Genomic DNA, 64,189 nt, shown 5'->3' on the forward strand with positions numbered 1-64,189 from the left:
TTATAGAGATATAAAATATAAAAAGAACCGCCATCTTATTCATTTAAGCTTTTATGTAAAAAATTTGAAAAGCAAAATAACATGATTTCTTAAACAATTCAAAATTAATTTTTAAGATGGTTTGAATATATAAATACCAAAGGAAGATTCATTAGACAAAATTATTTCTTTCACAGTTGAAAAAAAAGTTTTTTAATTTCATATTTTATTCATAGACTTCATTGTTGAATTGATAAACAATTTAATTGCATTAAACTGTCACATATCTGTAATTTGATAAAAGTTTAGCACAAATTCAGTATGTATTTTAAAGTACTGCACATTTTCTGTTTCTTTCAGATTAAAAAAAAATGTGTTAAAAATGTGTAAGTTTATATTTAATACAGTAGATAATAAACTGAAACCATAAAAACAAAACATTCAAAAAGGTGACATTTTTTTTTCTTTAAATAACAACAAATTAAAATTGTTAAATAATATAAGGCTATTTCACAAAATACTTTATATGCAAATGTACTGTACATTAGTGCATTAGTGACATTCACTACATTCAAAACATCAGATGGCCTCCAATATTTTAAATCGAGTCCTTTATAACGGTACCAACATCATTATACTTAGAAAATAGAGCTCGTTAATTTTAACACCATTAAATGCTACAATGTATTATATGTCATAAATATAGATTACTGATTTCAAGAAAAGTTAAAATTTACTGTATTACCATGATTGTTATTAGTGATACTTTGATCCAGTATTTATGGTGTCACATACACTGAATGTGTACTCATAATTAAACAAGTTAATAATCATTACTGAATATCCAGTAATATAATTTCATCACTGTATATAACAGGTAACAACTGCTAATGCCTAATTGAAACTTTCTAAATATATTTTGAAATTGATCTCCATTAGCTAAAATATTTTTCAAAATATACTTCACTTGACAAAACATTTACTTCCCAGTGGCAAAAAAAATTAACATACATACATATTAATAATCCTTAGAAAAAACCCTTTAGCCAGGTATATATTTCATAGCAGCCATCCCTTGAATGCTTTTGTGAGGTAAACATTCAACTTGATTTGAAAAATATGTTACTTTTTAAAAAAATTTCTTTCCTCTCCTATCTTGATATATCTTTCACAACAGGGATTTTCAACCAAGGAGGCTTCAGAGGGAAGAACATGGTCAGCCTTTTATTTACATGTTAAGTATTTAGTTTTAGTTCATGAATATCAAAATCTACTTTTGTTGAAGTTTTGGCACTTATCAACATTTTCTACACTTTTGTTGTTTAATTTATAAAACAAGTTAAAACAGAGTCTGAATCTAAATAAAAGTATATGCATTTTTCAAGAGTTGGAGAGGGGGGGGGGAAGGATTTTCTAGCAATGGCGAAAGAGATGCATGGGGCAGAATAGGTTGTTTTATTATTTTTAATACATCTATGTTATAGTATTTATTATAATTAAAGCCATGCCTTTCAGATACTTTTATAATTGATGAATCAAAGTAATACCCTTTTAATCTTCATTCAAAAACATTCATCTAAAATGCGTAGGAAGTATTTTTGTATTTTTTGTGAAAGGGAAGGCCATAAAGTACTGTACTTCCTTTGTATTCTCAGATTAGTCATGCTACTATGTTCTCAAAACCTGTGCACTGTATTATCATTTTCCAGGTTACAACTTTAATTTGACTAAAAAGAAAAATAAATCCACAAATTTCTTATGCACAGAACTTATAAGTTCACAAAATGTTGAGTAGATACTAAAAATTAAGAAGAGTTGAAAACAGTAAAAATCATACTATGCAACCAACTGTTGGTGTTTAATGATCTTTTGCACATGTTGGTTCATAAAGACTGGACAAGTTTCACAAAGATTTAAGAATATTTGCATAGGCAGTTATATTCCTGTATTAGCTAATTCTGTTTCAAAGTCATCAGACATCATGTCAATAAAACTGCATGTTACAATTCAGAAATATTCAAAAAACATAATTAGGTGTTTATCATGCTTCAAAATTAGCAAAGCTTTTCAATAAAAAAGAAATATTTTAAGTAAATTGCCAAGGGTTTCTTATTTCAACAATAATGCTTACTTACACGAATAAAGAAATAGCAGTACTGTTCTGTTATCGGGATCGAGTGCGTTTATGTGTTCATTGTATGCATAAGTACAAATATATGTGTGCATATAAATACATATATAAGCACATACATACCAACACACGTTCATACATTTCTGAATCCAGTCCCTTTATAATAGGAACAGTACCAAAATAACTGTTGCTGCTTTTGCTCAGTATCCGAGGAAACATATTCCTTGGATGTACAAATTGTAAACTTTTCTATACTTTACTTTTTATAGCTAATAAATAAAGCTTTTCCTTCAGATTTTCAATTTTTCTTTTTCGGTTATAATTAAAAACAGATTTTAATAGCAGTAAACTAAAAATAAAAGAAGCGACGTACTGCTGTTTACAATAATGTAAAAATAAAGCAGTAATTTGAAAATACAGAACTATGGATTTTTACTTGACTCTTAATCTATACAATCGCCTCATGGTAATGGTAAAAAGCATGGAAAAAAAAGAGGGAAATGAGACTGTAAGCTGTCAAACTATTGGAGTCATAGAAAAGTATAGTTAGTTTTTTGCTATTGCGTGGGCCTTCATCCCACTTCAGGATCAATATAGGGATCAAACCTTACTACTGCATCACATAACAACTAATTCACTGAATCATTAGATATGTTTAGTTTTTCCTAATGCAAATCGCAGTACATATATTTATAGGGCATTCAGTACGATTTGAGGTACATTATGAATGCAGGTGCTACCAGGATAAAAAACATTTATCTTTTCTGCTACGCTGATGACCACTACACATTTCAAGAAAAATATAAACATGGTAGTTACAGGTATGGCAGTGTTTGACTTTTGTTTTTACTTATCAGAGATTAGCAAATAAGGCATAGTTTGAAATTATTATACACACAATGTGATTTCAAAAAATTAAATTATTAATTATTAAAAAGACACACAAATTCTGTTTCAAAAGCAAAATAACGAGAGTTGCTTATTACGTGAGTAAATTATGAATTCCGAATCTCAGTTTGGCCATGCTTGATCTGTACATAAAGTATATGGCACATAATTACAAAAAAATAACCTCTAAGAAAGAGTATAATTTTAATTTGTTTTAAGAATATGTTCTGAAAATTATTCAGATTTTTGAAGTTTTCAAAAAACAACACTTTCATACAATATATAAATTGCTATTGCAGTGTATATCAAGTATCAGACTTTCAATACTCAGGTACATAAATTTCTATCCATAAAAATTGTTTTCTTACTTTTTCATCAGCAACTAATAACAGATTTTATTTTAGATATAAAAAATGCACTCAGATATATATGTTCTGCTTTATCACTCAGAAATAATACTTAAGTGAATTTTGTGTCATGGGCTATACTTTCACATCATTTTGAGTTTATTAACTTTCTTTAGAATATGGTCACTTTTATCTGGTTGCATGTGTAGTTTCCCTTTTATTTATTTTTTTTTATTACCTCTGTCTTTAAAATATATTGAACTTGCATTCTCTATATTGATTATACAGTCAAAAGTCGTTAATCCGGACTTCGGCGATTCCGGATTATAGATCATCAGTTTAAATCTGGTAAGATGGCATGCAGAAATTATAAAATTAAAAATATGAAACCGTAATTTATGAAATAAAGAACAATTATGATCTAAAGGGTATCAAAATTTACAAAAAAAAAAAAAAAAAAAGCTTAATATTTATTTGTTTATGTTATTAAACATTTCTTTCAAAGTAAGTTGTTTAAGTTGCTTCATTTTATGTAAAAATACTTTCTTTTTAATTCTATAAACAGACATAATTTCTTGGTCAGTTACAAAGTTCCGCTGTTCAAGTCCTATAATCGCTGTGTCGAGAATAACGACTAATTTGTCAATCGAAATTTTTTCGTTTTCAATAATCTCCGTGTCAATTTCTTCACTATCGGAAGCGAATTATAATGACGAGGATTTTGAATTAAATCATATCAAAGATGGAGTACATCGAGATGAAATACTACATTTAGTAAGGAATACTAAGCCAAATAAAATAAAAACATCTACCTTGAAGATAAGGATGGTTCTGACAGATCAACTTCCAATTCATTGCGCGTCGCGGCGTCAAGGCTCTTCAAGGAGAAAAAATTCCCTCCTTTCCTCTCTTGTAACAAATACTGAGGTCAATGAGTTTTTATTGCATTTCACTTAAAACTTACTTCCTTGAATTATTCTAACTTGAGTAATCGATCCAGGACAAGATGAAAATAACATCAAAATTGATTTGAAATTAAATATCCCGGTCAATTTTATTTTTTCATGAGTATAAAACTTTCCTAAATATAGGAAACTCTGACACTGCCAAAAAAAAGTGAATATTTCCGTCATTTTAAACAATTCTGTAACAGGAACGACTAGCAAATACAAAAATAAAGGCCGAATACGGGGGTTGTGCATATATATGTTTGGTATTGAGGGCTGCATTAAAAAGGGAGATGCAAAACTAGATGTTATAGCAGTCCCATATACAAAATTTCAACATTCTACTGCTAATCCTTTTTGAGTTATGCTACATACATATTTCACAGAAAAGTCCCTTTTGAATCCATTTAACAAAAACATGATGTGGACATCACATGAATTCCTTGTACTACCTATTACATTACGCACATTTTTTGCTGCATTTCATTAGACATATATTTCCCATTCTATCAATTCAGTTCTCACATCGTGGCAAGGAAAAAGTACAGAAACTGACTTAATACACTATGCTACTAAAACTGAAATGTAATCATAAGACGGCATCCTTAGGCTTAGTGGAACTTAAATAACTTTTAAATTGTTGGTAATTCTACAACTACTGCATGCAGATTAAGTAAAGGGATAAAATCCTTAACTGGAACATAAGAACAATAAAATTCAATCACTTATAAAGCAAATGATGCAGAATTTAGCAACATATAAGAATAACTGGCATTTTGCATTGGTTCACTATAAAAGTCTGAATCACTCTTCAAATTCTTGCCACCAAATGTTAGAGCCCTGTATTCCATTTAAACAAATTAAATAATGAAGAATCTGCATAAATGTGTGTTTCTTGCATTGTGAAAAACAACAGTACATAGAGACATCAAGTTTTGAGTAATGTAGTTTTCCAATCAAATATGGGCATTTATAAGAACAAATTTGGAATTTGCTTTATTATCTATGTCATATTTTGTAAATGTTTAATGAAATTTTGACTAAAAAAACTCAACAACTTCAAAGCATTCCATTAACACCCTATGCATCTTCAAGAATGGATATTTTAAGCAAGAGGTTTTTTTTGGGGGGGGGGCATTGTTGAACTGAATTTTATAGTTCCAAGTGTGAAGAATATGATGCTTAATAAATGTAACTCAAAACATGTTTAGAAAACATAATATAAGATTTTATTTTCTTTATTCTCAAAAGAAATTCTTCTTTTCTAGTAGAACATTAAACCACATTTGTCAACATGATCAGAGTCCCTCATAAACATTTTCCGAAACATATTCTTTTCATGTTACAAGAATGTAGATACTCCACATTCTTTTAAATGATAAGATAGAAATATAAATTTTGCTAGACAGCAAAATCCTCTTTATTGAATTGCTTAGGAACATGTGCTCCATTTTTTCACAGAAAGATGAGGGCATTTCTCCATATAAAGAAAACTTCCATATTTGTAACAGAGATGGATTTTTACAGTGAGGGTCATCCCATGATTGTGACTTCCAAAATCCTATATTATACATATATATATGCATCAGCAAATTGTCACATGCACTGTCTTTTTCTTTTCTCATTGTTAACACCTGCAATCAGAAATTCTGTACATAAAATTACGTTCCAAGAAAAATGCTGCTTAGGTAAAGTTTACTTTAAAAACTTATATGAATTTCTATTCATCTATGAATCTAAAATTTTATTTCATTGATGACACTGTCAAGACAGGTAATAATTAACTTTATCACATGAAGACTTCAACTAAACCACCAGTTCTGAACAGCTAAAGTGCTCATGTTTACAATCCTTTGTTTAAAAGATCTTTTTTTCTGTTTTACAAAGTAAATGCAGAAATTGTCAAAACAAACTACTCGAATGAAATAATTAGTTTTTCATTAAAATCACTGCAATTTCATCCTACTGGCAGTATACCAAAAGCAGATCTTTTTTTAAAAAAAAAAAAAAAAAAAAAAAGAGAGAGAGAGAAAAGTGCATTTGTGAAATATATTCAAAACTAAACAAAAGATTCGGTCTTAATGCTCTTTTCACCTTTCTTCTCTAAGTCCCCATTCTGTGACTGAAGGAGATTGGACAATATACAAAACCGAGAGTTCAAAAAAGCTTACACAAGCGGAAAATTTTTTCGCAACATGCTAAAACATTAAAATGACACGCAAACTGAATTGATCTAATAAGCAGTGATGAACTATACAAATTTGTCTCTCTGTCACTAACTTCTTTTTGCTTGCTTTTTATGATTTGGAATACCTGTTATTTAAAATAAAATTTAAAAAAAAAATCATCTAGCATGACAGTCATACTGACTTTTTTTTTTTTAAATATTAGTATGAATCAGCTTTCAGCTTGATAACAGTATTTTCCCAACAAGACCTTTGATTATGCAACATATTTCTGAGTTAATGACAATATTCTAAAGTGTACATGAATAATGTGTGGTAGTTTCTTGAACAATTAAACTGCATCATTATTTTATGTAATTTTATAATATTTTGTAAATTTTCTATTTTTTAAAACTTTATAGATACTTCTATTCTAAAATATTTTTTTGCTTATGCAGAGTTAGTTATATGCATTTTTCAGTTTTTGTAACAGGTAAAACATCCAATTAGACTCCAATATTTCGTTTTCATAAATTAAAATGAAAGCCCTTTGTTAAAATTTTGAAAGCTCATCATTGAGTGGTATTAATAAGTGTAATAAGAAGTATTAATATTACACATGGCATTTATGTGACAGATTTAAAGTACTGAAATCACATACGTTTGGATAAAGTTTAAAAGTATAACATTTCAAGCAGAGTGACAAATACTTGAAGTGCTGTAAAAAAGAAATCAATGAAGTAAAATAAATGTTTATTGAAACTAAACTTACATGGATTATTCAAAAACAAAACAATGTCAAAGGAGACCTCCATTATCCCAATCATGAAAACACAATTTAATAGAAATACATTCAACCCCCTTTTACATTCTGAATTCTCGGCATAGCACAACAGCATTATAAAACATGTGCAAAGTTTCTAATGTAAAATATAACCTTGATCATTAGAAATATACTGAAAATTAACAAAATAAGGTAATATTATATACATTTGCTTTAGTTCTGATTTAAAGTATTTCAAACAGTTATATATATAATGTTAATTCTAGGCTGCATACAGAATATGAAGCCTACTCAGATGTTTTCTTAACTAATTTACAAAAGACAAGTTAGCTGAATAAATTACACATAATCAGGTGAAATAGTAAAATAAAGATTTTTAAATGGTGGCTCTATAACACAATGTATCAACACAGCTCTTGCATAATATTTCAATACATATAAATCATACAACTCTTTTAAACAAGGAAACGTTTGAACATATTGTTTCTCATAATGAAGAAACAACCTTTTCCCTGTTGTAGGTCTTAATGTTAAATTTATGTTCTTAATGAAATTTATGTTTTTCTCGTTGCAAATACCTTCTTCATTCAGCAAGTGTTTTAATCTTATCAAGATATGGAAATAACACAAAATTTTTATTTTACTAAAAATAAGCATGCATGTTCGAATACTAAATGGATAAAAAGTAAAAATTAGTATGCACAACATTTATGAACTTTTCTGCAGCCTCTACAGAAATTAGCAGTGTCAATAATAAACTACCACCCCCCCAAAAAAAAAGAAAATTCATCCAGTACAAATGTAAGCACACATAGAAAGCTCGTGAGAAATACATAACTGTCTTTAAGTTATGAAAGTCACATAAACAATCGATAACATTTTATCAAATTTTTAATAATGTGTTAAATATTTAGATATTTATATTTCACTTAAAAAATAAAAATTAGTCCCCTAAAGGCAACTGAGGATATTTTGCAAAATTATTTTTTACAATAAAACTTTCAAAAAATTCATAAACTGATAAAAAAAAAAAGAATCTGAAAAATATTCTTCAGAGCAAAGGTACTTTCATTTTGAAAACTTTCTCTAAGATGTTGTTAAATGCTTTTACATATTCTGTTCCACTGTGCAAAGTTTTCTGTCCACATTTAAAATTGTACAATCTGTAGATAATCACAATTTAATAAAATAATTGCTACATAAATTCAATTATTTTAACATAATGATTACACAATTTTAGACACATATTTTCCTAATAATAATTTATTTAAAACAATTTTTGGAGTATTTTCAGAATACAAAACAGAGTGATAAAACATGTAATGCCCTGACTTCTTTAAACAAGATTATTTACAGCTAAATATTATTTTTACAGGCATTTTGTTTATTTTCAACCATTTGCTTCAACTTACAACACAGGTTTCAGAAAAAAAAAAAAAAAACTTAAAACAGATATATAGCTTTGATAAATGGCAAAAATATTAGTTACCATATATTCACAGCTCAATTCAGACTGACTTTATTACACAGAACCTACATGTTTATAAAAAATCTTCAACTTAAAAAATAACAAATTATGGTACATAATTATGCTCTTAAAAATTACACTACCAGCTAGTTTATTGATATTAACATTAAATTTATAAAAATCAAACACATGCAATAGGTTTCCCTTTTTTATATTAATGCTCATTTACTAAGTAGTTTATTTAGCATTTTAGAAAGAAACCACAAAGGTATATAGCTAATACTGGCATAGTAAAAATAAAATATTAAAGTATCACAATATGATTGACAGTAAAAAAGATATAATAAGCAGAAAAAGCAAAGAAAATTCAACACATGAAGTAAAGCAATTATATTCATTTGTACACGTACAGAATACTCAGCACCTCCAATGATTATCAATTAAAATATGAACTACAGACACTACTAATATCAAGCCACAAACATGCAGACAGTTTTTGAAAATTAAAAAAAGAAAACAAATCCAGGTACAAAATACTTCTAAGATGCAAGCTATACTATTTGTACTTTTATTTATGGTATGAAATATTATCAACAGTTGCTAGATAAAATTTAAATATTCATCTGAGAAGGAAGGTGATAATGGACATGTAAAAGACAAGTAAACAACCGTGGAGGAAAAACAATATGTATATTATATACATACACACACAATTAAAATCACTTTCAAAACTGTTTCAAAACTTGAATACACTGAATAATAATAAAGCTCACATGTTTTCAGAGCCATTTAATAAATTTCATTAAAAAAATTTTTCATTATTTAAATGTGCATCCATAAGCTTAGAACAGCTCAAAATTTTCCACTTCATGCACATATTTTATATACTACACACATAAGTTAGTTTCTAACATTTGAAATATGAAGTTACTGTGTGAGAGAAGCATTGCACATGGCAGAATGATTTCCCTTCAATTCTCCAATTCTTTCACATTGAGAAATGATGGTAATTCACTTTTTCCATTCATGATTTATACCGACAGTTTATACAAGCTCCAAGTTTAAGTCAAATAAATTTTATAAAAAAAAAAAAAAAACCAGAATATTTCAAAAATATGAATTGTTTCAATTTCTTATATACACTGTAAAATAAAAGTACAAATTTCTGAAAAATCATGGTTTAAAAAATAATAATAAATATAAAGACTGCTAAAATCACCCAAGTAATACAAAATCCATCAACTGAAATTATTATAAAACCAAACTTAAAAATTTGAATAATGCATCATATCTAGTAAAAAAACTTTGAATGAAGAGAAAACAGATATGCAATGCCCTTCAAAAAATAACATAACTATAAAAAAAGAGGTCTGTATTTTTCACATCAACTAAGAAATCAATGTGATTTTTAAAGTAATGTATTTCCATAAACAGCAAATTATAATTTTAATTAAAACCCATAAATTATGAATACTATTTCTGAATTCATGTTTTCACAATAATCGCAGCTTTAACAGATATATTTTAAATGCACTTTTTTGATTATATAAGCAATACTCTGTTTGCACAAATAAAAACAAACCTTTTCTTACACAAAATATAAACAAAAAGAAAAAACACAGAAAAGTAGATACCAGAGCACATGAGCATATCCAACATTTTTGCTGAATTCCTTAAGAAATAGTGCAAAATTTATAACGGATTAACAATAATATGAAGAGATGAAAGTGTGAGTTTAGAACATGAATAAGTCAGAAGTACAGGTATCCGCAACTCATACATGAGTTTTCATGCATAGTTCTTAAAACTCCTTTCATAAATGGCATACATGGATGAAATTCAGTTATTACACAACATAAATACGACATTAACATGATTCACACCTTTCAATAAGATAACAAAAAACTAAAATTGCATTTTAGAAAACTACAAAATGTCATTCAAAACTCTAAAAAAAAAGTCATATTTAATATTAAATTAATGATTATTTATTTATGAGTTTATACAATTACAGAAATTTTTGGCTGATAAAAAGATTAAGTACATGAAGCTATTTCTTTCTTATGTTTTAATTACCTGTGTATTCAAGTGCTTTTTTTAGTAAGTCAGGCATTTTTCAATCAATAATGATTAATCAGAATAAAGTTTAATAAGCACAATACATTTTTATAGCTTAGAACTTTTAAATATAAAAAATTTACAAGCATGGGCATTACTATTTTCTTTTCTGCAAAACTATAGACCATTACACATTTTAAAATTCTTACATATAAAGTATGGAAAAAAAAAAAAAAAAAACTCACTTTAGTTTCAGATTACAACTCTGTATGATGTTTCATGCAACTTAAACAAATATACATCTTTGGTTCACAGAAGATTATAATTAAAGGTATGTACGATGTACTTTGATTAAATAAAGAGTTTTCTTTTTTTTTTTTCTTCCAAGTAGCCTTACAGAATTTATAGTAATTATATATTTTTAATTCATGGAAAAAAAAAAAAAAAAAGCATGGAAATGAAATGCTTCTAATTTCAAAATTCAGAACAGGAAATATTTTTACCTACACAATGTACATCATTTCTATACATTTTGGTGCAAATGAACACACAAAAGTTGAACAAAGATACCTGTATCTGAAGAGCAATTCTGTACAAGCCTTTCAGCAGAATATGTAACTAAAATACTTCTGATAAAATCAATTTATCTTCCAGTAATGGAAGTGCTGGTGAAGGTCAATGATTAAAATGGTGAATGTCATATCTATATTAACAGGAAATCAGATCTACACTTGCCATAAAAAATAGTTTGAACTTTTTTTTTTTTTTTTTTTTTTTTTTTTTCCTGTGTGCCATTAATTTAAATCTCTTAAAGCACAAAGAGAAAAATTTCAATTTTCAGTTCTACTCACACTAGATCTAAAAGGATTACTCCTGCTCCTAAACATCTAATAAAAGACATTTCACAAATGCACATAATACAAGATATGAAATATATATCATATGATTAATGTTAAAATGCTTGAGAAAGGGAAATGATTCATTAAACAAATACAGTGAAATACTTTTGTATTTTCGATTTTAATGACAAATGGCACAATTATACCAATAATTTCAAAAGATATTTCTTAACTGACTTAAGACGTATTCTTAAGGCTGACAATATGTTTGTGTGTACTAATAACATTATAGTAGAATCCCAATTATCTGATAATCATAATCAACCTACCTGCTATTCTGTACATCAATTTATATACATATATGAACCTGACAAAAAGTGTAAAATTCAGTTTCTTAATTAATGGGAAAAAAAGAAAAAGAAAATTTGTAATAAACAAAACACACAGAAGCAATCTAACAGCAATTACATTTATTTCCTATATTATTTAAAAGAAGTAGTAGCAAAATAAACTAAAAGTTGTATACATTTTTCTTCTCATTGAATGAATAATAACAATACAAAAATCAAACATTTCAAAAGTATAATTGACAGATTTTATTGTATAATATCCCCAAAGGTCTATATTAAAGAAATATAACTCAAAATCTAATTTTTCATTAAAAACAAGTCTGCTGTCATACATATATGACAAATACATATACGAGAATGCTGAGAGCATAACAAGCAGACTTAAAAAAAAAAAAAAAAAAAAAAAAAAAAAACAATGTTTACAAAGATAATTCAGATCATTGGCATTCTACATTAAAAATGTAACAAAATGTAACACAATACAAATTGTTATAACAATATGAAACTACCAATATGCTTAACACAAACCCTAGGAAAGAAAATTTAACTCAATTTACAATTTATGTATATAAAAGGTTTCCAGAAAACTACAAATTTATTTCACCTTCATTGAAAAGGAACAGTATGCTTTATGTCCTTTTTGATAACAGAAAACGAAAAGATGCAATTCCTCAGACAGAAAAAGCTACATCAGCTTTTAAGGATAAATGGCGCTCACCAGGTTTCTCAGAAATGATATCAAGAACACCAACAGTGTACAAACTATCAGAGCTGTACCACAAAAGATCTGGTGATGTGATTTTCAATTCCGGAATGGATAACTCATGATCCTAAAAGGCAAATGCAAATGTCAATTGTAACATATGTCAATGGTAACAGTTTTTTTTTTTAACAATAATGACAGAAAGAAAAGGTCCAAGGATACATACAATATTTTAAAATAGTCACAACAATCTAAACTATCAACTTATCCAGTGCATAAAGTGTGGCTCCAAATTCTTGATATGGCACTCTGAGGGATATTCAAATCTTGGGCAACCTCCATTTGAGTTTGGCATTCCTTGATTCTACCAATTATTTTCCACTTTTCACATTCACTTAAATAATACCTTTGAGCAATAACTACTGAATACTGATCACTCTCAGAAACCACACATTTTAAACAACACTATAGATCGGAATTCAAACATGTGTCCATTGCGCACCATATTTTCAATCACTGAATTTGCAAATTTCTGACTCTAATGTATGAGCGGAAGTGCAATCTTGTGTTCAGTAGCATATAAATAATTGCAGCATTGGGCACTGGTTGCAACATTAACTTAGTGAACATGTTTTTTCTCATTATCCTTTAATTTTAAAAACCAGTGTATAAATATTTAGTGATAAAGCCGAAGTTTCATATTAAATAAATTTATAAGCAGAGACTATCACAGCTACAACAACCGTACAACAAATGGTGAACTTCTGTTTAATTCGGTGATCGCCAAACTGTTGATCGTGAGCTGGAACATTTTCGGTAGATAGTGTTACCACTTCAGTTGGCTGACCTTGATTCCTCCACTGAGCTGAGGTTAATGACAACAGCTGCTTGTTTTTCCTGCGCAAGTGCTATATTGTCAGCCTCATATCATAGTGACTGTATATGCAGAGGTTGTGCACGTTATATTTTTTCATGTGTATATTAGACATTTGCTAGCTTTGATAGTTTGATTCATGCATTGATACTAAGCTAAGTCTATTCTAATGATGGCGTGCTCAAGCAAAAAAAGGTATGACTTTATGAATAAAAACCGATTACTTCTTAACCTGTGTATCGGACAAACGTGTGGGTTTACTGTGCTACTCAAGTGTATCAGTTGGGAAGAAAAGAAACATCAAATGTCACTTAAAAACCGTTCACGCAGAAATTGAAAAGGATTTCTCACTGAATTCTGCTCTAAGGAAAGAAAATATAAGACAGCTAAAATTCAGACTTAATGTTAAAAAATCCACTTTTTAAAACCATCAAACAAGTAAAAAGCAGCAACTGAATTTCAAATACTGTTGCACAGAATAAGAAATCATATGAAGACGGTGAAATAATCAAAACTGCATTTTAGAAGGTGCAGATGCATTATTTGATAATTTCAAAAATAAAACTGAGATAATGTCTGTTATTAAATCTGTATAGCTTTCTGCAAATACTGTAATGAGAAGGGTTGCAGTTATGAGTTCTGACATTACCTCACAACTTAAAACTGACTTTGATCGCTGCAGCTTTTTCTCCCAGCAATTTGACAAATCACCTGACATAGTTGATACAGCTCAGTTGGACATTTTTGCAAGAATGATTTTTGTTAATGTCTGAATAAGAGAAGAACTGGTAAAGATTATACCGTTAAGAGAACAGGACATATTACAGATCTTATCAACTCTGAAAATATTCCTATAAATAAGTTGGTGGGCTTAGCAACTGATGGATCTCCTGCAGTGGTAGGCAGAGAGAGAGACCTTGTGTCGTAAAGACAACAGCTTTCCGAAATTTCTGTAATACACCAGGAGTCACCGTGTGGAGAGTTTTTAAACAGTCGTAAAAATAGTGAACAAGTATAGTCTCTTAAAAAAAAAACTTGCTGGCTCCTGATAATCCTTCCGATAAAGATTATGAAGTGTTAAAAACAACATTGAGAAATCATTTAAATCCTAAGCCATTTAAAATTCCTAGCAGACATGCATTTTTAAATCAAAAGCAGCATGAGGGTGAAACAATTAGTGTGTATATGGCAGAGTTAAGGTCACTTGCCATATCGTGTACTTACGATCAGAAGATGTTTCAGGTCAGTTTCACTTTCATTTTTTCAGCGCTAAAAATGCTGAAAAAATGAAAGCGAAACAAAAACAATTAGATGTAGGAAATTAAAACACAGTTCCTATAAACAGCATACTTTCCAGTGAGGTGAAAAATAGGAAACCGCCCATAATGGTCCAAGTGAACATAGAAGGAAAACCGGTAGCTATGGAACTGGATACAGGGGGTGCAGTATTGGTAATAAGTTAAAAAAAAATTCCGGCAAACTTTGAAAAAGAAAATTCAAAATACAAGTCTGGTATTTAAAACATATAATGGAGAAAAACTAATACCTTTAGGATTTACTACAGTTAAGGTAGAATATAAAGGTCAAAATAAAAACTTAAATCTTTACACTGTTAAAGAAAACCTTGATACAATATTTGGTAGAGAATGGCTTTCAGAGATAAATTTAGATTGGCCCTCGATAAAGTCAATTTCTGTCTCTCAAAAGAGTAGTTTAAATAAATTATTGGAACAATATAGAGATTTTTGACAGAAAATTAGAAGAGATACAAAATTATGAGGTTCAACTTGAATTGAAGCCATATGTTTCACCAAAATTTTGTAAAGCTAGGCAAGTATCATTTGCGTTAAAGGGCCGGATACATGAAGAAATTGATCGCTTGGAAAAAGAGGATGTAATTGAAAAGGTCGAAACGTCGGAATGGGCAACTCCGATAATTAAGGTGGACGACTATACGACTGTGTGCCTACCACTCGGTGACAGTAAACCCAAATATTGTTACACATCAACACCTTTTGCTGACCATAGAGAAAATATTTTCATGTTTGAGCGGGGTAAAGCATTTTTAAAAAATTTATTTTAAAGCATGCATATTTACAAATGAAAGTAAATGCAATGCCGGCAATCTGGCAATGTTACGTAGATGGACTATTCCACAGAATGGAAGGATGTAAGGTCTTCATGGATGATGCACGGTGAATAACGGGGGCGGATGATAAGGCACATTTAAACCATTTAAAAAATTTCTATGTACTGAAATAGAAGAAGAAAAGTAAATCTTTTAGGATGAGATAAAATTTTTAGGTCATAAAATTGATGGAAAAACTATCAGCAATTGCAAAAGCCCCAAGACCCAGAAATGTCTGGGGAATTCATAGTTTTTTGGGATTGGTTAATTTTTATGGAAAATTTTGCCCTAAATAAGTGACAATCGTAAATCCCTTATATCAACTAAGAAAAACTCAGAATGGGTTTGGACAAAGAATTATCAGGAGAATAGAATTAGACTGCCAGTATGGTGGTCATATGGTGCTTCATATGGAAGTTCGTTGGTTGAGTAGAGATAGAATTTTACAATGTTTTTAAGAGTAACTTCGTGCCTTAGTAGAATTTCTGAAACAAGGAGAGTCCTTCTGTGAACACAGCACATCTGGTTTGGCTGCAGGATTTTGCTTTTCCTGCAAACATCACCATCAAGTTACAGTATTTGACGGCATGGTTGTTTATTTGGCTTTTACAAAACGTGAGAACTAAAAGAAACCACATTTTAAGTTATTGTGATATGTGTATGAACTTCTAAAGAAGGGTGCATCTTATATGCCGTCAAATACGGTAAATATCCTTAACTTGCAGCTTCAAGGATAAGGATATTGGCAGAACAATTTCAGATGTTGCTTCATTCTATAAAAACTGTGGGGAAAAAATATCATCCACAGTAAATACAAATACTTTGCCTGTTTGAAACAAAACCTTGACAAATAAGGGTCTTCAATGCCTCTATACAACAGAAAACAATACTTTAAAATTATTTCAGATTTTAGAATTCAACAAACGCTTCCAAGATTTTAAAAGGATTTCAATTGTTGCACAGCTTATCAAATTGCCTTTTACACAGACTGATGCTGAAGTTTTAACAAGAACACAATGCTGGAGTTGGAACTGACTGATTTTTCAAAACTATTCATCTGTAAAATGCTTTCTATAAGCTATGAAAATATTTAGCCTCTTGTTCCTTAAAATACCCAATTTTTGCCCAGGTTTCCTTCAATGTGAAGGCAATGTTCAGCTCTACATATCTGTGTGAGATTTCTTTTTCCAGTATGAAATTTATTAAAAATAAGTGTAGAAACAGACTCGCATATAAACACTTGAGCAACTGTATTCGAATGACAGCCATTACCTACTTTCCCAATATTATTAAAAAAACTTGATGACAAAAAAAGGCCAAGAAAAAGAGTTTCTTCCTTCTCATTAATGTTAATAGGTCTGATAAAAAGTCTGTTATTATATTTGTGATTTATTACTAACTATACTTAAATTCTTTCATATGCACAATTCAATTTCGTTTTGTTATATAAGTTTAATTACAATTGATTTCACATTTACTATAAACAAATGTAACATTAAAAAAAAAAAAAAAGTTGGTAGTTCTTTTGGGTAGCCCACAGTAGAATTTAAAAATGGTACAGTAGCTCAGAAGCTTTATAAGTTTGGTAACCACTGGTTTAACTAATACTATTAGGTCATAAAATCATGATTAAAGCTTTTTCTTAACCCTCTGAATGACATGATTTTTTGATCTGATTATGAAGTTAACACATTCACTGCCATCTATGAGAATACTTGTAATTGGCAAACAGGGTTTATTTGTCAGCTACGTGATAATTTGTTGTTGATAGCACTACCTAAATGATCAAGTACAGTTAATTATACAAGTAATCTATTACATTTAAATTTAAGAAATAAAACAACAGAACATAATTTAAAAATGTAAAACTACAGATAGAAGTGTGAACGGACACACCTAATCAGCTTTGGCAGCGAATGTTACGCAACATTTGTGGATTAAATATGTATATTTTTTACTCTCTGTATTCATAACTTTCATTTATTAAGATAATATTTAGGTATTAAGAAAACAAGAAAAAATATCTAAAATAAGGAAACAAAATAACAGACATCACATAATAAAAAATCTCACAATCAGATAAAAACTTGGGATTAAAACGATAAGCTCACTTTTTTCTGAAATTTTTCTCTTTTATTTCACTAACAGTCAAAATTTACTCAAATGTTCATCAAAATTTACAATTTCATGTCAACAGTTTATTTCTTACACTATGTTTAAATCCTCACATATGAAATGAATAAGAACAGGCTATTATTACAACTTCACTAGCATTAGAATTCACAACTGTAAAATACCTAAGAGCTAATTAATTTAGATCTTTCCATGACAACATATTGAGAGTTCAGTTAGGCTATTTACAAAGCATTCAATTATCTGCTTCAGAAAATAAATCATCACAGACCACTTTCTGCATAAAATCTGGTCATTATATCAAGAGTAAACCATTAAGCTCATACAGCCAGCCTGTTTAGGTGTAGTTTACATGATGGCAACTAATATATTTAGAATATCTATAACAATACTCGCTGCTGTCATTAGTAATCAAATGTATATTAACCAGAGCTTTTTCACATGGCTTTTGCAATGAAAATGATGAATGAATCTGCTGACATGTGTTTAATGAGATTATGCTAAATGCCAATTACATCAAAAATATTTCAGTAGATTACCATTACCCATCCGTGCGAGTAATATATACATTACCCCAAAAATTCCACATTTCAGATTATCAGTTTAAGTAAGATGACATACAGACATGGCAACATCGAAGCTCAACTTACTGTTTAGGTTACACAGAAAAATGTCAACCCAACTATTAAAGAGCTGGAAGTGTTATGGCCAACATCAAACAATGTATTGCCATTGGCCACAATGTGATTCCCTAGCCAGCAGGTGTTTGTGCAAGCAACATGATTAGTCAACAGAAAAATCTTACATCACACCTGCTTCTTTTTGTTGAGTATTATATTCTATATTCCTAGACTTTGTATTTATTTTTGGGAGGTAGTTTGAAGGTGTGGATATTATATCATTCTGGTCACCTGTATTCTAGACTTGGTATTGTAAACCTCGGTAATGCACTCTGTGAATGACCATTTTACACGAGTGCTAATACTCTTACACAAGCATTCCCTTTAACATACAATGATCACTGGGTTCACCAAGAGTTCCAGGTAAATGCTTAAATAGTTAATATCTTAATATTAAAAGTTTCATTCACACATAAGAATAGCATAAAAATACCGTATATACCCGCGTGTAAGTCGACCCCCCCCTTCGACATAAAAAATTCGTAGAAAATAAGAAACCCGCGTATAAGTCGATCCCTCACTTCCGAAATCGATCGAGAAACTTCGAAATTTTTTTTTTTTAAGCACTACATTTATTCAAAATCATCTGAGAAAAAAAAGTAAATATACGATAAAAAAATGCCTTGGTAAATAAACAAAATCAAAATCCTTCAACGTCCGATTCATGGTCAGATTCGCCAAACATTTCATAGAACTCTTCTATCGTCATTGGCTCATCATCATACATATTTTCAGTCTCGAACTCTACAATCACTACTAGAGCCTTCGTCGTCATTTTCACTTTCAAAAACAGTATCATCTTCCGTGCCGTCTAGTTCGTTGCTAATACAACATTTTTTAATGATTTTATAATCATTTCAAAGGGTATTTCGTTCCAAGCATCTTTAACCCACTGAGCAATTAATGTAATATCAGGCTTTTTAATGTTGCCTCCCTTTGTAAATGTTGGTCGACTGGAACTAATCCACTCTGCCCAATGTTTTCTAACATTTACTTTGAAGGGCTTATTGAGGCAGACATTTAGGGGTTGAATGACGGATGTCAATCCTCTCGGAATTACGGCCACAGTCGTTTTTAGGTGTTTTGTCACTTCTTCAGAAAAGTGTCTACGATAAGAATCGTATACTTTCGCAGGCAAAAGCGTCGCCAACATATCCAAAACGCAGGATAATTGGGGAAAAATGATCGTATATAGTAACCTTCTAGAATTTGTTCCGGAAAAGATTCGCGTACGTAAAATCTATCTGCATTTTTCCTTTTTAAAAGTTAAAAGAAATATTCAAAACTGTTCAGTTATTGCGTGGGCTATTTTTTTAAATTTTGACATGTACGCCTGTTAACAAAAGTATTTCACGAATGAACAATAACTATTATAAAGTCTTATACGTACGTAAAAACTATCTGCATTTCTCTTTTCTTCGCGTGTTGGCGAAACTGTTTTATTGCTCGATATCGATGGGTTGTTCGGGGGCCGAAAATTTTTTGGTTTAATCGAAGCTTACTCTAGTTAAAGTATGAAACTCTGTGATTAGTTCGTCACATAATTTAAGTCATGAAATTACTTCAAGTAAGTGACTTATTTGATAAGTCGTCCAATTTGAGTGCGAGAAGAAAACAACATTTATATAAAGAAATTTTTGAACTTCCGATTCTTTTAATTTTTTATGGCCCCGCGTATAAGTCGATCACCACACTTTGAAGTCTTTTTTTTGTCCAAAATATCTTGACTTATACGCGGGTATATACGGTATGTTTTGTTATTTCATATATCTTTAAAAATTTAATTTTTTAAAGATTTTTGTCAATTTTACAAAAAATGGAATTTAAAGCTGAAGCCAAACTGCATTAATATTTAAAGACTGATTTACTTTTCATGCTGGCTCTGAAGCAACACAACAATGATAAAATTTTACTATTTTAATTTTATACAATGCTCCAGAACACCCCTAATCTCTACTAATGAAACAGTGATAGATACGTTTAAGCAATGTCATATGAAGCCTTTGGGCAAGGAAGGTGGGCCTACATTTAAGACATTTTAGGAAGAACTATAATATATGGAACACAAACAATATTGGGAGACTCGTGGGCTGAAATACAAGATTCAACAACGAAAAGTTCCAGGAAACAATTATGCTCACAAATGATGAGCGATTTTATAAATTCAGAAGAAACTTTGCAAACTATCATAGATGAAATAGTTAGCCTAATGAATTAACTAAAATGCCAATAATGAAGACATTAATGAGTAAACGGAATCTCACTCAGTACATTTGTCAAATGAATACTTCATTCAGCAACAACAGTTAAATGAAATATAAAATGAAAATGAGGAAGAAGAAGCCGATAAAATTGGCAATCAAAAATATGAATACGGCCTTATACATCTTGTCAATTTTTTACTAAATATTTAACTAACTCTTGATAAGTTTATAAAGAAAACACCTAAAAACATTTAAATATGCTTGGTTAACTTAAATATGTATATTGATAACTAAGTTACAGTTGGCAACAGTAGAAGATGCCTGGAGAAGACTTCTGGAGATGGCCAGGGCCCATCCAGGGCTGTCGAGCCATTGAAGAAGATAACTAAGTATTTTAAAATACAATTTTCTTTTCTTTTTTATATATCCCTCTACTTTTGAACATTCAACATTTGCAGAAAACCAATTAGGTGCGAAAGTCAACTTTTGGACTAACATGTACCACCTAAACAAAAATTGAAAACCTTACTACCACTACTCCTGAACAAAGCTCAGATTGCATAAATTTACGAGCGTTACAGAAAAAACTCAATCAAGATGTTAATGTTTTAATTTTTGAATTTAATAGTTAAAAATACTAGTTTCTTTGCGTACCACCGGTTGAGAAGCTTTGCTCTACATTCTTTTACTATGAATTCCTGGAAAGATTTTCCCCCCACATTTATGCATGGAGAACTTCTAAATGGCAAGACTGATGTTTTTTCAGCTTCAAGCATAATAAACAGTCTAATGTATTTCAAACTGCACGACTTCTAAGGGTTAGGGCCAAAAACTGTATTGTTTATACTCTTGGAAAAGTTAACACTCAATTAAAAACACACATATTGTTTTCACTCACCAACACTGATTTATAACAGCTGCACAAATTAGAGGACGGGTGCTGGAAAGACTTCCACAAAAGATTCAGCAATGATGCATTCTATATAGAACACAATAGAAAACATTTTAGTATTACAAATGAGAAGAAATAATTCTGAAATTAATGCTGTCAGAACAAAATAAATAATAAAACCAAGTTATATTTCATTTCACTTTGATACCAAAATGGCACATTCTAAGAACACAGTTAATTGCTGTATGACTGAAATGAGTTATTGCTTTTTTTAAAACTAAGAACAATTAAACCACCTTTCTTAAAGAAAAACTCAAATTTGTTTTCCTCTAGTAAAAAAATATCCAATATACATAGATAGATCTAAAAGTTTCCTGCCTCTCATAAAAAATTACTTGGCTATAAATTTCTCTTAAAGACATGTAATGACAATACTAAATAAATAAAATGGAAAGTTTCATTACATAAATTGTACATTTTCTTTTTCTGACTGTTTGCTGAGTGAAGTGGTGTGCTAATTTGTTCTCAAATACTTAAAAAGCGAGTTAATGTTCTGTGATTAAATTTTTAAATAAAGGTGAACTTAATCCCAAAGCAATAAAACAACACTTGGATCATCATATGCATGCTAATTTGTCTATTTCTATTCTACATTGAAAAAATTGGTATAAAAAGTTTTTGCATAAAATCTGTCGACGATGATCCTCTGAAGGTTTTTTTTCATTAGAGGCATTCATATCTGAAAAGACTGTTCATGCCCAAGGTGAAATATTGAATGATTGGAGATTAAAAGTCAAGGAGACAGTAAGCAACAACATTGGTTCTATCAAAATCCTTTGTTTAGTGCATCCTACACGGACATCTTTCCATGAATGATATGTCTACAAAATAGGAAAACCCATTTTCTTTCAGCAATATGAAGCTAAAACATCTCCCTCATAGTCCAGATATAGCTCCACATAATTATTATCTGTTCTCCAAACTGAACTCTGAATTTGTGGAACGAGATTTAATGATGAAGATTGTTTTGGACTGACTTACAGTTACGAACAGGTGACTTACAGTTATGGAGCCTTTTGAGAATAAACCTTAAAACTACTTTTTTGACGGTACAGAATTACTCATTAAATTATATGAAAACGGCACAGTACTGAGGTACAAAGAGATCAGATTAAAAAATAAACTCATAAAATTGGAATGAAAACAAAAAACTGTTTTGGTAACCAATTCAAATGTTAAAAACAGTTAAGCATTAAACTAATGTGATACAGTCTTACTTTGGATCAAAAACATATTTTCTTCATTGATAATACTTATCGAAAATGATAAACTTTAAATTATTATAATTTATTACAATAATAATTCCACTGAAGTTGCTACAATAGAACATTGTTATATAATAGCCTGAGGCTCAGAACTTGATAAATATTGATACAGAAATTAAGAAAGGTATTTTTTCTGACAATCACTTCTGTTATGATTTGAGAAAATTTTTACGATTAAAGTTAGAGAGAGATGAAACGAATTTTATACACTATTCTAAGAAAAAAAAAAACATTTTTACATTTAGAGAAATATTAAACTAATTTTATACAATATTCTAATAAAACCTATATTTACATATGGCTCTGAAACATGAAACTTTTTTTGTGCAAGATATTCACCTAGCTGTTTTTTAAATGAAAGTTCTAAGAAAAACCTGAGTGTTGTAAATATTGATAGCTTGCGGTGACTTAAATATAGCAATGATTATATAAATTATAATTCAGAAAAAAAAAAAAAAAAAAAAAGAAATTATCAAATACATTAAAACTAACCATACTAAGATCTATTGCTCATGTTTGCCAAATAAATTCAACATTTAAAATTTTTAACTATAAATCAATGGGGAAAAGAGTCAGAGGAAGGCAAAGGCTTTAATTGTTGACTATACTGCTAGTGATGGTTTTAACTGGGAAAACTTCGGTTAAACAGGTATGGAAGAGTGTTTTACGAAAGGCCATGGAGTCTTAAAATACTTTCCTTTCATCCTGACATAATTTCATTATGGTAGCAATACTTTCACTTATTGGATCTTTTCCACGACAGGACAATAAATTTTTTCTTGACATTGGAAATGTCTGTTAGGTAATTATTACCCATAAACAAAGAACCCAAACAGAATGTAATACTTTAAAATTTTAACTGACACATACTTGCAAACCAATGGTAGCAAAAAATCAGGAGATTTTTTTAAGAAATTAGAAGAACTTTTTCAATGACAAAAATATTTTTAATGATAAAAAACACAGAGAAAGAAAATATACTTTTTTACAATGAATTAACTTTAAATAGTAACTTATTAATGCCTGAAAGTTCAGCTGATTCTTAAATGCAAGTAGTTCCATTGGACGAGGATTCTAGATACACATGTCTCTAAACTACACATTTCCTTGATAAAATAACAGAATTAAAGTTATCTGTGTATGATTTTTGCGAGGTACATGAATATTTTTTCACATACATAACAAAGGTAAGAGATCACAATTTCTTAAAATATTTCTTGAAAGCATGTGAAACTCACAGCTCTTCCCCCCAGCAGTGAGACAAACGAAACAACCTCAATCTTGCTTTGTGCTCATTGACTAATATATGCCAGATGGCCCACAATAGCGTTTGATGCTCACCGAAGAATTGGAACATGATGTTTTAAAGTACATAGGCTCTCGCACACAAAGCTGAAGCATGCCATAATGTCTCGCAGATGAAAGGACTTGATACAGGATTTTTTTTTATATGTAATCAAGAGGAAAACCATGCACCTTCAGATACCCAAAATCACTTTTTTTTGGAGCAAATAATGGGCTTAAATATCAATATTAAGTGAAGCTACATAAAAATTATGAAAAATTTTTAAGTCAGGAGAAATATGTTGCAAATTGGTTTGGTGGGAGTAGTCGTAAATTCACCGTTTTCCACTTAAATCACTGACAATACTTAAATTTAAAAACAAGAACAACAAATTTAATTTAAAGATTGCCAAAAGATACCAGTGCCAGTTAAAATCTCTTCAAATGGTGTTTTGCATTTACTTCACAATTTTCAGATGAATTCACATACATAAGAGTATAAGATGAAAGTATGTTTTCTGTTGAAAGCATCATGTTAGTGTATACAGCTTTCTATTGAATATATATATATTGTCTGATAATAGCTCACTTCCACTTAACTATCAATGCAGATGAAATATGATTAGCTGATTTAAAGCAGATGTCTCAAACACAAATTGCATATGGATTGTACCATCTGAAAGCAGCTGAGGGGACAGATTTTTTTAAAACAAACTTTCAAATTTCATTTATTAAATATTTAACAAAACATACATAAGCAACAATAACACAAAGAAATTTTTTACTGCATTTCATTACTGTAATGTACTACCAGCTAAATACTCAATTTTTGGACTAACATCTATTTCAAATATTTGTAATATACTGAATAAAATTAACTTTTAACATAAACAAATTATGAAAACTTACCACCAAATTTTCAATGAAAATTTCCTTAGTGGAACAAAACTTAATAAACAAAGACGTCCTATTCTTTGTTCTTTATGCATCAATTCATTCACATATGCAGGAAACAAATTTGTATATTGTTCATAAATAATTATACATTTCTATTTTTTACTACAGCTCGATACTTGGCACCATTTCTGTTTGATAACATTTGTAGCCTTGGAGGAAAATAATTGGAAACTATCTTTGTCACAGATCGAAGATGCTCATCAGTTGGTTGTGCCCTTTTTGTTGGACTTATTAATCTTCATTAATTAATCATTAATTTTTAACTGAAAAAAAAAACATGTTCACACATAAATGATTATTCTTAATGCAAAATTTCGCAACCGGGGATATTTACCTTTGAATAAGATTTATATCACAATGCAATTAATTAGTTCCATTTGTGGATTTTCTAATACATTATTCAAGTCTACTTTTAATGTTGTTATGAATTTTGTATTTATTTAGCTATTTTTAGTAGAATATCTCGTAATAGTATGCTTTAGCTTTCCGGAAAAATCAAGGAAATACCCAGAATATTATTGTGCTTGATTTTAAAAAGTTTATAAAAGCTGGAGAAAAACATCTCAATTCAGTTGTTTAGAAAACTGTTGTTGTTTACTATAGCAAATGCACAGTGAAATCGGATTAGCTTTCTCTGCTTTGAATTGTGTTCTGTAAAATGTTTTAGTAGTTTACAATATAACTATTGTAAGATATTGCAATATTGTATGATTATCTCTGGCCGAGCATGGGCACCCGGAAACCTGAGGGAGAAAGTGCAGAATCGAGGTCTCAAAATTTCCCATGCAGCCATCGCGTTCGCGGCATTCCGCTAATATGCCGGAATTATCATGCGAATCTACCTAAGGGGAGGGATGCCTTTCTTTTCCTTCCTTCTTCCGTCCCCTTGATAAGTCTGTCTCCTGCCTGTTAGTATTCGCCGGAAGCATTTTGTATTTATTCTTGCAATAAGAATAAATGCAATTCACTTTTCATCGGATTTGTGCATTCAATTCATTATGAACCTGTACGCATGCAACAACAGTAAAGAAAATAACTTGAAAATTGACTCCAAATGATTGAATTCCTTAAACCTGCCTTTAAATTTTTGTCATAATAATACTAGTTTCCGGCTGTATTGTTGAGATTTTTCATTTTATCATAACGTGTTTTAACATTGAAAATGTGAGAATTTTTTTTTTTTTCATTTGTGTTTTTCATATTTACAATTAAACTTTAAAAGCTTCAACTGAAGCACACATGTCAGTGATAAGTGTATCCTTTCCTTGCAGCTCTTTATTGAGAATATTTAAATGGCCGGTTAAATCAGTAAGAAAATGCTAAATTGGATATTGATGTATCATCATCATAAAGCCTTTTTTTTCTTTTTTTTGGGGGGGAGGTGATGAAAATTTAGATTTCATTTATTAAATTAATTGTTTTAACACCCTGCTCCTTGACTTAATCACCTGAACTAGTCATAATAATTTTCCCCTACTCATTTTTAATTTCTTCAAGCTTGATGATTCGCAGCTTGTCCACAGATTTACTATTTTAATTACCATTTCCACAGTATCATCCATTTGAAAACATTTGGCACAGAGTGCTTCTTGATATATACTGCAATGTATAAGTGCAAAACACATTCCAAAGACTTTCTTCTTTAACTATATTTCTTAATTTTACTAGGTATTTTACTATTTTTTTACCATTCACAGTACCCCCACCATCACTTACACATCCAAAAATTTTATCCAAATTTAATTTACATTTATTTATTAAATATTTTATTTCAGAAAAAATATCCAATGTAAAAGTTTTCCCTTTCATAGAAATTATTTCCAGTAATTTCTTAATTAGTTGTCAAGAAATTCATCAGTAACACCTTGTGCGAAACCTACAAGCAGTCTGTGATGTCAATACTCTCACCAACTGCTTTTGAGAATGCTGCAAAATCTGTAATTGTTTCATTTAACTTAGATGATAAATCACTAGCGATTTCATTAACATGTTCCGCTATTGTGTTTGCTAACAAACTAACATTTTTAAATAACTGTTGTTTGTCAGGACCAAAAGGTTTAGCTGATTTAATTCAAACAATCTTTTTCAAATTCACCATCATCAATGGTTTTGAGCTTTTTGCAATGATAAGCCATGAAGGCAAAACTTGCACCAACTGTTGCTTAACTGATTTACTTGCTTCTACATTGTGTAAGCCAGATTTAAAAAAAAAAAAAAAAAAAAAAAAAAAAAAATTATTTTTCCCATTACTTTCAACATTTAAAATTTTTCTTTATGATTTGTGTCATAATAGTGAGTTGTAACATACTCTTTTGGAACTGATATTCCATTATTATGAATAACACATACAATTTTATTGTGCATAACACCATAAAAGAATGCAATTTCTCATTTACCTTGAAAATCACATCCTTCTTCTGTTACTTTTCTCTTACCATTTGTTAAAGACATAACTTGTAGTTTTAGGTCTTGATTAAAATCATGGATTATCATTTTATTTACAACTTTAATTCAACAAAACAAATTTTCACATAAAAGCAACTATCAAACGCTTAGCACAATTTCAAATGATTGGTATTAATATAACTTACAATAACATCACGCATTTGGGGGGGGACATAACATAAAAAAGATCTACCAGCTGTTGGCTGGTGAATACATTTATTGACCATACTGACTTTTACATTAGCCTAGTCATGCAATTATACGAGGTACATAATTTTTTCATTTAACTGACATCGTAAATCTATTCATTCTGCTTCTTCATTCAGTAGAAAGCTATAATAAACACAATCCATATGTTTCTTATATTTATATTTTAAATTGTCATATCCCGAAATGGGATGTTTTAAAACCCTTTTCCTTCTTAACTTTTTCTGTGGTTCTGTCAGAGTGCTGTTATGTATGTACAAACGTTACATATATACTTTTGGCTGTATGCCAGCACTAGCTTTGAACTCGATTGTAAGGTAATGACTGCTGAAATGTTTGCTAGCGTCGTTCTACTTTCTTCATAAACATTCTATTGCTATCCACAGCTCAATGAATGTATGCTGTATCGAAATCTATGAGCACTGTATTAAGACAAACACATAACCAAAATGTATTGGTAGGATGCATAAAATTGCCTAGGAGTTGCCAGTTTGAGGCCACTAATTTTAAGTACTCAAATTTAACAACTATGAAATTTAAGGACTACAATAATATTTGTGACTAAAATGTATATAATTTCAAATTATTATAATTCACTCGCATATAATTCCTTTGAGGTGAATTAAAAGGGGAGGCAGAAACAAAAAAGTCTGAATAATTAACATGAAAAATTATAAATAAATACAACTATTAAGCATTAGTTAACAAATTAATTAATTAACTATACATACACATTTATTATTACACCACAAAACAAAAACTTTTCATGGCCCATCTCTTGTCAAGCACTTATGTATCACGACCCTGACTTAAAGAACCTTTGAAGTATGACTATGAATATTTTGAGTAAAAAATTCACATATTTTGTGGTACCAATAATTTAATTTTTAAAATAATATTAAAAAATACCTCTTTTCCAGGTAACACAACATCTTTTCTTCTTTGTAATTCTTCTATCATATCATTGCTAAGATAGCCATCACGAAGTAATTGGTATGGTGCTTCACTCTCCATCATATTAAATTCACCCCCAAGAAGCAGAGGTTTATTTGTACCACCATTTATTCTTACTATCTCTCTAGCCAAACATGAAACCTTGAAATGAAAGATATATATTCCATATAGCAATACATGTCGAACATTCAAATTAGTATGTGAAAATTTTATCTTTTAATTAAAAAAAAAAAAAAAAAGCAACAGGCCCCCCCCTTTTTTTAACGTTTTGTGTGTTTGCTTTATTAAATAAATATCATCATGTTCTTCACACTTAGACCATTAAATTAAATTCAATAGCAATATCACAAAAAAGAAACCTCAAGCATAAAACATCTGTGCTTGAAGATGCACGCGACGTTCATGGAATGCTTTGAAATCGTTGAATTTTTTGATCAAAAACTCGTTAATGTTTTACAAAATATGAAATAGATAATAAAATAATATTATATCACACTTAAAAAAATGCAATTCTTGCATGAAGACCATCTTTTTAAAATTTTTCTTTTTATTCACATCTCATACATAAAGCTTTTAGACTGAAATATAATCCAAGTATAATAATCAGGTAATCCAAAAAAAAAAAGAATAAACTAACCTAGTAAGCGAAAAATATCCGTTACATTCCGAATTCTAAATATCTGTTTACATAAACATTTATTGCAAGGCCTGTTGGGATAAAGATTTCAGACGATTGCAAATGCACAATCGGCAGATATCACACGATAATTTTATTTTCAACAATTTCAAAAGTGAATCGATGCAAAATTCCAAAACAAAATTAATAGCCCTTCTGGGTAAACTGCCTTTTTGGGCTAACATTTATATGTAGTAATAGCATTGCTCTGCAACACAGTAACACCTTTCATGTCTCCTTGACTTGTTTTTCCAAAATGTTAAAGAGTTTGTCTGCAGAAATTTAAGACCACCCGTAGGAAAACCAATTTAATGGAATTTCACATATAAAAGAATGAAATACAAGGTTATTTTAGTAACGTCAGTATTTCATAGCACTTCCTTCATTTTTAATCACTGCTGCAATCCTGTTAGGCACGCTATAAGTGCTGAGCAGTAAGTAAGCTTTAGAAATCTGTGCATCAGACATGCTTTATTGCTTCAACAAGTACCATAGAACTGGATGACTACCTATATATAAAATGTATAATCTAATTTAAAGCAATTTAATACTGAGACTAGAAGAATTTTATAGCTAGAAATCCTAGAAAACACTAAGTTCCACACTGAAACAGGATTTGATGTGCCAATCAATCCACAAAATAGCATAAAATTAGACGCAGGACAAAAAAAATTAAAATTGCACTTAAAAAATCAATAAACTATAAAATTAAGAACAGCACATTTACAGAATGCAAAAATATCATTTATGTATGGCGATGTCAACAAAAACTTTTAAATGATTTACAATATGAAGGAGAAATTACCTGTAATGCATGAACACTAGTATCTGTAGGAGGAATCTGTACATTTGCAATGGTAATGGTATGATTTCCGATGACAGTGGTAAGCTGCGTAAAACACACATTTCCACATCTTTTTACATGTGCTCTTACTGCTGATCTGTCATTAGCATCCAAAGAAGAAACTTCAAGTTCCTAAAACAGTTATCATAAAATTTTAGAAGAAAATAAGCAAACATTTATGAAAGTTTACGACTTAGCACCGAGTTTAAAAAATAGATGAGAAACTATTTTACTTATAAATACACAAATACTATTTTCAAGCAGGTTTTCCTGCAGTCGTATTAACACTAAAATATGGCTTTACTTTAAAAGATTTGGAGTATTAGTAAAACAAATGAAAGAAATTGACCAGTTCATGTTAAGATAATCAAATGATCTTGCTTTCTAATGAAATTCCATAATTTCATACCAGCAGTTTATACATTTGGTTTCCATAAATAGTACTATATTACAACTGGTTGGCAAATTAATTAAGAAAGCATACTTGCCAATCTACGATACTAAAAAAATCAGGGGGCCTTTTTCTTTTAAGAAATCAGGAGAATTTTTCTCAACGACAAAAACTTTTTAAATAATAATATATGTAGAAAGAAAATACATTTTTAATAATGAATTAACTTTAAATAGTAATTACAATATCTAAAATTTTATTTATTATTTCTTAAATGTAAAAATACTTACAGACAAAAAAAAAATAGTTTTATTATGTGTACTTTCTAATAATAGAAAAATACTCCAATCAGTTTCCTTAATAATTAAATACTTTAAGCAGATCACTACACATTGACTGCAAAATACGAGTTAATATAATTCTGCAAAGTGGAATTGTGTTAAGAACATCGAATGATGGCAAAATGAAGCGTATAAAAGAGCAGACAGCTTTGTTAAGGTCCGAAGACAAAAATATAAATATTTGTTCTCCACAAGATAAACCTGCAATAATCGAATAAAGTGTCCCCTGTCAAGCTATTTTTTGGGAGGGTTACATTTAGATTTTGAGAACTGCCAATTAAATTGCTCTCAGGTGCAGAAATTACTTAATTTTTCTTACACCTATTTTTAACAATGGAAGCAATAACTACATCTCCATTTACTTTAGGTATTTTATAACTTTCAACAGAGCATTTTATCTTATGTCAACAATGGGTTCAACCACACTTACTGGCAAAGAAGTTTACCCCTTTTCACCACTAAATCTAAGAAGTACATTTCATAATCTGCATTTTTTTTTAAAGATGCCTGCAACATCAATCTTTAAGTCTACAAATCCTGGTAGTGCACTAAGTGCTAAGCAATTATACTAAAGAATTGCACTTTCTTTTAAAGTTTTAATAATTAGCTGCGCTACTATTAAAGCCTGTCAAATGTCTTCTAAAGCAGACACAGAATGTAAACTACATTCAATTTCTGAAGACTCGGAATTAAAAAACAAAACAAAAAAAAGGGGGGGGAGAGAAATACAATTTTGCATCGGTATTATTGCTTCCATCTGTAGAGAGGCAGAATGGAACTCTTTTAATGCAATTAATAACTAAGATTTATTTTTCATAAGAATTTCTTGAACCCATTTCTTCAATTCCAATTGTTTTTTCCCCTTGCACTTGTTTCTTAAACTGTTCCTGGGAAGCATGTGGAACTTACACTGCTCACTGGCGAGACGAACGAAATAAACAACCTCAATCTTGCTTCTTCTTCTTCTTTTTTTTTTTTTTTTTTTTTTTTTTTTAAATAAGTATCTAGAGAAAACAAGTGCTTTCAGATGCCATAAATAAATTTTTGGGGGCAAATAATAGAATGTTAAGGCAAGCTAGATAAAAATCATGAGAAATATGTTGGCGGGAGTATGATCAGAAATAGAAAGAGTTGGGCAACTCTGAAGAAAGAGATGACAAAATATTTTTTAAGAAATAATACATGAATAAGACAAATTATGATGCACATATATAATGGTCTCAGTGCCCTAAACGCAAAAGATAATCAGCACTATTTATTTAGTTAAGTAGAAGGGAGAGGGGATGAAGAACATTTCAAAACTATTCTAACCAAAATAATATCAAGTTTATAGGAAAAAAATTAAATGAAATTCTAATGTAAATATTCAAAAATACAGATGACCTTATGGTTAAATCTAAGAGACATAAGTAGTTCCCTTTTTAGAAGCAAACAGAAAAGCACTGAAATGTTTCATTTGACATCAATATCAAACATTTAGTTTTATTAATTATTTAGTTTGGATGCATTTATCTTTATTAACTATCAGTATAAGCAATTAAGTAATGGTAAAAAAGACAGCATTTTTTTTAAACTACCAAAGCATGTTTTTCTTAACCTTTTCGCGACGGTGCACCTTTGTTTAAGACGCTCATGCAGGACGGAAGAGAATCAAAGGCAGTCACCGTACAGGACGGAGGTTTTGCATTGCTACGCCTAATTTTATAACAAAAATCAGAAAAACAAAAGTTTTGCTTCTAGCATCGTAATTTTTGGTATTTTAGATTATTACCTGAGCTCTTATATATGTTAAAATTAGCCCTTAAAACTTTTTTTTTTCTTTATTTTACATGAAAATATACTTAAAAAATTGCTTTTCTAAAATTCTAAAATAATTTTCGGAAGCACTATTCAAATTATTCCAAAGTTTTAATTGATAAAATCCATCAATAAAGTTTAAAATTAATAAAAAGAACCCAATAAAGACTATTTACAGTAAGAAGTAACAAAATTTAAAATGAAAACGAGTGTGGTAAATCTCGAAGCACAGAGAAGTATCACTTTGTAACTCTTTAGAAAATGAATCGGTACTCTCATTTGCGTTAGTAAATGGTTCACTAACCATACTAGGGTATTCTTCCTCTGATAAATAGTGCCTTTCCGCCATAATAGACTCAAGGTGAGGCTTTCCTAAATTAAAAAAAAAAAAAAAAAAGAAGAAGGAGCGGAAATATATCTGAAGGCAATGCAAAACGTAAAAAAACTCCACACAGAAACCCTAAAAGACCGTACATAGTAGAGAAAAAATATAGAATAAAAAAAGGAATTGGATATAAATCAGATACGAGAATGTTTTCTTCATTAGCACACAGTGATTTAAAGAGCCCACCTCTGTTTACGCTTTCCCTCTGCCCCCCCCCACCCTCGAACAGCTGATGAGTAAAATACCAAAGTGAAGCAGAATATATCAAACTCAAGGTCAGGAACCTAAAACTGTGTTCATTTCAAAAGTAATGGACACAGGATGCCACCTAGTGGCCTTCAGAAAAACGTTCCACCTTAAAATGCATATACGCATCACCCGTCCTCTGAATGCGATCTTTACTGATGCGTGGATGGGACGCCCGGCTGTAAGAGACGTTCTTAGGGAATGCATATATGGGACGCCCGCCCTGAAAGGGTTAAAAATATAACAGCATATACAATTGAAATATAAAATGAACTGAAATACGATTTTCAGCAGAAAAGTTATAACCTCCCTCCAAAATGTGAGTAGAAAAACTTAATCTGTATGCTCAAAACTTTTACTTTAAACATATATATATATATGTTAAAAAGTACGTAAATCCAGCTTCTTTAATTTTCAGTGAACTTTTACTTTAAACATATATATATATATATATGTTAAAAAGTATGTAAATCCAGCTTCTTTAATTTTCAGTAGTCTATTAACTCTCTATTTTAATTTGGATATTTTCTCTTTTGTCCTAAAAATAATAACTGCTTATAATGTATCTCTCTAAAACTGCATCCTTTACAATTAATTCAAAAGATTCTTAAATAATGCAGATAGCTACATAAATATTCAGCCAATAATTTTAGATGCTTAAAAAGACTATTAAAAATATATCGAAACTAAAACTCATTCTGAACAAATATTTCATTTGTACACATTAAATTCTTTTTCTAACTTTTCTCTTCTGCCACCATGCTTGTTAACTTCAATCTTTAAATATATTTCAAAATTGTAAAGATACCAATGTACTTCTCCAAAAACAGGCATGATTAGTGTGCCATCTGGTTTAAATTACTTGCAAGAGGCAAGTTGGTGACCTTGGCATGTCCTTTATTTTTCACTTTATCTATACTAGTTGAAAAATATTTGTCAATAAGAATAAAAAGAAACACTGAGTTGGCCAATATGTTTGCAAGCTTGTTCTTTCAGATATCAAAATCTGGCTTCAACATTTCCTAATAACTTCATAAACATATAAAACTTAAATTAGTCGATTAAACCATACCAGGAAGATGCCAAAATTGTATAAAGATAACTATCATATTTCAAAATTATGAAGCAAAATTAAACAATCACTATTTTTGAAAATATATATAATTTATTTAAAGTGGATTTACATCAACAAACACAGGCTGAAATGGGAGTTGGTCTGCATCTGGTGAGGCCTTCAGCAGTGTCACAAAACGCAAATTGACTAACAAAAAAATCCCGCTTTGATCTGGTGGGATGGCCGCTTTGTATCTGGTGGGATGGTATTATCTACCAAGAATGGCAAAGAACAGGATCTTTTGCCACATCCACGAGATAGCCCCAGACATTGCTCCTTTGGACTTCTACCTTTCTTTACACCTGAAGCTACATCTTGCTGGTGTTATCTTCCATTCTGCACAGGACATCCAATTTAACAGAACATTTTTGACTTGCTGCCACGTTTCCAAACCCTTTGAAAAACTACCAACACGCTGGCAGAAGATCATAGATTTGGGTGATGATTACTAGCCACACTAAAGGTACTACTTTCATGTTTTGTTTTGTTTTTTTTTTTTTTTTCCAAATTTATTAAAAACATTTTTCGGTTGAAAACTTTCATTACAACTAGATATAAAATGCAACTGTAAAAAATCTAGTAAAAAGCGTCAATTTTTTACTGAAAATACAGTGCTTGATTTAACCACAGAATTTAAACTTATTAAACTATACAATACAAAGTCCGAAATCTGGACATCCATTATCCGGAATGATCTAAAATCCGGACCTCAAAACTACCAACAACATTTTTCTGGTAGGCTTTATGCATTGATTCCCCTCCCTCCATGCATGATACACCATCTGGAGAGTCCTGATTCTTAATTTCACTTTGACACTAAATAAAATACCTTGCTATTGAAGAAGCAGTCATTTTAACATAAATTTGTACAATTAGTAATTTGGCTTCGTTGCTGCATATCTGCTTGGCACGCATCTCAAACCGAAACTTTCCACATAGATGCATCATTGATCTGACGCCAACCTGGCAAATCATTATTTATTATATAATCCCTGCATGTTTATCAACACATTACGTTCAAACAATGGCTAGCTCAGAAGGGATTCATAAGTCATCTACCCGATGAATTAACAACTATATTATCATTAATGGAATACTTCAAATCATTTAAACTTAAGGAAAAAGGTTTATTTACACATAAGTACAAGTTAAACGAATAAGAAATATTTATCTAGCTACATCATGCAAACATCGTCCTTTGCTATCTAAACCGCAACTGTTCGTTTTTCTCTGGCGTCCCAGACAACTTGAGTAATGACTCAAGTAGCAATATGTAAGCAATTTTTTATGTTAGTAATTGAATAACATAGGAGTATGGTAGCCTTTTATGTTGACATTGCACTTGGCGATGATTACAGATTTAAGTTGAATGAGCTAAAACATGTTGACAAGGAAAAATTTAACAGAAATTTCTTTCCATATGCTAAAAATAGATTTTGTCGATCATACTCATAGACCCAAAGATTATATTTAGGGCTATCTCAATTAAGAATAACTGATTTGTTATTCACATAAACCTAGAACTAGCACCAAGGTTTGTAAGGTGGCACCAGGTCACAGAATTTAGGACCCATAGAAACTGCATCAGGCGGTGAGATATCTAGCGGCGGCCCGCAATAAGGCTTAAGTATATGGTGGGAATTTATTTATTCAGAATTCTGATAAGCCTTAAGCATGTGGAAGAAAAATAACTAATAAAATTCAAGCTTAAATATTTCAGTGTGCATTAAAAGAGAGATAAAATTTAACGGAACAACTTGTCGTTAGTCGTCAAGCTCGTGATGCATAGCCAAATATGTATAGTGAACGATAGCTAAATTTAATGATGATAGCCGTGCATTTTAAAGGTTTTTGGATATCGCAAAACAAAGGTGAAATTTTTCAATTAACGAATTTTGTAAAGAAATGTGGAAAAGTGGTAATAAATGAAGATGATATAAAAGTTTTTTATTGTGAGAACAATGCTCCCCCATCACCAATCAATTAATAAATGCCGAAATCTGTAGTATGGTTCTAGATTCAGAAAATACCAATTGTGAAGAAAGTCACAGAGAAGTTACTGAAAACGAAAAAATTTTCATTGACAAGTTAGTCGGAATTCTCGACACAGCAGTTACACAACTTCAACAATCTAACTAAACAAGAGACTATGTCTGTCTACAGAATTAAAGAGAAAGTATTAGCACAAAAAAAGAAACAACTTACAACAATAGCTTTTTAAAATAATTAATAATTTCATTTACCAAACCATCAAAATATATATTTTAGTGAAAACAGATAATTTTAGCTAATTAGAAATTTTAAGATTAATTCTTTATTAACGCAAAGATTATTTTAAACTAATTCTTTATTATTTCACAATATAAAAAAATATACACCGGCATTAGCGGCATGCATTTACACTGGTGTGCAAAAATTAAGGACGAGACGGTTTTTTCAATATAACTTTGTACAAAAGCTTTCCAAATCAACACATTTAATACCGTAAGATCCCCAATACGTAAGGACATGAGTAAATGTATGCAACACTTATTAAAAGAGAAATCAGAGGGATAAAAAGAAGCTTTATTGAAAAAGTAGCATGGAGTGCAATGCGACTGAAGGCCGAAACATCCCTGTGATGGGTATCCAGCAAGATACATCCGGTCTTTAATAGGGGATATGATCTCCCCTGACTGCTAGGCAGGTTTCACAGCGTCTGCCCATGCTCAGAATGAGGGTGTCAATGAGTTGTTGAGGCATTGCTACCTATTCGTCTTGCAGCGCCAATCGAAGCTCCAGAATCATTACTGGTGGTAAGGTACGAGCTGCCAAGCGTCTGCCTAGAAAATCCCATACATGCTCGATGGGATTGAGATCCGGAGATCGTGCCAGCCAATCCATAAGTTCAATATCCTCACTCTCTAAGAGCTGTTCGACAGCTACTGTGCGATGACATAATGCATTGTCGTCCATGAAAAGGAACTGTGGACACATAGCGCCTCTAAAAAGACGCACATATGGAAGAAGAATCTCGTTACAATAACGGGTCCCATTGACTGAACCTGCGTCGGAGATGTGAAGGTCTGTACGACTACCAAGCATGATGCCTGCCCAAACGAGAACATCGCCACCTCATACCTGTCCCTTTCAATGATGTTTGAGGGATGATTGCGGCTTCCCCGCTCTCTCCAGATGAGTATGTGATGAGAATCGCTACTCAGACTGAATCTGCTCTCATCTGTAAAGAGTACTCGTCCCCATTCATTGTCTCTCCAATTCTGGTGTTCCCGGCACCACAGAGAACGCCTTCTCCGATGGGCAGGCGTTAGAGGTACACACCGTACAGGGCGTCGTGCAAACAGACCACCACCGTGCAGTCTTCTGGCCACGGTAAAATGAGATATCGGTCGTCCAGTCGCCTGTGTCGTGTGTCTAGCGATTTCTCCCGCTGTCTGCCGCCTGTTTCTTCTGGCCTGTAAGGCAATATACCGGTCATCTGTGGGTGTGGTTCCTCGTGGACGACCACTACTAAACCCCCGGATAGCTGTTCCTGTAGTTTGAAATTGTCTCCAAAGTCGTGAAACGATGCTGTGAGCAATCCTGAACTCTGCGCAGCCACACTTGTCACACTGCGGCCTTCCTCCAACTTCCCAATGAGTCGACCTCGGGTAAAAGCATCCAGATGTCGTCTAACAGATTGATTATTCGCCATTTCTCGCTGAAGCAGCAACTCAGTGTGATTTTAACTGCTATACGGCATGCAATCTCTTTGCCAGAAATACTGATCTTACACCGACAACATGCTTTATACTACTCAGACACTCCCCCATTACGTCTACCTGCATATCTGCGCATGTGCTACCGTACATCACCTTACTTAATCTCCTGATTGGTCTTTCTGTCCACTCTGCCTCTTCGTTCAGCTGATATGCTAATTTTTCGACTTCGTCCTTAATTTTTGCACACCAGTGTATTTTAAAAGCCATATAGCTGAATCCGACACCAACAATAAAGAAATTTATGTCCTGTTAATTTACATGCAAATGGAGATAAATTTTTAGTTTACTATTATTTTTTTAGTTCTTAATTTTATACTTCTCTAATGTTAGACACATTAAAATTAACATCTAAAAAAAATTGCCCTATAGGTTCAATGTTAGCAAAAAAAAACAAAAAAAAACACACTTTTTAAAAAAACTATTGGGGGGGGAAGAAGGATATTTCTTTATTATTAGACCTCTCAATGTTTTTAATCACCAAGTTCATATTTACTTCTTCCATCCACTTTGTGGCTGCTATGTTTCTGCAATTGCTTCTACAATGGCATCAGAAGTTTTTTCCTGTCCCATGGATTTTTGCAAAACTCTGCAACGATACACGACCTCAGAATTATAATTAACCTTGCCTTGTTGCTTTTTATTCCACCACCTACCGAAGCACCTGTCTTTCAACATTTTGCATATGTGCAACTGTTGTTGAACCAATAAAATGGTTACCAGTAAAATATCTCTAACCTTTTTTTAATTGCTTTGTTCCATACGCTTGCTAATAGTCTAAATAAATTGTCAATTTCTCTTACGCATGGCTGAGGATTTTTGGCATGACTATAGTCACCTCTCTATTTGGAACTTAAGCCAAGAAAGAATACATCAGTTTCTCAGCATAATACACCAAATATCCGATATTCTGAAAGAGCCATGGAGGTTTTGTTTTTGCCCCATACTGAAAGATTTTTTGTTTATGTCCACATTTTTGCTTGTCTACCTCTAATAAAATTGTTCACAGTCAATAGCTTATTTTCATAAAGACTGAGTTGTTTCCCACCACTTCATCAACATCAGTTCATTTGCCCCATAGAACATAAATCACAGAACTATTACAAAAAATATTCCAAAACAACTGAACCAGCTGCAAAAATATGCATTTCTTTCACTTGTAACATTTCTAGTTTGCATCTCCAAATGCTTTCATCGATATGTAATTTTATTTAATGACTATTTTTTGCATATTCGAGTGAAAGACAAAATGTGGCTTTCTCGAAAAGAAGAATCGGCTGATCTTTAGAATATGGTAACTGGTACTTTGGCGACATTTTGGAGGCGATAAAGGTTACTACCTGGGACTTTGGTAATAATGTGAGCAGTACTCAGTTCCGATTACGCATTATTTCGTGTGAGGGAAATGAGAGATCATGGGATATGTCATGTGATATTAATGGACGAATTACGGTTCTTTAAGCGGAAAAGGGGGGATGTGGAAAAATATCTGTGGCTGTATATTATTTTGTATTAAGCTTCATTGTGTGTTGTGTGAAGTAGGGTTGAATAATTTTGGGATTGTATGGCGCTGTCTAAAGTGAATTCTAGATGTGATAAAGAGAATTTTGCTTTTTATTTAGCGGAGGAAGTGTGGAGGAAAAATTCGCAGAAAAAATCGTTCAATAGTTTTATTGAATCCATAATAAAAGTGTATCCACCATGTAACCAAGATTCTGAAGAAGATTAGGTAAGTTAGTATTTTTAATTATTTGAGGATATTATTTTTATGCATTGTTCTAAATGTAAGGTGGAAGTAAAGTAATTTGGTATTATTGGGAAAATTGTTATTAGCAATGATTTAGTTTAAAGTAATTAGGATTGTATGCTAATTTTTATTAATTTAATGTATGTGCTTATTTATATTTTAAGTAGTGTTTTTGAATTTAATTATATTTTAATTAAATGATAGTTATTTTGTGAATTTTATATTTGTAGGAATTTGGTATACGTTTTAGTTGAAGTAAACGTGCATGGAAATAACTTAAATATTTGACACTAAGTATTTGTAATGCTTGCGGTATGAATTCGTTGGTGACGTTTATAATATAATAGATGATTTAGAGGTAAAAGTTTTTGGATATTTTATTTATTTTATATGTGGAAATGTTCATATTTGGAAAAGGTATATACTTTTTCATGATCAGGTAATTTCATATATGTTCTTTTTACCAGGTTTAAAGATTCAGAAAATTGTCATGTATTTTCGTGAAATTTTTCTAATTTATGAGAAAAAAAGCAGTGTACATGGATATAGTGAAGAGTGTGCGCAATGCCATTTTTGTGTAATTCTGGGATGTTTTTTTAAGTAAAAATAAGTCGATGTGTACATGGTTTATGTGTATGTGTTATTTTGAAAAACGCGTAAGGAGTATGGTATTGTGCACTTTTTCCCAATTTTGTAGTGAATATTTGTCATGATTAAGCAGTTTTGTTAGATAAAATTTCTAGCATAAGTGTAATTCGGCTAGTAGATTGTTGGAAGAGGTGTTCAGTAGATAAAAAGAAAAGAAACATGTCTTTACTTCGTGAAGACAAAATGGCAATGGGAAAAAAAAAAAAAAAAAAAATAGAGGGTTGCTGTAGGAGAGTTGGTCGCCAAATTTTCGCCAAAAAATCGGCAAGTTACCATAATGTAAAGATCAACCGAAGAATCATCTTCCTCATTTGTCGGGAAATCAAAAATTGCTAACAAATTTTTTTCAAAAAAAAAAAAAATATGTAGGAATCACACAGAATACTCAGGGATCTTCTTGTGATGAGAAAAATTACAAGATAACACATGATTTACTCAGAACTCTTCAAACTATAAATGATGATCACTAGGATTGTTGGAAATTTGAAGATGGTTTGTGTTGGTGATTTATCAATAATCTTGACACTATTTATGAAATGAAGGCCATAAAAATAAGAATGTATTGAAAAAAATTACTTTTAACATTAAATGGTACTTTCTTGCTAAAGTGGCCACATGCTTAGTTTCTAAAACTGGAAAACTAAATCACCTAATCAGAGATGTGAAAATCTCAAATTTTGTCCCAGGATCATTGCAGTGGTTGCTTTAAAAAGGAATTACCCATTACATAATTAATCAAAACTAACAACTTCTTTAAGATAAATGGAAAATAATCCTATGTTTTTATATTATTCTTACCATAATTAAGACCTCTTCTCCTTAATATCCAAGTTTTCCTTCTTATAACAAGAACCAACTCTAGTTAAGAAAATATGTACAATGCAGAGAAAATTAAATACTTTATCCAAGTTTTCTTATAACGAGAATCAACTCTAGTTAAGACTACGTACAGCTCATAGAAAATGAAATATTCACAATTTCTTATTTCTGAGTAGATATAAATCTAAACAAACAATTATTTATCAGTATAGAAAATACTGTCAGTATCCTTGTTAATAATTTTGTTACTTATAACTATTTTAAAGGAATGAAAACAAAGAGAGAAAAGAAACATGCCAAAGTAAAACTTAAAATTAGGCAAAATAGCAATCTTATGTTTGATATGGATTATAATAAAAACTTGGGCAATTTAAAAAGCAATCAGGCACAGGTCCCCCTCTCTTCTTGGCTAATGGCACCTATTAAAAAAGGGGGGGGAATGCAATTAGATCTTCATACTCATCTAACAGCTTCAAGCTAAACAATAGAAACAGACCAACCAGCTTAAGAATTAACTTAAAAGAATTCAAGGTACAGAACATAAAATCATTTGTTTAAAATACAATACTCAAAATAGCAATGACAAATGGTAGAAACATGTAGTTTTCCTATCATATTCTATCAGGAATTAACTCCTCTGTACTCATTTAATCAAGAAAAGAATTGTTCAAAAAGTAGCTATAGATTAGAGGTAGTAGTAAGACAAGAAATTTCAGCAAAAGTAATAATCCTGGTACTTGTGTATCAACAAAGAAACCAAAATTTGCTCCCCCCAAAAGAGCAAACAGTTGCCAACTTTCACACCATAACCATAATGCAAATTAATTGCTGTCGGAGAGAACTACTTAAAAGCTGCAGTTTAAGAACGGAAATTTTATTATTATTATTATTTATAGTTTGATAATATGCTTATTGGATTTACCAATACAATGATTTACAATGAAGGTAAAACTATAAGTCTCTTGTACAAGTTTTAATAGACTAGGGAATAACAGTCAATACTCCCGATTTGCACATTCCGGAGTTCATATGTAAAAAAAATATCAAGCAGGTGCTAGGGTTCTTCAAATGGTGGAAAAAGAAACATACGGCTGGAGCAAGACACCATTTGAAATCATAATCAGCAGAGTTTATATAGTGACAGAAAGATGTAGCTCGTAAAAAAATAAAATCTGAAAGAGTTCTTATTTTAAATTACATCCAAGGGGGCTTTTTTTTTAAACATTTTGTGCATTATCTTTATTTATTAATATTTATTAAATATCATGTTATTAACCCTTTGGATTAAAAAACTTTAGAAGTGACTACCAATTATTTTCCAGCCAAAATAAAGAAAAACTTATTGCTTCCATTTAACAGCAATGCTAGCCAATCCTTCTGCACAAGTAAATTGATTTCAGGTGTTAAAAAATGTAAAAACCTTTTCAATATTAATTAGAAATAATATTTTTGTAGCCTTTTTATTTAAACATTTTTTCCAGATAATCACAAGAAATCTTAAAGCAGATAAATAAATTAATAACCTTTTACTCAGGTACAAAACCCTTTTCAAACCTTAAATGAATAACTACAAACCAGCTAAAACTGAAATGCAACATTTGACTAAATATTAAAAAATACGCACAGATATGTACACCAATATTAAAAATATAATGCACAGATAACTTACCTTCTCAATCAAATGCTTTAATGATACTTCTGACCGATCGGTAATTCTGAAGAGAGAAGTTTTGTAAAAGGTAACTATACCTTTTAAACTGTCCTCAGGTTGGCAAAAATCACCCTTAAAACCAAGAGCATCAAGACTAGGTTGCAACACACTAATAAAAAATGGTTTTGCTACTTGCTGCAAACAAATTACATGAGCATTGAGATTATTCAACTCATTCAAAATTTTGTCTTTCTGCAAATATGGATCATAACTCGGACTTCCCAAATTGTAAGAAACGAAACCAAAAGTCTGGTCTTTAACAGCTTGCCGGACAGTTTCAGTTATTTTACAGTTTGCAACATATTTACGGCCAGGTAACAAATAATACTGGTCAGGAGGTGCAGTGGTGTTATTATGTATATCATTATGAGCTCCATTAGCCTTAGGAGATGGATCTTCTTTATGTTCTAAGATAACACTGGAAGTACTATGAATAACATGAGCTGGAGGATTTGTGACTGTCACACCTTCCGATCCATTCACTGGTACGTCACAGTTTGATTCCTTGGAATGTGAAATGATTGATGGAATTGTACTTCCTGCAGAAGGAGGAGCTGAAGGGGATATATCTGGCTCTGAAGGTTTGCTTTCAGGCAAGAAAGAACTATCATTTTTCACAGCATCAACACGATTTTTTATATCTACATTACTTTCTGCTTTATCTACAATTTTTTCAGGTTCAGAAGGAATACCAGAGATCGTTACAACTTTTGGTTCATCAGAATTATCATCTATCTGCTGGCAACTCTCAGAAGATTGAGAAGAAAGGTCGATATCATCTCGTTTTTCATTTCTTTCTATGGATTCTTTTGTATCAGGAACTTTTTCTTCTTTCTGATCTTTGGAATCTTGAGAATCTTCTAAACCAGATGATAGAGAATGTTCTGCTCTACTTTCTTGTTCTGAATCAGAACTATGCATACTTTCATCTAAATTTTCAGAACTATCAATACTTTCCTGCTTATTTGCAGCACTCAGCTTTTCTTTTGCTAACGAAAAGATAGCCTGATCTTTATCTTTGCGATCTTCTGGTTTATCCTCACTAATTTTAACCTCTTCAACTTCTGTTTCATTTTTAGCAGGAGCCTCAATTTTCACTTCTTCGGAATCCGACTCATCTACTTCCATTGGCTCTACAGACTGATCTTTGTCTGTTTTGTCCTCTTTCACTTCCACTTTAGTCTCAGGTTCAGTTTCTTTCTCATCCACATCCTCTACTCTTTTGTCATCATCAGCTTCAATTTTGTCATCTTCTACTGATTCTGTTTCCTTCATGCGTTTGTTGGATGCCTCAGAAGTGCTAGCTCTCTTTCGCTTTTTACTACCTTCAGTCTCACTTTTTACATATTCCTCTACTTCTCCTTCATCTTCTTCTTCTTTAGAGACAGGAGTTACTTCAATATCCTCTTCATCCTCCTCTTCTTCAGTGTAACGTTTAGCTTGCACTCTACGTGACGGCCTCTTTTTAGGAGTTTCTTCTTTGTTAGAAGCCGCACGAGCACTCCTTCTTGATGGTTTTGGTTTTTCTTCAGCAGCAGGTTTTTTCACTTCTGCAGCTTCAGTTTTTTGTTTTTTACTTCTAGCAGATCTAGGTGCCTCTTTCACAGGAGTTGTTTTACCTCTTCTTCCTGTGACAACAATTTCAGGTTCTTGACTATCGTCTGAAGCTTCAAAACCTTCATCTTCTTCCTCATCTGCTTTTTTCTTTGTAGGCTTAATTTTACGACCCCGAGCACTTTTAGCTTTATCTTTTGCTCCACGGCCTTTTGTAACTGCTTTGACAGGCTTATTTTTCCCTTTCTTCTTTGATTTTTCATCAGATTCTGATTCTTCAAACTCTTCACTACTTTCAAAGTTTTCATCATATTTTGGAGTAGCTGCTTCTTCTTCACCATCACTTTCTTTGTAATTGACACGGCCAGTACTCCTTCGAGTAGACTTTACACGAGTTGCAGGAGATTCAACACCTTCTCTTCCACTCCTATTACGGTTATCTGAAGGAGATGCACTCTCTCTGCGTGAACTGACACTACTCCTACCTTTTGGAGTTTTTGAGTCTGCAACTGAAGCAGCAGTTTGAGCAGCCGTTGAACTACGGCGAGACCTTGTAGCATCTCTCCCAGAAGTTGGTTCTTGTTTAGTTACAGCCCGACCAGACCTCCGAGGTGCACCCTAAAAATATAAATAAATATACAGCATTTGCTAATACTAATATGAATAAAACTTATCAAAGTAGTTATGAATATGTAAAAAAAGAAACATCTAATTTATAGAATGTTTAACAATTTGCTGATATCAAGAAGATTTATCACATGCAGGCAACTCTAGCTATTTTAGTAATGAAAAGCAATCAGCATAAAAATATATATGACAAATATTTCTCTATTTTTGTACATCAATAAACTGCTAGATACTTTAATAGCATCTACAAGTTTTAAGAGGACCAGATAAAATATTTACGTATTAATAATAATAAAACATTAGTCAGAATTTCTTCCAATAGATGAAAAAGTATTTAATGCATTCTCAAATAGATACATAAAATTAAATAACATATATATAATTAAAAAATTACACACAAATTTATGTATATCCATTCTCAGGCTAGAATTACTGAAACTTTTAAAAACAGTTCTAGTTTGCTGGATTTATTTTACAATACACCAGGCATTAACTTCAACACATGTAAAACTTTAACAAAATAATTTTTAATACACATAAAATAAAATTAATAATATGTCATTAGATATAAAAAAATTAAATATTAAAATTTAGCAATCAAATATAAGTTTTTTTTTTTTTTTGTTGTTGTTGTTTTTGTTTTTCATAAAACGCTTCGTGTTAATGTTTAAAGTATCTCTATAATTTATTAAAACACATCCGAATAGAAATTAATTAGAAAAATTATATTGAAAACGACTAAAAAAATAGAATTTGAACAATTTAAGTTTCATTCAAGGTTAGTTTTTTTAAGAACTTCTCAAAACTTTCTTCATAGCATGTCTTTCCCCCCCCCTCTGATATTTAGTGACCAATAATTCTTCAAGACTATATTTGAATGAGATTATCTAAATTCAGAAAAATTAAAACTGATATTTTGAAATACAGTTAAATTTCGCTTCGCAAGCACCTCAGATAATTACTGATTTGCACAAGCAGAACAAAATGAGAAGGCGGGGGGGGGGGGAAGACTCCCTTAACTGTTCCCAATGGGCAGAACCGCTCTCTCAGGACACTGAGCTATACTTTTGAAAAAAAATCTAAACTCCAAGAAGGACTTGTGTGATCGCTACGAAATTTGGTATGCAAAAACATCTTGATCAAACATGCAAATGATTAAAGTTCCAAGGCAATGAACAGAGACTGTAATCATAGTGCACTTTTCTAATGTGCAATTCGCAAAGTATAAAACCAGTAACAGAGGCGGAAAATTTAACTTTTTTTGTTGTTGCCATTGTAATTCCGTAAAGAAGCAACTAAAGATGCCATTACGACGATATCGAAAACCTTACAGACAACTAATCTTCTTCGAATGTGGTTGCATTCTAGGGTTGCGTAAAGCTGGGTGGTCATACCGAGCAATAGGCCACCACCTGCAGTGTACATACGCTGCTATGTAAAGACGTTGGCAGCAATGGTTGCTACACAGAAATTGCTGACAAAATTAAGGCTCTGGAAAGCCAAGGAGCACAAAGGCGAGGCAAGATAATGATTATCCGCCAGGCCCGAACCGCTCCAACGGTATAATTGTGGACTATTCAATGCACTATAGCCATGTGTATACATCCCGTGGTACCATCCACAACCTTACGGTGCTTGTCTGAGAGGGATTACGCTCACAGAGGCCTGTGTCGTAGCCGATCATCGTGGCTGCCATCAGACTGGCATTGTACAGTGTTCAGCAATGAATCCCGTTTCACTCTTGAAGCAGATGACCACCGTGTTCATGTCTGAAAAGGACGGGGCCAGCGGTCCCAATCAGCCTTTGTTTTATAAAGGCATACAGCCATAACCCCTGGTATGATGGTGTGGGGCGCTATTTCTTATGACAGCAGGTCATCTTTAGTCATCCTCTGTACATCTTTCACAGTTCAACAATATGTTGATACCATCCTGCGGCCAGTTGCATTAGACTTCACAGCACGTCATCCTGGGGCCATTTTCCAACAAGATAATGCCAGGTCACATACCGCTTGCATATCTCTGGACTGCCTCCATGTGGTTGATACTCTTCCTTGGCCAGCAAGGTCATCAGACCTTTCACCAATCGGACATGTCTGGTACAAAATAGGCCGCCAGATTCAGACAACACAAAATATTGCAGATCTGGAGCGACAACTGATGAATGCCTGGCAGAATGTGTTGCAGGATGACATTAGGAACCTCTACCACTCCTTGCCTTGACGAATTCAAGCATGCACTACCGGGCCATTGTGAGCCGTGAACAGGTACTATGACCTTGATTTTTTAATCATTTTATTATCTGTGTATGAGCTATACACATATTCAATTTCATTAAAAACAACCACTTCCTTCATGGCACTTTGATTTTTTTGCAAAAGAGTGTAAAAGGATGCTTTGTCTTGTGTGTTTCATACTGCTAAACCTGTCTTTGGAAAAAAAAAATTAAATTTGTTGCTCAATTGTTCCAAATTCTTAGTACATTACGAGCACTCATAGTTATCAGAATTCATTTTATAACTTCATCATTAAATTATCCAATTACAGATTTCATTCAACTCAACACATTAATAAAAAATTATTAGAAATCTTTCTTAGAAAAAAATCACATGTATACTTTTTGACTAACTTCAAATAAATATATACAGTCAAAAGTCGTTAATTCGGACACCCATAATCCGGAATGATCTATAATCCGGACCTCAAAGCTAAAAACTTTCTGCGCATGCGCCACGTTGACACATGCGCATAGGTGTTTACGCGTGCGCGTAAGACCTTTACGTGCACGCGCATATGCGTGTGCGCAAGTACAGAATACGTTTTCGCTTGCGCGTTAACGGACGTATAACGCATAACGGACGAAGCTAAAATTATACAATTATCTATTTCAGTTAATGTTGATGCTTGCGTTATTCCTTAATCTTCGAATTGGATGCAGCTTATTATTTTTTGCAGACTGTAAGAGCAATTTTAGAAAAGTCTTTCGATTATGTCAATTTCCGATTCTGGAGCTCCCAAAGGATCTACAAAACGAAAGTATGTCTCAATGTCCGTCCAACAAAAAGTGGAATTGCTGCAAAAAATGGATAAAGACATGAAGAAGGTGACAGAGAGGTTAGTGAAAACGAAAAAATTTCGATTGACAAGTTAGTCGGTATTCTCGGCACAGCAATTACGGGACTTGAACAGCGGAGCTTTTTAACTAAACAAGAAATTATGTCTTTATAGAATTAAAGAGAAAGTATTATCACATAAAACGAAACAACTTACATTGAAAGAAATGTTTAATAAAGTAAACAAATAAATATTAAGGTTCTTTTTTTGTAAATTTTGATACCCTTTAGATCATAATTGTTCTTTATTTCCTAAAATACGGTTTCATATTTTTAATTTTAGAATTTGTGCATGCCATCTTACGAGATTTAAACTGATGATCTATAATCCGGAAAAATCGATAATCCGGAATCGCCGAAGTCCCGACGAGTCCGGATTAACGACTTTTGACTGTATAAACAAGTAAATATGCCCATATTAAAATCACTATAACTATCACTTTCTAATTCTGCACAAATATCACCACTGTCTTCAGTGCCAAAAAAGGATTAATTTATCATTTGCATACACACTTCTGTTAAATAACATTTTCGTTTTGCCATTTAGGTGTAAAAAATATTTTGCTTAATGATACAAATTATTCAACTTTACAGTAGAAAAAAATTTAAGAGCAATAAATAGAACCTGTAAACATAGAACATCTACTCAGATATATCACACACACAAATAAGGGGGTGATTCTGAAGCATGGAGAACAGGTGCATTTTTTTATATCAACTGATACAGTTAAACAGCCACGATGAAACAAAATACAAAAATTAAAAAAAAAAAAAAAAAAAAAAAACACTGCTTAGGAATGAAGCTGGACACATTTTCCTTTTGATAAATTTGTGTATAACAGACATACAGCTACATCTAGGGACAACAAAACAATAAAATGTTCTACCCAAAAAGTCATACGTGGTATGCCTGGATACAGTGAATTTAAATGGTTATTCATATATGACATACCTGGCTGTGAGATAACACTTCCAGAGAATGCACGACACACCTAGGGTTTCCACCTATCCTGGAATTGAGTCGTGGAAATTAAAATCTCCCGGCTCCCGGAAGGAATTTAAAATAAATATTATTCTCTCAGAATATCAAGTTTCTCGAAAATAACGACACAATGCAAACGGACAGAATGGCTGAAAGCATCGAAAATCGCATGATTGCGCACAGAAGCCAAAGAATGTCTACGTCAATACATATTCTTTGCAGCAGCGATCTAAATCGCTTATTCAGCTAACCTCTTACTGTTCCTTGTGAAAACTGTGTTCAGACACATTATTGTTCATTATTTATTTATTTATGTGTGTGTAAAGTCTAAGATTGCTTATACATTTGTCCTCAAAGTAAACAAACAAAAAAAGAGTTAAACGCCACAGTAGTGTGAAGCAAGAACAAAGTATGAGCTAACTGATATAACATGCACATATAACTGGTCTACATCAATGATTTGAACTGTTCTCAAAACCAATGATAAGATGAAGGAGATTCTTTAAAGGGTGTTCTTAAAAGATGTTCATGTTTTATTTAAAGGACGTGTATTCTCAACGATGTTAAAATATTGCACCTTATGTGCATCAACGAGAAGCAAATGCAAGGCGATCTTATAAACCAAAACATAATTTTTGAGAAGGCGAAGCCATTTTTGCCACCCTCATTAAAAAGATGTCAGGATCATCAACAGAATTCATGGCAAGGCATGTATGGTCCGAAAGAGCTGGCATCTACAGTGTTACGAGGTATACAGAAGCAGCAATCTCAAACATAAAAATCATCCAAGAACTTTATTGGTGTTTTCAAGAAACTTCTGAATTCTGAGAGTTATCTGCCAGAGCACATTTTAAATTGTAACACAGGAGTAGGCATTGGCGGGCTAGAAGCCAATGAATGATCATCTCATTTTCATTCTGCAAATGCAAGTAGCGGTTTGAAAATTAAACTTCTCATTTACCATTGGGTTACTTATTTACCGTCACTTCTCATTTACAATCTACGAATTTTCTAGAAATATAAGAAATATAAAGTCCAGAAGAGCAGGTTAAATGTCATGTGGAGATGACCTCAACAAGTGACCTTTTCACAGACTGGATCAATGAAGTATTTGGTCCATCTGTGAAAAAAAAAAAAAAAAAAATGCTTCAGATCACATCTTTGCCACTTGGGATTTTGTTGGTTATGAACAAGACAACTGCACATCTTCCAGGGCCAAAGGATTACCTCCTTGAAAAATTTAAAACTAATCAAGATCCAGTTTCTGTAATCCGTGAACCTTTCAACACCATTCCTATTCAGCTTATTTAAACAACTTTCTTGTAAAAAAAGATGCATTAAAATAACAAATTACATTATAAATCTTTTTGAGTATCCGTTTTGGAATGAAACACACTGTCCTATTTTACATCGATAGCTATGGAAAAAATTTCTTCTTTTAACGAGTGCTTTGCATTATGAGTAACACTCGAGAACAAATTATGCTCGTTAGGCAATGTTTCACTGCGTATTAGGAGCCTGGGAAATAATATGGAAGACAAGGACTCTTCTGGTTTTAATGGGATGGCTGGATAGATGAAATTTTCTTCGCAACATTTTATAACAGAATAGCATTTATTTTATAAAAATGAGATTAGTATCCACATGAATTTTATTTATTTATACATAACATTATTTTTACTGTTAATAAATTTTTCAACTTTTTTAATTTACAGTAATTTTTTCATATTGCATTACACTTAGTCTTGCATAATTCAAATTTACACATTTCAAAAACAAGTGCATATTAGTGCACACAGGAAGAAAAAGGCCTTCAAAATGCATACGTATTCGAAAAATCGGCCTTTTTTTAAGAAACTATTACGCAGAAATACATTTTAGTTCTTTTCATTAGGCATCTGCCATGCCTTTTCAGCACCTGTGGAAGAGAAACACGTCATCTGGGGACCAAACCATTTGTTGATTCATGCACACACACATACAAATGTGTAGCAGGCACATAATGGAAAAACACCCAAATGTTAAAATTATGTTTTATAACAAGTTTACCATATAATCTGTGATTAAAAGAGAAAATAAATATGAAATTTAAAACAAAATATTAAATATACATAATCTATTCTTACTGCTTCACTCTTGGTATCAGCAGCAACAGCATCTTTTTTGACAGCTTGACTAGTTTTACGAGGCATTATAGAAGATCTTCATACACAACTGTAGAGGATATATTTATTTCAAAATCTGAAATCTAATAATACATAAAAATCTTGCATTACAGGACAGAATATATTTAACACACAAAATGTTATTTAATCGAATACAAATTTTAAAAATAGCAAGCATGACATAACTCTCCCAACACGGTAATTCAATTCACTTGCGAATATTACAAATATTTTCACTACATCAAGAACTTAAAACTGTAGCTATTAAGCATAGATCGAGGATTCTCAACCGGTGGTACGCAAAGAAGCAAAGTATTTTTTAACTATAAGATTCAAAAATTATAACAAAACATTCTAATTGAGTTTTTTCTCTAACATTTGTAAATTTATGCGATCTGAGCTTTGTTCAAGAGTGGTGGTGATAGTAGTACTTTGTAATGGTGGTACTAAAGGTTTTCAATTTTTGTTTCGATTGTACGCATTAGTCAGAATAGTCAGAAGGTTGAGAACTGCTGGCATAGATAATTTATTATTTGAACAGCACAATCGTATACTGCGATTGTTTTAAGGTTCAGCTCCTCTTTATTACGTTGCTTTCTGAAATATTTTTTTCTGTGTTTTAATTATTTCTAAATTATTAAGAAATATTTAAATAAAATGGTCCTTATATATTTTGTATTAACCTTGAAGGTTGACAGATATCTTGCCAATCTTTTAAGTGGATGTTTTAAGGAACAGACTTTTACTTATTTAGTTAGGCTATTGAAATTAATAGCTCTGGCACCCAAAATTGCCTAACATTTAAAATCGCAACAAAACAGTCATCTTTCTGAACTAAACACAATATAAATTCCCTTAAATATAAATCTAAGTGGTGTCAGGATTTTCAATGTTCGTAGTATGCACACCAGTATAACTAAGTCTGTAACTTTGAAATTAATCCACTGCTTGCTAGTTACACAGCAACAGGTTAAAAAAATATTATTAATCCCCCCCTGGAAAAAGTGCAAGTGACAAAGAAATTAATTTTTTGGAGGATTGTTTTATTTGTTTCAGGCATTAAATGCAGATATACCTGATAAACTCTTTTGAAAAGGTTCACAAATTAAGTGCCAATTTTGTGGTTATGTTTACTGATTGTTTATTTGTGCTTATATAAAAGACATGGCCAAAAAACTGCTAAAATATTTTATCACTTTTATGCCACTAATTAATAAATTATACATAATATTATACATAATTAATAAAAAACCTATAATACAAATTATAAATTAAGTATAATGTATATAATGTATATTAATATATACATTTTAGTACTACCAAACTAGAAGTTTAATTACTTTGAAAATTTCACTGTTTAGTAACTATTTAATAACTTACTGATAATTAAAACGTTGAACAAACAAAACATTTTATTAAAAAGGATAAGAGGATATAACTTTTCCAGTCTCCCCTTTTATGAATTTGATGAAATTCTATTCTAATTTTGTTCTCTTCTTACCATGCTCAGAACAATACCAAGATATTTTTTTAAAAACAATCTTTCAAATGGCTGAAATCTAAAATTTCAAATTTAAGGGCAAAATTTGCAACAGATGTCAAATAAAAACTCTTAAAAATCTACTATAAAAGTTACAATAAAAATTAAAGAAATTTTCTCAAGCATCTTTCAGCCACAATTGAATCCCTCAATTTAAATTCTTTTCCTCACAGAAAACTTAACTTGGGCTCGGCTTCCTTATTTAAATGCTGCATTATATTGATGTACTGATTTGAACTTTTGTAAATTATACACATAAGGGACAAATACTGGAAAAAAATTAATATGCCCCAGTAACAATTTTATTTCACTTTATATCAAAGGGAAGAATCATTTCACCACTGCAATCATATTTGTAGATATCAAAAAATGATCACATATATTTAGATTATCATTTCTACAGCTAGATCTAAATAAAATAACATGGCTGAAAATTGCAGATTTTTGGAATAATAATAAAACATAAATGTTCATATATTTTAAGGTACTCTTCTGTTATTGGGACTGGATTAAAAAATGTACATATGTATGTGCATATATGTGCATGTAGACAATTACATTCATAAATACATATGTATATACGTATTCACACATGCATTATGTATGTATGAACAAATATATACATTTCTGAACCAGTTACCTTTAACAGAAGAGTATCTCTTCTAAAAATAAATTCCCATCAACTGTTAAAATTGTACTAAATAATTACTGCACAAAAACTTTGAAAACTTTTTATTCCAATTACATATTTAATATAATTATAATAAATGAAACGCTATATTAAGAATATAAAACATTACTCAACATAATACAGACAACTTACGTCATTGAAATTTTACCGATACAGTGACAGCCTTTGCGTATAATATTAAAAGAAATTTCAATGTTTTATACAACCCAACATTGCAAACTACAAATTAACCATTAAATTAAATAATTTTAAAATATTTCCATAAAGTAACATCCGATTATAGTTAATTTATTTAATTAAAAAGAATGCAAAAAGTACGTTAAGTCACTGAACGAAGGAGGCAAGCCAATAAAATAACGTTTCATCTCGAAATGTGTATCAACAAAGTGCATAATACACGAACACCTTAAATTCCCAACAAACACACGCTCAAAAACTCGCCAACAGTCGCCAAGCGTGATACAACGAGTCATATATTATAACTTGGAACGAGTAAAAAAAATGTTACTACAACTGACATTCCTCTCATTTCTAAAGTTTAATAAAAGGGAATACGTTTGAACAAACCAAATAAATACCTTAATGCAATGCAAAAATCTTCTGATCATTCGCATCTCTCTACAATAACACCGCCATTTTCAATTACACACTCTCAAGCACACAACAAAATTTGAAACACCAAGTAAGCAAAGATATCATCTATATAAATACCATTTGCTTATGATTGTCACATAATAAATATTACAAAAAAAGATTATTTAATCTAAAAAAAAAAGTATTTCCTTCATTTACAGCCCAAACATTTACACAAAAATTTAGGCCTAATAATAACAATTGCTAATACAATACAGAGCCACAAAACATAATATCGCATACAATGAATATCAAGAAAACATTACTCTTTAAATTTATCTATTAAAACAGAAAACGAGATTTCAAAAACATCTAAAAATTTTTCATCCAACTGAGAGAAAATGATAAATCAAAATATTTACTTACAAATACCACCTTTCTCCCTTAGATTTGAACTTACGCCACACAGCGATCGCTGCGCCGTTATTCGTTAAATTTTGAAACGGTGCTTTGAATATTAATAATCATAGCATATTATGTACATGAATAGTATACGTCAAGTTTATTTACGATTAAATTCACATTCAGAAATTAAAAGGATTCAACTCACTTGAATAAATCTAGCAGTTGAACGATTCTTCACAAGTACCGTAAGGGTGACAACGCGAAAAATAAAAGCTATTTAACGGTAGCGTATGTGCATTGTATAAGTGAATCTGATTGGATACAGAGAATAAACTGATAAGTTTTGAGGCAGAAACCTTCCTTCGGATAAGAAATGGGGAAATGAGATAGATGCCTTCCTTTCTGGAATATAAACATTTAAATTTGTCTTCAGATATCTCTTTGCTTACTGAAAAAAAATGAAATTATCCCAAAATAATCTATTTTGAGAAATTAAATAAAAGTATGTAGTAAACGATGGAGAAAGAAAGTAGATAATTTGAACAGCATATAAACAAATTTTAGTCGGTCTTAGGACAAACTTGCTTTATTTTTCTGTTAAGGTTTCCTTTAATAATTTTTCTTTTTCCACCAAAAGGTTAAACATAGCGGAATCTGAGTCTATAATAGTAGCTTTTGATAAGCCAGTAGAAATATTCTAGTCAAAAATGAAATAAGATCTTGTAGTATAGGAGGATCACGATAGTAAAAGCTTCAAGTGGACAGATACTTAAATATTTCTGAAAAACTGTTTGCCTTGTTTTATTATTTTTAAGGCATTGTGAAAACTTTATATTAAACTCTGGTGCCTTAAAGAATAATTTATTATTAAAAACCATCAAAAACATAAAAAAATTTAAACCTTTATAAAATTTCTAAAATAAAGAATTCTGTTTCAGTTACTCATATAAATGGGTATTAGAAGCATCATTTCTTTAATTACAACAAGGCCGCAAATGTTTCTAAAAATTATCAGTTGTACTAAAGCAGAAGAGAAACAAGTCAAAGTAAAACGTAAAGTTAGCAGAGCATCAGCCTTCCTTTTGGTGCAGGCTTAGTCAAGAACTCAATTCATTTCGAAGGCTACAAGTACAGGTTTCTCTTCACAAGGAGTAAAAAAATCTGCATCTTTGTTAATTTTATGTACCAAACGGATGCTGTTGAGTCATGATTATGTCACAGCATTTTCAGTCCTTGTACTGGAGTGACGAGACAAACCAACGAAAAAAAAAGCCCAGTGAAGGAACAGTGAGAGCGAGGAATGAGAAAGACATGAGTGCAGCAGGCACATGTCATATTACATCTGTGATGGTTTTGCCCAAATGCAATGTCTTATAAATAGTGTGCTTTTTCTGTAAATTAGTGTGTTGTGGTGGGAATAAAAGTGCATTTCTTTGGCTTGTTTGTTTGTGTGCATGTGTGCGTGTGTGTGAATACAAGCATAGTTATAACGTCCTTAAACATGCTATGAAAGTGAAATGAAGCTTTAAATTATTAAGAAGTGCGTTTTCTATATTTTGGTTCTTTAACAAATTGATTAAATTTAAGGTAAATCAAAGCTGTTTCGCATTTTAATTTTACAGGACAGGGAAAAGTAGATAGGAAAGCAGAACTTCACTAATTGTTTTACGTATTCCCAACACACTTACTTTACAGCTCCGTTCCAAATTTGATGAACATCTCTTTTAGGGCAGTTAACCAAAGCCTGAGCGTACAGACAACGTAGTCCACCAGCAGTGAATTTTCCTAATTAAATACCTCTAAAAAGAGCAAAAATGACTATTCGGGCAGGTATAAGAGGTGCCTAAGAATGTGGTCAATAACTAACGTTACGGAGTAAGTATATGAACATGAGTCAAGATTTAATATTCTTCTAAGGAGTAGAACCATTTAATAAGTAACAATGAATGTACAAGTGGAATAAAATAAAGCGGAATAAAATAAAATTTGCAAAAAGGTACGGCAAACATGGCGCCTTAACCAGGTAACATAGATGAAATATACAGAAAATCAATTAAACCTGCAACGAATAGAAGTAAATAATAATAATAATAATCTTATCAAAGCGTAACATGAGCAGTACTATACTTTTTGAAATAAATGGCAAATATTTACACTCATGTGTAGCATGCGTTGAACAGGTATGAATTATATTCTTGCGAGCGTATAGATTGGTAATGAATTGTATGCCCGCAGAACCAACGATAGCTTGATAAAATTTATTTGCCCACCAAAAGAAAACACTTTACAGTTCCCGAACTTTCCACAGAAGTACTCGTACAGCTCTTCTCAGTATAACAAAGTACAATCAGTTGCAGGGCTGGAGCCAGAACATGTGCAACCAGTCCGGCCGCACTGGGCGGTGGAATTCAAGGGCGGTAAAATTTTAAAAATTTAGAAAGGAACCGAGGGGTAGAATTTTGAATTTGTGGAGTGTGAGCAAACGGGCAGCAAAAGGTCTAGAACCGGCCTTAAACAGTAGTTACCACTTCAAAATATTAATAACGTTAAGCACCCCATAGTTTAAAGAGCATCAAAAGAGCAAAGCGGGCAGGATCTATTGATACTCCGAAGTTAGCTCTGAGCTGGATAATAATAAAAAAAAAGAAAAAAAACTGACAGCTGACCCGTGAAACCGTGGGTGGTACAAAAGCATACAACTGGGCAAAATCTTAACCTAGCAGTGTTATTGCTCTTTAACCCATGGCGTTTATTTAAAAATATGCGCAACATAAAAAATAAATTTCGCAAGAAAGACAGTCTGTGCTAGCAATAATACAAATTGAAAAGATAGAGAGAAAATAAACCGTCGAGCTCAGGAATTAGAGCATATGGAGCTTTACCCCATGAAACAGAAAGTAAGGAGTGATGACGTAGTCATGTTGACACTGACTGTAAAGACGCAATTCGCAGCAAAAGAATAAACATTTTAAATTTGAAAAAACAGCTTTAAAAAACTATGCGGGAAAAATAGCTTTAATTTAGAACAGAAGATGGCATTATTGTAAGCACTTATAGCGTTTAAAAAGTTAATAATACTTATTTATTAATTAAAAAACAATAGATAAAATATGCTAAGTTTTCTTAAAAGTCGCAGGGTTTTTTTCCTTAAGCCTTTATTATTAAATCATGAACAGAAAAATTTGATGTGTACACCACATGACTTCCTTGTACGGAATACTAAATTATACGCATTTTTTCTTGTATTTCATTTAAACTTATTGGATTGGATTAAATCTACTTCGCCGACAGCGCATAAACCACAATAGAATAAATGCATTCTTTAAAATTCACTCTATTATTTGTTTACCATAGCGACACTCTGGCGCTAAATTCGCTTAACAGTATTAATAATTATATAACAGTTAACTTATATAATAATTATATAACAGAAAGTAAGTTAACTGTTATATAATCCAATAATTATATAACAGTTCACTTATATATTTCGTTCATATTATAACTCATAATGCACAAAATTTATATCATTTAAAGAATACAATTATCTAATCGTTGCCACATGTTCTATTCAAATACTATAATAAAGCTAGAATGATGTATAAAAGAAATTAAGCAAACAAAACAAAAAAGAAACAGTTTTTCACAGACGATTGAGTATTTCTCATTTAATTAATTCAGTTCTCACTTCGCGAGAAGGCAAAAATACATAAAAACTCAAAATATCTATATTAAAAATTACGAAGTAAATCTTAAACTTTTATTTCCTCGAAAAAATTCCAGAAAGAATTACGCATGATTTAATTGGAAATAATAAATGAATGCGTTATCTTTGTTGTTGCGAAGCTAAGTTTCTCTAGATTGGCAACAAATCCACTAGTCTCCTGTTTCAAATGTAAACATCAATGGCCGCCATAAAGAAAAGGCTTAGCGGCACTTAGACAACTTTAAAATTGTTGATAATTCTAAAAGTATTGCATACAGATTTACTAAAGGCATAAAAACTTTAACCGGAAGATAAAAACAACATAATACAATCATTTTTAAAGCAAAAAATGTACAATTTACAAACATATAAGAGTAAAGAAACTGAGATCACTGAGCCGGGTAACGGAGTGGATATATATATAAATATATTTATATACGTTTGGTGCGGCCGATTGCAACCAAAATACGAGGTGCACATCTACATGTTATAGCAGTCCTATATACAAAATTTCAGTACCTATCTCGCATTACTCAAAAACGTAAGTACGTACTCACGACATACGTTCGTACAGACGCCACGAAAAATTCTCTTCAGAATTAATTTTAAAGCAATTTTATAATTTTTTTTGGAGGAAACGAGTCTTTTATTCTGTCCTTACGTACAGACATCACGCAAAAACATCGTTAAATTGCATTCGATAGCGGTCAAAATGGATATTTTCGTTGAAATATGCTGCCTGAAACTTTTCGCGATTACAATACTTCCTTTTTACTTCGTACAAGGAAGTAAAAACTATGGCATTCATTATCATTTCTTCATCTGTATACGCAGTGGGAGAATTCTCTGTCAGATAACAATAGTAACAGCTTTTTAAAGTTAGGGGGAAAAAAACTTAGTTTGGAGTAGTTTTGAATATCTACATCATTTTTTTTTTTTTTTTCTAAGGCTAAAGAAAATGAACTTATATTTGACTGCGCTTGAAATCGATAGTTCGACCCAAAATTTAATCTGTTTCTCGTGTTTCTCTTCCAATTTGATATAATAACAGGTATTGTAAAAATAATAGGCATACATAACATTACATTTAAATAAATACGATAGATCGTATAAGATCGTTGTCTAGGTTTCGCAAAATAACTTTGCTCACAGTATCTAAATAGAATTACTTAATCTTTCAAAAGAGAGTGAAAGAAGAAAGTTCTTACAGTTAGGGTATCAGGAATATTTACATCGCCCTTTGTGAGTTCTATTTTAAAATCATTAGTATTTGATTTATTATTCCTATCATCATTTTCGTAATCGAACTCAAAATGAATTTTCTTCTAAATTAATTGCCAGACACGGTCGAAAGCTTTCGGAACACCGCACCGGCGGATTCAATAATTCTAACCAGTTGTTGTACTGAGGTTTTTTCTGAATCCATACTGGTCAGCAGGAAGAAGTTGAAAGTAAGGCTCAAGCCGCTTTAGGATTACGTTTTCATAAATTTTTCTGAGACCTGATAAAAGACTAATAAGCCTGTAGCCATCTGGACTTTTAGCGTCGATGCCCGGTAAAGATGTAAAGATTTTTACCGGGCTTAGAAAGTAAAAATTTAAAACCTGTTTCCAGGGATCAGGGGAAATGTTGCTGGTAATACATGCACATTCAGGAACCTTGCAAATGTGGCGATAGCATTACTGGGGAGATTTTCTAATCATTTTGTTGGTAACTCCATTGGTACCATTTTCTTTATCGTGTGCTTTATTATGTTGAGATACCTAATGATGTTTTGGAGTTCTAAAGGAGTGACGAAATCAGGCAGGCAAGTTGCAAAAGACGCGTGAATCCATGCGAAAACATAGTTTTGCACATAATCTTTAGATTGTGGGTTCACAGGGTTAGGGGATAATTGCGATTCTAGATGTTCCGCAATGACTTCTACCCTTTCTTTGAGCGAGTAAGCAGTTTTATTTTCTGTGTAAATAGGCTTGGAGCATACATGCTTATTTTTAAGATTTTGAAGGTATTTTCAGAGAGAGCCGTCGTTAATGTTCAGGTGAATAATTTTTCCCTACAGTCATCATTGTATTTCGGGATTCAAGGAACGATACCATTCCTTAAGTATATTACGTTCTTTAGGGAATCTTGTACAGTAGTTTGAAAGCTGCGTAGTACTGGTACCGTCTAGATGAGCTTCTATAATATATTTGGTAAATTCATTTACAGCATTATTTACATCTTGGGAAGATTTAAGAGGGCAAAAATCAGGAGAGTGCTTCTTAGTATTATAGAAAAGTCTCCAGTCTATTTTGTTAGAGGTCCTGAGTGTATCTTCTATAGAGACTCTGTTGGAAATGGGGATAGTTAAACGTATTTCTTCTTCAAATTGTTGAGACTACCTTCACGGCCACTACTCCGATAAAAGAAAAATTTAATAATAATAATAATAATAATAATAATAATAATAATAATAATAATAAAAAGGAGAAGAAAACAGTTATTAATTCGAGCGGTTTGGCAACAGAGAGAACCAGACAAAAACCGTAGAACTAGCATTTTTATTTATAACTTTAACTTGATTTTTTTGGTTTTTTTTTTTTTTTTTTTTTAAATTGGCTCTAATCGGATATTCTTGTTTAAATGATTATCATTTTACACTAAACATATAAACCATATTGCGTCAATATAAAACTAAGAAAAGCTAAGCCATGTTATAAGGTATTTCTCCCACTTTCCTAGCGTGCCTTCGTAGTGTAACGGTAGCACGCTGGGCCGGTATTCCAGAGGTCCGTGGTTCGATTCCCAGCGAAGGGTCCCTGTTCGAGCGCCACTGTAGAGACATTAGGTTAACTGGAAGCAGAAAAGATGAAAAATAGCAAACGCCTTGGCCGGGAATCGAACCACGAACCTCTGGAATACCGGCCCAGCGTGCTACCGTTACACCACGAAGGCACTCTCGGAAAGTGGGAGAAATACCTTATAATGTCTGATTACTATTTCTACGTGATGAATGATTTATTAGAGAAGACATTAGTTTTTTCTAGCAGATATTCGGAATGTAATCCAGCATCAAGAAAATCATCAAAGGGGTAAGTCTTGAAATTTATTGAGCCCTTATATTAATAAATTTAACTCTAATTGGAGTATATACTAGTTTTATTTAAAAGACACACAATATGTTGGTGAATCGAACGGTACGTGATAATATTTTGTTTTGCCATGGACGACGATAAAACTGCGCAGCCGAATGCCGAAGTTAGCAAGGTGAGCGTGAAAATTCCGCCGTTTTGGCTCGAAAGATCTGAGATGTGGTTTTATCAGTTAGACGTCCAATTTCAAATTAGTGGAATCAAGAATGAACAAGCGATGTTCAATTATTTGGACCCAATTAGAACCTAGATTTATGGAGAATATTTGAGGACATCACAAAAGTCTCTACGAGCAAAAAATATTTGGTTGCTAAGGAACGATTACACAACACTTTTAAGGAAAGTGAAAATCCTCACGTTAAACATCTGCTCAGCGGGTTGGAACTTGGCGCCATGAAACCCAGCCAGCTCCTTCTCAGAATGAAATCTCTGGGGGTACACATGTCGGAGAATATTTTGTGATCTTTCTGGATGGAAAAGATGCCAGACGCTGTGAAAAATATTCTTTTGGTTAGCGACGAGACTCTGGACAAGTTGGCCACAATGGCGGATAAAACTGTGGAGCTAAACTCACGCCACGAATCGACTACCGTCAGCAAAAATACAGTTTTGGAAGAACTACAGCAGAAAATTGCCTCATTAGAGCTCCAAATTGTCAGCATGACTGCCTGGAACTCCAAACCACGGACTCGCAATTTCAGTAGGAACCGCAGTAGCCGTTCGAGGTCAAGAAAGAAATTTGAAGAAAAAGGTACATATTTTTATTACCATTTTAAATTTGGCGCTAAATGCTGTCCTGAAAAATGAAAACAGCCTTGTGAATGGAAGCAGTCGGGAAACGTAAATCAGCAGTAAACTTTGCGGCCAGTTCTACTGCAAGCAATTATAATTTCCGCAAATTCCGACAATATGTCACCTTCAAACATTCACTATTTAGCAATGTTTCTGAAAAAATGTAACATTTTCTTTATCATGATCAGGAAAATTGTACATTTGCATTACAATTCGTTACATGACCTCCTCCCCCCAAAAACTAAATAATAACAAGTATGAAACCACAAACAACCCTCGCATTTCAGAATTGGGTTGCCAGATAAAGCACATTTTCGTAACTTTCTGGGTTGCCTACTTCGGGGACATGGTGCTCTGCCTTAGTGATTCTTGTCACAGTTGAGTGGATAATGTGACAGTACCAATAAAATTTTCCAACCATTTTCAAAACTGTTGTACACATAACAAATGTAAGTTATGTAAAAAAAATCTGCCTTTTTAACAGATAATATTTTACAAAAGTTACATAAGAAATAAATATAAAATCATGATTTGAACGAAATTTAGCAAAACTCTTGTATAACACAGTTAAATCATCTTATGCAATTGTTAATAATAACTTTTAGGAAACTGTACAAATGAAGAAAAACACTCTTAAACAGGAAACAAGTTTATTCATTCTTTTAAAAGTATATGTAAAATGTTTGTTTTAAACCGTAGAAGAAAGTGGATTATATTATAACGATATTGTCATAATTTACTTGGTATCATTCAGTCTTAACATTAATGTAACTCAGAGCAATCGGTAAAAATGTTCCAAATGCATTTTCCTCCTTTCTGTTCCATAATGTATTAGCAGTCCACGCTGGCCAGTTCATATGAACTGGCTTGGTCAGGCGCTACCTTTCGGTCAAGAGAATTCAAGAACATAGTGATCCGAGTTCCCTACCTCAGTGATTTCTCAGTGCAAGATGCGGCCCTGAAAACATTTTCATGCGGCCCACGAATACTTTTCACGTAAATTAATTAGTATTATTATGACAAGAATTTTGAAGATGGGTTTAAGATTTTAATGATTAGGAGTCCAATTTTTCATTCTTTCAGCACAATTAAAAACGAACTCGAGTAAACGTTCTAACAAATCTCTAAATGGAGCTTCTGAATGTACACTATGACATAAATTTTATTCAAGTGTTTGAAGACACAGATTTGATTAAATGTTTTCGCACTTGTCAAGAAACTCATTCCATCGGGACAAATTTTTTCAATAAGAATAATTGCTTTGTTTAGGAGTCTATTTATATGTGAGTTATTGAAAATTAATAAGTCTAAAAACGAAACAGATAGACCGATGAGCATCTATAATACGCGATGAAGATAGCACATTTATATGTGAATGATTGAAAATTAATGAGTCTAAAAACAAAACAGATTGACCGACGAGCGCCTATAATTCGTGATGAAGATAGTTTCCAGTAATTTTTCTCTAAGGTAAAAGTATTTTTAGGTTCCTAAGGTGTAAGTAATTTTTCTCTATTTCTTTTCAGCAAACTTTGAAAAATTGAAACGATATGAGGTGTTGTAACTGAAATTTGTAGTGAGGTATAAAGAAGTTCATAATTATTTACATATATATATTTTATCTGCATGCGTCAAAGAAAAACTTAATAAAGAAAAGAAAAAGATTAGGTTGTCATTATTTACCCTGAAGT

The 64,189-nt window shown here is 31.6% G+C and overlaps 1 protein-coding gene across 6 annotated transcripts; it reads right to left on the bottom strand.

The window, feature by feature from the left end:
* Window positions 1-7,193: 7,193 nt before the first annotated feature.
* LOC118198910 (uncharacterized) lies at window positions 7,194-55,217 on the bottom strand. Of its 6 annotated transcripts, none has more exons than XM_035370694.2 (7): window positions 55,075-55,217; window positions 51,622-51,743; window positions 43,178-45,391; window positions 30,224-30,394; window positions 28,698-28,883; window positions 21,577-21,657; window positions 7,194-12,786 (listed from the first exon to the last, which is right to left on the bottom strand). In XM_035370694.2, the coding sequence occupies exons 2-7, from the start codon at window positions 51,685-51,687 to the stop codon at window positions 12,628-12,630; spliced, it is 2,877 nt and encodes a 958-aa protein (XP_035226585.2). In that variant the 5' UTR covers window positions 51,688-51,743; window positions 55,075-55,217; the 3' UTR covers window positions 7,194-12,627. The 6 variants fall into 6 exon arrangements, with proteins under 6 accessions (XP_035226585.2, XP_035226589.2, XP_035226587.2 ...); XM_035370698.2 differs by having other exon boundaries at window positions 51,622-51,709; window positions 55,075-55,114; XM_035370696.2 differs by having other exon boundaries at window positions 51,622-51,736; window positions 55,075-55,092.
* Window positions 55,218-64,189: the final 8,972 nt, after the last annotated feature.

Source organism: Stegodyphus dumicola, chromosome 1 (assembly GCF_044657685.1).
Source record: "Stegodyphus dumicola isolate Sdum_Otavi_A_Nest chromosome 1, ASM4465768v1".
In the NCBI taxonomy this organism is placed as follows: domain Eukaryota; kingdom Metazoa; phylum Arthropoda; class Arachnida; order Araneae; family Eresidae; genus Stegodyphus; species Stegodyphus dumicola.

Bases quoted from the DNA above. Each gene is read 5' to 3' on its own strand.
- LOC118198910 (XM_035370694.2), bottom strand. From the start codon at position 51,687: ATGCCTCGTAAAACTAGTCAAGCTGTCAAAAAAGATGCTGTTGCTGCT. The intron at 30,395-43,177 runs GTAAGTTATCTG...TAACTGTTTTAG, and splicing joins TAAAGCATTTGATTGAGAAG to GAACTTGAAGTTTCTTCTTT. The intron at 28,884-30,223 runs GTAATTTCTCCT...TTTCATTTCAAG, and splicing joins CTAGTGTTCATGCATTACAG to GTTTCATGTTTGGCTAGAGA.